The 66175-nt window shown below is 32.7% G+C and overlaps 7 protein-coding genes across 18 annotated transcripts in view; 4 read left to right on the forward strand and 3 right to left on the reverse strand.

The window, feature by feature from the left end:
* The window catches only part of LOC105132112 (ARM repeat superfamily protein), a 23172-nt gene extending 13142 nt beyond the window's left edge, over positions 1-10030 (reverse strand). For 2 of the 4 annotated variants that reach the window (XM_011035413.1, XM_011035412.1), the window contains exons 1-10: positions 9479-10030; positions 9162-9260; positions 8810-9034; positions 8580-8699; positions 8416-8499; positions 8284-8343; positions 7598-7726; positions 7436-7497; positions 6987-7043; positions 5740-5863 (exon numbers count right to left, since the gene is read on the reverse strand). In XM_011035413.1, the coding sequence (XP_011033715.1) occupies positions 5740-5863; positions 6987-7043; positions 7436-7497; positions 7598-7726; positions 8284-8343; positions 8416-8499; positions 8580-8699; positions 8810-9034; positions 9162-9260; positions 9479-9721 (1203 nt within the window). In that variant the 5' untranslated portion in view covers positions 9722-10030. The remainder of the gene's footprint in view (positions 1-5739; positions 5864-6986; positions 7044-7435; positions 7498-7597; positions 7727-8283; positions 8344-8415; positions 8500-8579; positions 8700-8809; positions 9035-9161; positions 9261-9478) is intronic. The other 2 variants (XM_011035415.1, XM_011035416.1) reach the window with 2 other exon arrangements.
* A 4801-nt stretch (positions 10031-14831) lies between these two features.
* CXIP1 (CAX interacting protein 1) lies at positions 14832-18210 on the forward strand. 2 transcript variants are annotated; one of them, XM_011035417.1, is made up of 4 exons: positions 14832-15109; positions 15592-15861; positions 17095-17166; positions 18001-18210. In XM_011035417.1, exons 1-3 carry the CDS (start codon positions 14917-14919, stop codon positions 17148-17150), a joined length of 519 nt encoding a protein of 172 aa, XP_011033719.1. In that variant the 5' UTR covers positions 14832-14916; the 3' UTR covers positions 17151-17166; positions 18001-18210. The 2 variants fall into 2 exon arrangements, with proteins under 2 accessions (XP_011033719.1, XP_011033720.1); XM_011035418.1 differs by lacking the exon at positions 18001-18210 and adding an exon at positions 17447-17529.
* Positions 18211-20650: 2440 nt separating this feature from the next.
* LOC105132114 (heat stress transcription factor A-4b-like) lies at positions 20651-23601 on the reverse strand. The gene is made up of 2 exons (XM_011035419.1): positions 22515-23601; positions 20651-21913 (listed from the first exon to the last, which is right to left on the reverse strand). The coding sequence occupies exons 1-2, from the start codon at positions 22731-22733 to the stop codon at positions 20798-20800; spliced, it is 1335 nt and encodes a 444-aa protein (XP_011033721.1). The 5' UTR covers positions 22734-23601; the 3' UTR covers positions 20651-20797.
* A 1162-nt stretch (positions 23602-24763) lies between these two features.
* ACD32.1 (alpha-crystallin domain 32.1) lies at positions 24764-26734 on the forward strand. 4 transcript variants are annotated; one of them, XM_011035420.1, is made up of 6 exons: positions 24764-24992; positions 25090-25194; positions 25298-25616; positions 25746-25860; positions 26004-26174; positions 26461-26734. In XM_011035420.1, the coding sequence occupies exons 1-6, from the start codon at positions 24891-24893 to the stop codon at positions 26495-26497; spliced, it is 849 nt and encodes a 282-aa protein (XP_011033722.1). In that variant the 5' UTR covers positions 24764-24890; the 3' UTR covers positions 26498-26734. The 4 variants fall into 4 exon arrangements, with proteins under 4 accessions (XP_011033722.1, XP_011033723.1, XP_011033724.1 ...); XM_011035421.1 differs by having other exon boundaries at positions 24765-24992; positions 25301-25616; XM_011035422.1 differs by having other exon boundaries at positions 24773-24992; positions 25343-25616.
* A 10286-nt stretch (positions 26735-37020) lies between these two features.
* LOC105132117 (actin-related protein 2/3 complex subunit 1B-like) lies at positions 37021-45048 on the reverse strand. 2 transcript variants are annotated; one of them, XM_011035425.1, is made up of 15 exons: positions 44689-45041; positions 44486-44571; positions 44329-44405; positions 44139-44233; positions 42033-42102; positions 41255-41324; positions 40604-40677; positions 40452-40494; positions 39350-39431; positions 38960-39048; positions 38763-38848; positions 38523-38586; positions 37733-37839; positions 37415-37473; positions 37021-37288 (listed from the first exon to the last, which is right to left on the reverse strand). In XM_011035425.1, exons 1-15 carry the CDS (start codon positions 44756-44758, stop codon positions 37224-37226), a joined length of 1137 nt encoding a protein of 378 aa, XP_011033727.1. In that variant the 5' UTR covers positions 44759-45041; the 3' UTR covers positions 37021-37223. The 2 variants fall into 2 exon arrangements, with proteins under 2 accessions (XP_011033727.1, XP_011033728.1); XM_011035426.1 differs by lacking the exons at positions 37021-37288; positions 37415-37473; positions 37733-37839 and adding an exon at positions 38022-38448 and having other exon boundaries at positions 44689-45048.
* Positions 45049-49300: 4252 nt separating this feature from the next.
* On the forward strand, positions 49301-60120 carry PP5.2 (protein phosphatase 5.2). 4 transcript variants are annotated; one of them, XR_843543.1, is made up of 15 exons: positions 49301-49439; positions 49604-49771; positions 49866-50035; positions 50127-50198; positions 50337-50487; positions 53545-53757; positions 55737-55845; positions 56066-56183; positions 57032-57179; positions 57295-57543; positions 57883-58008; positions 58085-58185; positions 58755-58829; positions 59031-59365; positions 59568-60120. XR_843543.1 is itself a non-coding variant. In XM_011035428.1 (14 exons), exons 2-14 carry the CDS (start codon positions 49693-49695, stop codon positions 59088-59090), a joined length of 1671 nt encoding a protein of 556 aa, XP_011033730.1. In that variant the 5' UTR covers positions 49301-49444; positions 49677-49692; the 3' UTR covers positions 59091-59440. The 4 variants fall into 4 exon arrangements, 3 of the variants coding, with proteins under 3 accessions (XP_011033730.1, XP_011033729.1, XP_011033731.1); XM_011035428.1 differs by lacking the exon at positions 59568-60120 and having other exon boundaries at positions 49301-49444; positions 49677-49771; positions 59031-59440; XM_011035427.1 differs by lacking the exon at positions 59568-60120 and having other exon boundaries at positions 59031-59440.
* A 4453-nt stretch (positions 60121-64573) lies between these two features.
* Positions 64574-66175, forward strand: part of CSY3 (citrate synthase 3) — a 6278-nt gene continuing 4676 nt past the window's right edge. Inside the window, 6 exon segments of the mRNA XM_011035430.1 lie at positions 64574-64835; positions 64838-65061; positions 65159-65339; positions 65410-65495; positions 66106-66168; positions 66170-66175. The exon segment at positions 66170-66175 is cut by the window's right edge and continues 54 nt beyond it. Of these exon segments, the coding sequence (XP_011033732.1) occupies positions 64820-64835; positions 64838-65061; positions 65159-65339; positions 65410-65495; positions 66106-66168; positions 66170-66175 (576 nt within the window). The 5' untranslated portion in view covers positions 64574-64819.

Below are 66175 nucleotides of genomic sequence, written 5' to 3' on the forward strand. Positions count from 1 at the left end.
AAGAACTCCCAGCTCACCAAATAATCTCTAATTTTCTCCTCCATACCTGACCAAAGGAAATTTCTCATAAACCCCACTATCTGATTAGCCATTGAAACATAAAGCCTCTATTTCTCATCTTTATCGCCTCTCTAGTTTGCATAGAGCTCCTATTCTCATTTTTGTTCATTTTAGGGGATTAAAATAAACTTGAACTTTCATTTTTCAAGGAATCTAATGATAGTAAATATTTTCTATTTTGATATGCTATAGGGTTAGCTCTCTTCTCCTATATATATTGTATTATACTCTTCAGTTATGATAAGAACATAGAGAGACTTCTCTCAAACTTCTTCATGGTATCAGAGCTTCTAGGTCCTAAACCCTAAAAAAACTGCTACTCCAATCCACAATCAAATACAGCATGACTGCAGCAGGACAAAGCTCTATCTCTGAAGTAACCTCACAGCCAGAAACAGCATCAGCTTGGAATAATTATGGAGATACTAAAGGCATATCACATCCTATCACTGGTCACAAACTCAACGGGCATAACTATTGTCAGTGGTCATCATTAGTCATGATGTTTATTTGTGAGAAATGCAGAGACGACTACCTCACAGGAGAAGTCATCATACTAGAAAAGAATGATTCCAAGTTTCGAACAAGGAAGACTAAGAATCACATGGTAATGTCATGGTTAATTAATTCAATGACCAATGAAAAAGGAGAAAATTTCTTCTATATGGAACAACAAAGGAAATCTAGGATGCAGCAAGAGAAACCTATTCAAGTTCTGAAAATACATCAGAAATATTTGAAATTGAAGCAGCATTACATGATCTATGCCAAGATCTTTCTGTAACACAATACTTCAACACACTCTGTCGACACTGGCAACACTTAGACATGTTTGAAATTCATGCCTGGAAATGCCATGAAGACACAACCCTATATTTTAGAACTGAAACAAACTTTCAAGTTCCTTCTTGGTCTCAACAAAAATCTAGATGAAGTCAGAGGGAGAATAATGGGGACCAAGCCCCTTCCGAATCTCAGAGAAGCATTCTCTGAAGTTAGGCGTGAAGAAAGCGTACAGAAAGCAAAGGTGGGATCTCATAATTCAGCCTTTACATTGGAAGGATTTTCCCTTGCTACTCGAGGATATCAAAACAACAATCATGATAGTCAACAGAAAAGGGGAAGACCCTGGTGTAATCACTGCAACAAGCCAGGACAAGTCAAAGAAACCTGTTGGAAGATTCATGCCAAACCTGGTGATTGGAAGCCATCAAGGTTAACAAATGACAAAGACGTGCCAATATGTTACCTCAAATGACAACCGAGACAGGAACATCAACCTTCTACTTGAAACAAGTCCCTTCACCAAAGAACAACTTGATATATTACAGAAACTGTTCAATCAGAGTTCATTACCTTAATCAAGTACGTCAGCCTCTGGATCTGGATTGTTAGCTCAAAAAGGCAAATTTTCAAAAGCCCTTACTGTTAGTAAGAGGCACTCAAGTCTATGGATGATAGACCCCAGAGCATCAGACCATATGACAGGAGATGCAGCCCTTATTAATGAATACAATCAGTGCAGTAAGACTTCTACAGTCCGTATAGCTGATGGATCTTTATCCGAAGTGAAAGGAATAGGCCTAAGTAGAATTTCAAGAGACATGATCCTAAATTCCATTCTTCATGTTCCTAAAATGGACTGCAACCTCATCTCAGTTAGTAAATTGACTCCTGATCTGAATTGTGTTGCTATATTCTTTCCTAACTTGTGTATATTTCAGGATTTGGATATGGGGAAGAAGATTGGCAGTGTTAAGATGTGTTCAGGACTCTATCTCCTCAATGGATTCACTCCTCGAAAAGGACAAACTCAGAATGAAATCCTGGCACCTCATAAGGGTCGGTCAGTTTTAAATTTCTATGTCAATAAGGATAGTGATGTTATGTTATGGCAGTATCGTCTTGGTCATCCAAATTTCATGTACCTGGAGAAATTAGTTCCTTCTTTATTTACCAATAAAAATTCAGAGTCTTTCAAATGTGAAGTATGTTAACTTTCCAAGAATATTTGTAGTAGTTATCTCGCTATCTCATATAAATCATCACATCCTTTTACTATAATCCATAGTGATACATGGGGTCCCTCACCAGTAAAAAATATAACTGGAACTCGTTGGTTTGTATCCTTTGTTGATGACCACACCAGATTGACATGGCTATTCCTCGTGAAAGAAAAATCTGATGTGAGCCAAATCTTTCAAAACTTCCACTCCATGATACAAACACAATTCAACACTAGGATCCAGATCTTAAAAACTAATAATGCCAGAGAATATTTCAATTATGAACTCCACAACAAAATGGAGTGGGAGAAAGGAAAAATAGACACCTATTGGAAGTTGCTAGATCCCTCATGTTCCCAAACAATTTTGGGGAGAGACTATACTCACAGCCACTTACCTCATCAATAGAATGCCTTCTAGAGTTCTAAAATTCAAAACTCCTAATCAAGTCTTCCTACAAGCATTCCCACACACCAAAATACTTTTTTCATTAGATCCTAAGGTGTTTGGATGCTCAGTCTTTGTTCATATTCACCTTAACCATCGCAGCAAATTAAATCCTAAATCCATCAAGTGTATCTTTCTAGGATATTCTTCACATCAAAAAGGGTACAAGTGTTATTCTCCCATCAATAGAAAGTTCTATACCTCAATGGATGTCGCATTCTTTGAACATCAAGCCTACCACCACAAGTCTGATATTCAGGGGGGAAACATGCAAGAATATCAGAATTGGGGTATAAATTCTGATATACCCCACACAGGAGATACCCCATAGAGTCATTCTCCTCTCTAGAGTCATTCACCAGTAACTATAGTCACAGGTCCATCAGTTCCAGTTCCAAATCAACCCATTCAACCAGTCCCAGTTAAATCACTTGCGCCAAAACAAATTGCAAATCCTGAGCCTGAACTTCTTACCTATACTAGAAGGAAAAAACCAGAGAAGGAGATAGAGCATGCAATACCTCTTACATTGGACCAAGATTCAAAACCAAGTCCAAATTCTGCTCTGATACACTCAGGTATGTAAATTTCAGATTGTGAGAATCTTGCTTCATTTACTGATGACTTAGACATTCCAATTGCAATATGGAAAGGTGTTAGATCATGCACAATCATCCCATCAACGGATTTGTTTCATATGAAGGGTTGTCACCATCTTTCCATGCATTTGTTTCAGCCCTTGACAATGTACAAGGTCCTAAGTCTATTGAAGAAGCTCTCAAAGACTCAGGATGGAAAAGGACAGTCAGAAATCAATGCATTGAACAAGAATAACACTTGGGAAATGTCTGAACTTCCACTTGGAAAGAAACCAGTTGGGTGCAAAATGGATATTTACTATCAAACACAAGGCTGGTAGGAGTATTGAAATATTAAAGGCCCGACTGGTAGCAAAAGGATATACTCAATCTTATGGGATAGATTATCAGGAAATATTTGCTCCAATGGCCAAACTCAACACCATCAGAATTCTCCTATCTCTAGCGGCTAATCAAGACTAGCCATTACATCAACTAGACATTAAAAACACATTTCTTAATGGAGATTTGGAAGAAGAATTTTACATGGAGATACCTCCAGGACTAGAAACATCCTCCAACTACAACAAAGTGTGTAAACTGAAGAAATCACTATATGGACTCAAGCAATCACCATGAGCATGGTTTGACATATTCACAAAGACAAAAGTCCAGAATGGGTATTCTCAATGTCAAGCAGACCACACCTTGTTTATCAAATCTTCTCCAGAAAATAAAAAGGCAACACTGATTGTATATGTTGACGATATCATCCTAACTAGTGCCTATGGAGAAGAACTCGTGAAATTGAAGAAACTCTTAGCCAAGGAATTTGAGATCAAAGACCTTAGGTACCTCAGATACTTTCTTGGCATGGAAGTGGCACGATCAAGGAAAGGTATATATGTTTCTCAAAGAAAATATATCTTAGACCTACTAAAAGAAACAAGAATACTTGGTTGTAAACCTGCAGAAACACCAATGGATTCAACCAAGAAGATAGGAGTAGGACAAGACAGAACACCAGTTGACAAGGGAAAATATCAAAGACTGGTAGGACGACTCATCTACCTCTCACACACCAGCCCAGACATTGGCTTCTCTGTCAGTGTTGTAAGCCAATTCATGAACAATCCAACAGAAGAGCATATGCATGCAGTTAATAGAATTCTGAGATATCTAAAGATGACCCATGGAAGAGGTCTGCTATACAAGAAAGGTGACAACAGAAAAGTTGAAATTTACTCAAATGCAGATTGGGCAGGAGACATTTTAGATAGAAGATTGACCTCTGGGTATTGTTTCTATGTTTGGGGAAATCCTGTGACTTGAGAAAGTAAGAAACAACAGGTTGTATCTACAAGTACTACAGAATCTGAGTTTAGAACTCTAGCACTTGACATCTGTGAAAGAATGTAGATACAAAGATTACTCAAGGAACTTGGAGTGGAACTATTAAACCCCATCAAGATGTTTTGTGATAATCAAGCTGTCATAAGTATAGCTAAAAACCTAGTGCATCATGACAGGACAAAGCATATTGAAATAGACAGACATTTCATCTCAGAAAAGATTGAAAAGAAAATTGTCCATCTGATTTACACTCCTACCAAAGCTCAAACTGCAGACATACTTCCCAAAGCACTTCCCAGAACTAATTTTGAAGATTTGAGTCACAAGTTGAGCATGTGTAACATATAAAACCCAACTTGAGGGGGAGTGTGGAAATCTCCCTCAAAATCAATTATGAGAATCTGGTATTAGCTAAACCAGATCTCATAGATTATTCCTTCCTAGTTTAGTGTAGGATCCTTTCCTGTCTAGTAAATATTTCCTGTTTTGATAGATTGTAGGGTTAGCCCTCTTCTCCTATATATATTATATTATACTCTTCAGTTATAATAAGAACATAGAGAAACTTCTCTCAAACCTCTTCGGCCCCCAACTCTTTAACTGGACAGCAGTGCTCAACAAAATTAATAATGATTTGTTGTAAATAAACAGGCCTCACGAGGCTTTATTTCCCAATATCCGTGTTCTCTGTCAACAAAGCAATGAGTCTCATTGTCACTTACTTTTACATTGTCTGCTTGTAATGGATATGTGGTGAAGATTGTTTATTTATGGTGGAGATTTTAGGGTATTACCACATTGAGTGTCAGATTTTAATCTCTTTTGTGGATTTTGGTGAGAGGGAAGATTGTAAGACTCTGTGGTTTAGTACTGTTTGTGCATACCTGCTTGGAGAGGAATGTTAAAGAGTTTTTAAGAACCAGTAAAATTCAAGACAAATGTCGTGGGATAGGATAGCTTTCCTTTCTTCATTGGGATGTCATGCTTCAGGTGCAATTAGGGGAGTTTCTTGAGCTGATATACAGCAGGATTGGGCTGTTCTTACATCATTTTCCTTCTGCTTTCTTATTTGGGAGGATGACTTATCCTACATCAACCTTTTGTAATGCTTTTAATACAATTTTCTCTTATCATAAGAAAAAGAAATCTTGGTTTGAACCATGATCACAAACCCACAAGATCAGAAGGTTAATGGTAACAGATGCAAATGTAGTTCATTTAACATCACATGAAATAGATCTACCCAGATTTGAGAGGAGAAGAAGAAAAATTAAGGGTGAATAGCAAGGTAAAACCTGAGCGCGCAATAAAAGAGCATCCAACAATGCTGAAAATACAGAAAACAACATGTCTTCAGAATGTTTCCTATTTTTTGCACCTTCTGCGTCAAGACCAAGTATATAGCTTGCAAGACTAGACCTGGGGAAAGAAAAAAGAAACATGGTCACAGTTATCATGCTTCAACATTTAACAAAGGACCATTAGTAATCAACAGAAAAAATCACATATAGTAACTAAATGTGAATGCCATCTTCTCAATCTTTATAATGGATCAACTTCATTAAGCAACCTTCATAAGTATTGACTGATTTACTAGATAAAGGAATTATGAGTGTGCTGAATTTGCAAGTATGCTTAACATGGTATCTTTCTGTTCTCTTGGGTGCACACTTCCTGTTGCTCCTCTTCCTCCCTCTTTGCTCCAATTTGGACTGTTCACAGCAGCAAGGCAGCCTCTGATTTTCTTACTTTCTTGTTGTAATCACTCCCAAACACTCCCCAACTTACTACAAAGCAAACCTTGATTACACGTCCAATGTTTCTCCTCCAACAAAACCAACCCAACAAACCCCAGACCCAACTGTGAGTTCAGAAATCACATCTCTTGGAAATTTGGCCACTGATCTCATCCTATCCATAGCAAAAATCAGATCATTGCTTCTTTAGTCCAAATGCTAAAACCAACCAAATGGTAGCTTTCACTAGTGGCAACAGTGTTCAACCTGCTATTCACCAACCACCTCACCCATAAAGTAACTACTCGGGGGTGTTTGGGAGTATGGTAGTGGTTAGTGTTCGAAGTACTTTTCACTCATAAATACATTAAAATAATATTTTTTTTAATTTTTTAAAAATCATTTTTGATATCATCATAATAAAACGATTCAAAAAACATAAAAAATAATTTTAAGCAAAAAAAAATCAAATTTTGCCCAACCCCTGTTTGGAACACAATACCAAACGGAAGTGTAATTGAATGGTACAACATTTTCCTCATCCCAAACATTACAACATCTCTTTGGCCTATAAACCAATTAGAAGTTGAGACTTTGTCCAATTCATCCTCGTTTGTTTATAATGTTTTACTTACACCTCCAATATATTCTAAAGTTACAATGCAACCACAATTTTTAAACCTGAGCTAAATGTATATATAGTTCATTGAAAAAAACAGTGCACGAGAACAAAAGCATGTATACAACCTCTGTGTGTATTTATGTATCCATAATAAAATCATAGATGATTTAATAAATAGCATTACCAAAATTGCAATGTTGAGTCTGCAATCTCCCAGTCTTCACTTGGAAATGCCACACAGCTAGTAACAAAGTAAACAAATTAGGCATAACACAAACATGACATGAATGAACAGAACACGTAAAGAGAAACCATCAACAAGCTGCAAGAAGCTTTAACAACAGACTTAGACAGGCTTCCCAGGTCAGAAACCTTTGGTACTATACCCTTGTGCTGAGACTTTAGATTAACTACTTAAGCACTACAATTTTACATGAAATATCAAATAAAACCCTCCTCAAGAAGCATGGTGCTAAGTTTTAGAGGCACGCGAGCACATAAAATAGAGCATTCTGGAAAGACATCTCTCAAACATGTCACTTATCTCCAATAAATCTTCAAAACTAATAAGACATTTCCTTACTAAATTAGTTACACAAGTATCAGAAATAAATAACACGATAGAGAAATCACCTCAATAAAGCATCTGCAAGTGCAAGGCCCTCAACACTTGCCTCTACAATCAGAGAAGGTGCCTGGAGGTACGTTAAAAATAATACCAAAAAAAGTAGAAAGCTAATAAGAAGGTTGGATTCAGAAGTATTGGGCAACATGAAGTCATGCAAAAACACGTACTGCCTGCCCAATTTCTGACATCAAGCATGAAAGCCCACTAATCACTTTCTCATCTCTGCTGCTAAGAGCTGAAATAAGAAGCACCTCTTTGAGAAAATGTACTCTGGATAACAAAACTTGAGGTAGCCCCTACAAAAAGCAATCACAATTAAAAGTGAATTTTTCATTTCTTGGTGATGAGGAGAGGGCATCCTCCTGGAAGGAAAAAAAGGAAAACTAAAGTCAATAAAAAGGGCAAAACTTGACTATACTAAGCCACAACAACCGCCTTGATGAAGGAAGATCCTTGGAAAAGTTACACCTTCCCCACACAATTGGGAGCAACCTTTCCTCCTTCAACCATGCTCATGTGGATATCTTTGTATTGAATTTCTTTTGTTTACAAGTGATAGATATGAGACAGTGAAATGACAATTCTTGGTTATTTTTTTCATTATCAAAATTCAATACCATCGCCTGCTACACCCCTAACTTTTATGAAATTGTTGCAAGAGAACTATTGCTTTTCCTACTTAACCCAGGATCCCTGGACTCTAGAACTATCATAGTTGCAATTTGATTAATATGATGAGTGCATTAACAGCAAATATAACTTTCTTCTGTATAGAAAAATAAGAACAAGGTATATGTGTCTATTCTTGTATATCATAAGTAGCCAATAAATCCACAATATGGCATGAGCCTACCTCATGTCTACTTGCAAGTTCAACAAGGACTTCAATAGCCAGATCAAATGAAGATGGAACCTATATCCACCAGATTAAGAGAATGTCATTAATCTCAAACACGAAGTTAACCAATAAGACAATTATCTTTACCTGCAAAGAGTTGAACACAAAATTAAGAAGTGGATGCGTTGGCAATGAGTCCCGAGGAATTTCTGAGAAGCAGCCAGCTCGTACCTGAGTACAAGAAGCAAAAATAAGGGCGATGATTGAACTACTCAGATATAATATCAAAACATGTAGAAATCTGAACTTACCCAGCTCAATAAGCAACGGAGAACTTTCCTGTTTCTTTCATGCAGTTGAACACCACCATCGGAAATTTTCTGAGATTGCTCCAGTAGAAACTCAAGAACCACAGGAGTGTGTGAGAGAAGCTGCTTTAAAGGCAATTGTGTGAGGAAGTCGACAGACAAGTTGAGAGACAAAAGGGTAAAAATACAAAAACTAGAATAGTAAAAAATAAGATTGAAGAAAGAGCCTAAACCTCTCGGCCATACTGACTTCTATGGGCTGGACTTACTCTACAATCAGTATTTTGAGTGTCAACAACTTCTTCAGGAAGAACAGTGAGCATCTCCAGCACAGCAACATTACCATCATCCTGGCTCTGCAGAGTCCGAAGACTGTAGAAAAGCTGCTCGATCGATTTTCCATGCTCAACGGCACAAAGCATAAGGGCAGCAAGTGCAAGGCAGATTTGCGTTAAAAGCTGTCATTAAGAGAGCACAATAATTCATCAAAAACACATTTCATTTCCAATTGCTCAATGTTATAGCTCAATGACAGCAGCTGTCCAAGCTGTGGAGCACCCATTAGTCCAAAGAAATTTGAAGCACCTGGGGAGGACCTGAACTGAATCTTTTGGCAGCCACGAGAAGAGCATTTAACAAAGCATCTTTAACTCCTAACTGCAAAGAATGGCCTTCACTTTGGATCTGCATGAGAATGGTGAAGGTCAGCTTGAAGTAAATAAACAGTCAAATTGAATAACCAGAGAACAAAAATGGTATTTTTGTTCGAAATTCCATAATCCAGGAGCTCTCCGATTCAAGCCGAAAAACAGCCCGTCATTTTTGCTTTGGGAAGAAGCCCAGAGCTTTTACCTTAGCGAAGCACAGCATTGAAGTATTCAAGGAAACGAAATAGAGCAAACCTTCCGTTTGAGAATCTGTGCCGCGAAGAACTCGACTTCTAAATCGGAGACAAGAGGCGGCGGCGGCGGCGTCTGCTGCTGAAGGTGGAGATGATCGGAGGTGAGAATGGAAGTGGCGACCTCCCAAACGGCGTCGGTCTGCTGGAACTGAACGAGCCATTGATTGGCAGCGACGCGGTTGCAGGATTGGGTATCGTGATTCAAGACATGAACCGCCTGGGCTACTTTCATTTGCAGGTCCATTTCTTTTTCTTTATTTAAATTATAAATAAAGATAAAAGAAGAGACGGTCGGTAGCCAATCATAGAGAGCAGAGAAGGACGCCTGTCGAGTGTCGAAGCCCGGCCTTGAGCTGTTAATTGATTGATTGATTCTTGATTTGATCTTGTTATTTTTTCTTGTTTTCCGCTTTCATCAGACGCTCCTCGTCTCGTTACAAAACTTCCACGAACCTTTTCCCCTTTTTTTTTTTTTTCCTTCCTTTTCAAAACACCACCAGGAGACGGGTGGCCTTCCCCACTATGGGTCACTGGGGAATTCATTGGACGAGAAGTGAGAGTCGATTATAAATTGGTTTTTCTAGTTTTAAAAATTATTCAATTAGTTCTTGAATTAATATTAATCATGGTTAATCTATATTATTTTATTTTCAATATATATATATTCTTTTTTCATATTATTAACTCCTTTTCCTTTTTCTTTTTCTGTTTTTTTTACAAAATAAATTTATTTTGAAAGCTCCTTCTTTTCCTTTTTCTTTTTCTGTTTTTTTTACAAAATAAATTTTTTTTGAAAGGACTAAAAATGGGTGAAGAGGGCAATTGTTACATTACACATGAACAAATCATGAATTGTTACAGTGATTTTTTTGCTTTTTTTTTTTAATTGCACTTTTATAAGCCTGAGTCAATGATGAATTAAAATATATTTATTGATGAAGAGCAAGATTCAAAGAATGAGGCCAAACTGAAAAGGACGGCAAAAAGAGGTGGTTAATTTAAACCTGGGGTGAGACATTCACTTTACTCCTTGTACTTTTAAAATTATATAGTTTTGATCCCTCAAAATTTATACAATTCAATCTTAATCTCAATTTTCATTTTTTTTTTGTTTTTGATTATTAGTTGAAGAGAGGATAGAGAGGGGTTGTATCGGTGAAAAAATTAGTTGACACTTATTTAAATAACAAAAAGGAGTGATTTTGATTTGAATAAAAAAAATTTAAAGATAAAAGTTTATCATAGGTGTTATTTTTCTTTAATCTTCCCTGATATAGTAAATCTAAGTTCAGAAAAAATTTTAGTTTTAGATTTATTATGGGTTTTTGGGCTTTTTTTTTTAAGCCATTAATATATTTTTTATTATGTTTATGGTGTTTTTTGGTATTTTTTAATCAAAATATGGTTAAGACTGGATATTTTTTGTTCCAAAACATAACAATCCTAACTTTCTATCAATTGAAAATCGCTGAAATGGCTGAAATCTGGGTAGGACAAATAACACCTTTCCTTTTTTTGAAAAAAAATAAGGGATAATAAATCATTCGTTTTATATAAAAAATAAATAAATAAAGAGACTCGAGCATGTGGTCTCCTCCAAGCTTATATGTCTGATTTTTTATTTTTTAATTGGTTTTTTTATTAGATCATTCATGATTAGATTTTTATTGATTTTTTTTTATTTATTTTCTTTTCCAACTTCACCATTTAATACTTTATTAATTATTGATTAAGTAACACAATTTGTTTTGATTTGATATTTTATTTATTTACCATGATCTTAAATAAATATCTTTATATTTAATTGGTTCTTAATTTTATATATATCTATTTTAAATTAAAAATTATATTAAAAAATTATTAAATTCAATTGAATTTATGGTTTGTTTCACATGTTTGAGTTTTGCTAATCAATTTAGTTATTTAAAAATTAAATTTTATAATTTATAATTTTTCAGTTTGTATAAATAGTTATTAATTATTTAATTAAAAGTATGAGAAAACTTTTCAATTTGCTATTAAGATTTTTTTATATAAAAAATACATTAAAATTTTGTTCAATTGAGAAAAAAAGTTATTCGAACCTTGACAAATATCAACATTGTCTAAAAATTCCAGGAGTGATTCTTACGTATCTGTAAAATTACTATAAGAATATTTTTCTGGTGTCTAATAGTGTTTTAATTAATAATGTTTCACACGTGTAGCACGCATGCCAACAAGTGTGTGGGTTGTGGGAGGATGTTTCTTGTTTAGCGGGTCTCATTTGTTGAGAGAGTTAATTTCTATTTTTCTAGCTGAATATCAACAAATATTAAAAACAAATGATTAAATTAAGAAAAAAAAACTGAACTAAAAAGAAAGGAATTAATTGATTAAAAATAATGAAAAAAAAATTATTTTTGTTTTAAATATTGAAAACCGATTAAATTTATCAAAACCAAACCGGTTTAACTAGCATTTAAAAAAAAAAAACAAAAAAAAAAAAGAGAGGTATAAATAGAAAACTTTCTTTGAACCCTGAATAACTAACAGCCCCGTCCCCCTGCTCCCTTTGTCTCTTCCCCGTCTCTCATTGTACTCAAGCTCGTCATCCTCTGTCTTCTGTATCTGTCTCTCTATCCTATCTCGTCTTTCCTGAGAATGTGTAGTTGAAAAAGTTATTTAGCACGAGATTCTTTTATTCAATCTCCTGTTGAAACTTGAAACAAACACGAGCACAAGGTTTACCTCTCCTCACTTATTGTTTAGTCCTTTTCTTTGGATTTACATTCTGATCATGTTTTTGGATAGATGGTTCTTTCTTTCTTTCTTTCCAATGATTTTTAGTTGCCATTTGAGTCGCCTTGAACAGTGATGAAGCCTGATAGCATGCGTGGACATAAACACAATCCAGCAGCTCCCTGTTAATCCTCTCCGATTTGCTAGAAGGTGTTTTCTTGATTACTTCTTCTCCATTGTCTGGTTGCTTAGAGAATGCCTTAAAAAAGAAAGAAAAAAAGAGAACTTTCTCTTGCCTTTTTTTCCTCGAACAATAAGCAGGTCACTAATTATTCTTTTGTTTATTTAATCTTGTGTTTTCTACACATAGATTTTGTTGTTTTTCTATGTTGGGATAGTTTTTTTTTCCCGTTATCAACAGCAGGCTTTGGAAAGGTGCTAAAGTAGAACACAATTGTGTGTTTTGGAGACTGATTCTAGCAAGACTTTGATTACCACCATACTACTGCGCAGTCACGCCTGTCTTCTTCGCAAGCCTTCATGTTGCCAGGCATGACAGATTAAGCTCCTTTCTTTTCTGCATGTTATTATGCTAAGCATAGAATGTTAAAAAATGAGCCTTTCCTTTTCTTCTCTGGGTATGAACTATTGTTGTAGATTCTTATTGTAAACATGGGTTACTTGAAGAAGCTGAGCAGCTGTTTGATAAAATGACTCTTGAGAGATATAAGTATAACAAAGCAATTAAAAAAGCATAGTTAGGCATCGTTAAGCCGAGCCAGCCATCAAAGATCTGTTGCACGTCTGGCTACGTTTTTTTTGAAGGGTGTCTGCTAAAAAAAATCATTCGGGCAATCATTGAAAATCAAATTCCAGGTTTTTTAATTCTAAAAATCTATTTTCCGCGTCATTTTTAACAAGAAACATCTTAAATACACAATAGAGACATGAACTCATTACCAATCCCAAAATACCATTCAATCACTTGTGTGTAGAGCTACAAATAAAAAAAAAAAGATGATGTTTTTTTTGGTACTATTTGTTTTTGTAATTCAACTGCATTTCTCAAAATTTTTAATTTTTTTAAAATAATTTTTTTGTGTTTTTAAAATTTTTTAATATTTTAATCTTAAAATAATTTTTTTAAAAATAAAAAAATAATTTTAAAAATATTCATCAGTGCAGTATTAAATACTACTATGGTTAATAAATAGCGCGAAATATTACTATGGTTAATATATAGCGCTTGTGTTGATAAAAAAGAAATGAAATGGAGAAACGTTCATCTAGCATTTAAGATATTACTCTTGTAATAGAGTTCCGAGCCTATTGATTTTAATAATTTTGTCTCGAAATACAATGAACCTTCAATAATGTCATCGTCAAACTAATATCCATCCATTGTCAGTAATAATTATATATTTTATCTTGCATTAATTATTTATGTGTTTCCATTAAAAGCATTAAAATGTACTCAAATGTCCCAAAATTTATAAATTTAGCACCAAGTCATTAAAAACTAGCGAGCTAGTGTACATAAAAAAAAACACATAAATAACTCATAATAATGTTTTTTAAAATTAAATATATGCAAAATAATTAAAAAAAACTTTTATTAAAAAAATCTACAAAACTCATGGTTTAAATTATAAGATTAAAATAAATTAATAGAAAAAAATTAAAAATAACCACAAAACTGATATTTTTCTTAAAAAATAATGTAAAATAATAAAATTAAAAAAATTAAAAAAATGTTGAATCATATTAACTTTTTAGACCTGTAAATTAAATTATTACCGAAGCACCAAAAATGCAAAAACCATAAAGCCTAATTTTTAATAAATCAAACATCAAATAATAAAACTCTAGAAAAAAAATCAATTACATAAAATAATATAAAACAAAAAATTATAATAAAAAAAATGAGAGTTAAAATTAAAATAAAAAAATAAATTAGAGGGTAACTAAAAATCTTTAATTAAAGGATTAAATTAAAAAAATAACTTTAACGAATAAAAAAATCAATTAAAAGAATAATGAAAAATTGAAAAAAAAATACAACGTAAACTTTAATTAAAGAATAAATTTAAAAAAATTAAAATTTCAATAAAAAATAAAAGAAAAAATAATAAAAATTAAAATTAAAATATCAAAAACCAAAAAGGATAAATGCGTACCTTTTCATAGTATGATAAAGAAAAAAAATAAATACCATCAACAAATTATCTATCATCCGCACATAGAAAGGAAGAGAAAACGACAACACTTCAAAGAACACAATAAAAGAATAAGTTTTGTAACCAAAAGGTGTCATATTTACTATCCAAATGGCATGGATATTACTTCTTTGCTGGTGTATAATAAACATGTATCATCAGTTTTTTTTAAATAAAAAATTAATCATTCATCATAAAAAAATCAAAATACCCTTGGTAAATTATATATATATATATATATATATTAAATTTTAATAAAATAAAATGCGAGCTAACAATATTGCATTTAACCATGACAGTGGTGCATGGAAGGACTTGTTCATAATAGAATGACGAGTACAAGGTCTACATCACAAAACATCAATAGACAGGGACCAGTTTGTTTTTAAAAAAAGATTATCATCAAGGCGTTAACCCTTAAAAAATGTGGCTTCTCATTCCTCTCTCTTAATCTGTCCGGAGACGACGACGACAGCCAACAAGGGAGAAAGGCATATCGACGATGGGTTCCCAGTCATTGCTTGTGCTTTCAGCACCAACGATGGTGATACCGTCTAAAATTGCAGTATCATCCCTCGCACCTCCTCGCCCTGGGCCCCTCTGTTTCCCTCGCGCTCTGACCATCACTGATTCTGTGGTTTTCAGAGTCAAGTCCAATTCTGCTCGGAATAAGCTTGCCTCCTCCATACGTTGTGGTATGTGTAACATCCCCTTCGTCTTATTCTCTGTAATTGCTACGATTCTTTTCTTACTGTTATCAAAAGGTGGGTTTTTTTTTTTATTATTTTGCAAAAAAATCGATCTAGTCGAAATAGGCTGAGTTTCTTTAAGTTACAAAGAAGATGGCTCGCTTCCCCTCTTCTTGCGTGCCACCATCCAGGCGCATGGCCCTCGTTTCAATGGGCAGTCGTGCCGAGCTGTTTTTCGTTAATTGGATACGATTGTTAACTCAATTGATGCATTTATGTTAAATGTTGATTAAAATCCAATAAGGAGAAGCTTTTAGGAAACAATTAATTCACAGTTCTTGTAACAGCATTAGTATCATGGGATTTCCTGTTTTTATTTTTATTTTTATTTTTTAATTTCCCTTTTTCGTTAGTTCTAGCTTTTGTAAGTACGCAAAGAAAAAGAAAGATGCAGTGTTAATATCTGAGGACAAATTTGTGCTTGACAGCATTGACTCCCGCGCTGAAGACTACATTGGATAAAGTTGTTACATCACACAAAGTTGTGCTTTTCATGAAGGGAACCAAGGACTTCCCTCAATGTGGATTTTCACAAACTGTGGTGCAAATATTGAAGTCATTAAATGTACCTTTTGAATCAGTTAACATTCTAGAAAATGAATTGCTACGTCAAGGACTGAAGGAATATTCTAGCTGGCCTACGTTTCCTCAACTCTACATAGACGGAGAATTCTTTGGTGGCTGTGATATCACTGTTGGTAAGTTCAAATTTACTGTGGTTCTTAAGATGGATACCACTTTGAATTTTAGTTTGTAAGTCTTATGTTACTGTAGCTTGCTCTCATCATGCATGGACCGTGAAGAAATAGCACGAGCATGTGCAACACATATTTCCACACGCACTTACATGTGTGAATGCATCTGTGTTGGAAAATTCTTTTTTTCCCCCCTGATTCATTGTAGCTCCTCTGATGCACTGGCATCTTTATTTATGCACAGAATGTGCCATTTCTGCCTAAGTATGGTGTAAGTCATATGCAAGCACTATAATGGACATTATCAGACTTGAGAATCCCGTGTTAAGAAATTCAAACTTTGAGGTTGACCAGAGTGTTAATATGATGACAAGTGGGATATGTTGACGTAATGGCATTTTTACATGGCTGAGGTTGGAGCCTTGGTGAGCCTTGTTGACAACCACAACCCACCAATTCAACTCTCTCTAAAATATCCCATTGATTTAGGATTAATTTTAGGATATTGCAAGTTCTGAGTGCTTATCGCACTACCACTTGTGTTTTGAATCCTCTTTCTTTCAACTCTCTCTCTGTTCTTTGCTGGTGCCATATCACTGTTTATTCTTGTATTTTCAAATTTCTACCAACTTCCGTAAAACAATGCAACAGGAAAATGAAAAGTTTATGTTGGCTTGCTACATGCTTTGAACTGGCAGTTTTATTGCTGCTTTGAAAGATTAACTATCATGGTTCTTTTGTGGCAGAAATGTCATTCATGCTTCTCTTGGTACAACTAGAACAAACTTTTAAGCAGAAAATTGGTAAAAAGCAATCATAGAGAGCTTATAATTCTTTTTGAGCACTGGAATTCTTGTCTCTTCATTGGTTTTATGTACCGGATTTGAGAGTGTACACATTCAAAACTGAAATCATGGAGTTGTTGTCCAGACCTAGTATGATGTATCTGAACACATGAACGAAAACAAAAATTATTACCCTTTGCATGTGCCTCTGGTCCCTTAACCAAGCACTCAATTGACAAACTGACCTCACACATCATAGAGAAAACCTCTTGGAAGTCAAGCTGATTACAGGAAATTTGTTGTTAACTTTTGTTTATTCTTGTCAAGTTTCTGATATGTAAGGCATAGCATGTCTACTTGATCCAACTAAATAAAATTTCTTTCCATCGGTTATTGTCCATCTTTAACATTTGGGTTGTTCATTTTGGAATTGGATGTGTCAATTTTGCAGAGGCATATAAGAGTGGTGAATTGCAGGAACAAGTGGAAAAGGCAATGTGCTCTTGAAACTCTTCCAGTTGTGGTAGGTTGTTCATGTCCCTGGCACAATTATAGCTCTTAGTTATGATGGAAAAGTTTGTTTGATGGAAACAACCAAATTATTTCGCATGCTTTAAATTAATTTTGGCTATTATGTAACATGATGCATGGGGGAGGTAAGATCATCACTTCCCTTATATTTTTCATGATATTGCATTTTCATGATGTTCTACCAAATGTATCATACTAGTGCTCATTAATTCTCAAAGCACACGAACGAAGAAAATAATGATCAGTTTGCATTTGAAATTACAATTATGCAGAACGTTGGAATTTTGGCAAAACGTGGCATTTGGAATCACAGTATCAAATATACCTTTTCCTATTTATGCTAAAGATCAGGTGGGAAAAAAAGGCGAGGGCTCGCTGGATTGGGTAGAGTTGATATCCCATTTCAAAAAAAGAAAAAGAAAAAAAAAGGAGGGGCCTGATCCTCAAAACAGCTGTGTTTGAGTTTGTTTTCAAAGTGTATTTTTGTTTAAAAATATATTAAAATAATATATTTTTTATTTTTTAAAATTTATTTTTAATATTAATATATTTAGAATTTTAAAAAAATTGGAAAAAAAATCGTTGAAATTTCGTTGTAAACGCAGCCCTAAATATGGACCTTAAGATCAGAGACTTGGTGCACAATCATCCAATTGGTCTCATTTATTTATTTATTTATTATATTAACAGAGCATATCCCTTCAACATCCTGTTACCAGTTTGTCACATAACAGTCCGTATCAGTTAATCAATAAAAAAAATAATGAAAAAAGGGCACCCCCAATAAGTTAGATGCTTTATCCACTTTTCTTCCTGTTTTTTACAGTGAAATTCAGCTGCTGCTACTTGCAACTTGAAGCAATGCAGGGTGTCAAATCCAACTCTGAAAATGCTGGGTGCTAAAGCTGTCTGGAAGAAAGGTCTTTCTCTTATTAGATCAGAAGTAATGATCTTTATGTATTTTATGCTGTAAGCATAACAGATTAACGTATACAAGATTGCGTATAGAAGAAACACTTTCTTTGCTTTTTCTTTCTTGAACAATTTTAATTGCTAGAGATCATTCATCACACCCTGTTAGTCATGGAGTTCACGACACAACAGATTAAACTAAGCTACATGCGTGATGGTGCGAAGGTCTGTATTGGCTCCTTTGAGGTAGTCCCAGGTGATGAGATCTTCTATCCGCTTCCTGATTACTTTCATGTCAGGCTAGAATTCAGCTCAACAGCTGAAAACTCTCTGAGACTAAAAATTGCTGATAACACGGAGCATTGCTTATGACTATAATGCCATCAAAGCTATAATACTCGAGATGGTTTCATACATTCATAACATGATATAAAAATAAAATGGAAGACATATCTAACCTACTCTGATATAAAAAGACATTTCACTTTTACGTGATTGATATTCCAGCAAACACTTGTAATGTAAGAGGTTTAAAGTATTTTGTTAGTTCTTATGGTCTTGAACAATTTTTATGGGATGATTATCATGTGGAAGGAAAAACGAGAAAAAAATCGAATTGGAAGAAGAAGAACCAATTTGTGTTTTAACAAGTTTGGTCTTCAATCCCATAGATTCGAATTACCCTTTCTGCAAATTGAAAGAACCAATTTGTGCTATACCAATCTTTGTCATCTGTGGTAATCACTTATGGTTTGCGAGTTGGAATGATCCTATTGACTGGTGAAATATACTGAAAACAATTTTAGATCATGTAGTTTGAAGATAAATTAAGATTGTGTATGCAAAAATCCCACTTGTCATTGCTTCTTCACAGACTTCAATCCGGAATTTGTTGCACAATTATTGTCAAGTTAAATACCCATCAGAATGCATGGTCAGGGGGCGAGGAACGCTTACATACGTTCTTCAACAGCATGGCCATAGGAGTGAACATGCTCTGGCACAGGCTATTGTTTCCAAACTATTATGGAAGGCCTTCGCATCCTATAGCGAGGAAGGTACTCGTAAAATTTCGCCTCTCTGTAAAAATATACCAGAGAAAAGGGATTGCAAATCCAGGCAGGAATCACGCAGGAAGGTGGCTGTGATATTTTACATTTTTTTAAAAAAATATCCTTGAAGAAAAGGGCTTTTGAATTCAGGTCAGGTTATACCCTTTCAGATTTACAGTAATTGGTGGGTCATGCTTTTGATAGGATTATATTTGAGGATATGAATGGTTTTGCATTAGGTACTGCGATGCGTCACAGAATTATTTTATTGGTTTATTCTTCGGCCTTGAATTATAATTTCTATGACGATGGCAACAGCGATAACTGTTGCAGAAAACGAGATAAATACTTTAATTCTATTTTCAGCTCTACTATCACGGAAGACGAGATGAAGAACATGAATTTTTTGTGGATGTGAAATTTAAAAACTCTTCCCATCTCGGCTTTCATCATCTACACCAACTGTGTACGCTCTTAGGGTCAGCCTATCAGGGCTTGATTATTTGTACAATTTTTTATTTCCCCTGTAGTTTTCAGGTTCTAATCTGTGTATTTGTTTATTCTTCCTTTTTTATGGGAAGGTTGAGGCTAAGGATCACTAGCGCTCTCAAGCTTCTTTTGCGACTACTCTCAAGGCCCACATGACGGCTCTAAAGAAGAGGGAGAGGAAGGCCAAGAAAAAGGCAGCAGAGGGTGATAAGAAGGAAGGGGGTTTAAAGAAGTCCAAGAAGGCTTAAACTTCTTTTCCATGATTTCCTGCAACTACACCTTCCATACCATTAACTACTCTTCAACACAGATGCTAGGATTTATTTCTGAAAATACAGGAATATCATCTTGTTGGTTCACAAAGCACGTACATGCAACATAAACTATAAACTTTAAATTTATTTGGAAGTTCTAAAAATCATCTTAAATAGATTTAGAATTGTTTAGAATTTATATAAAAATTACCTGTTTTGAATATTTTTTTTAAAGCTTACATATTTTTTTTAGTTTTGAATATTAAGGTTAATTATTGCAAATCATAAGCCATTTAAGTTTTCAGTCTCTAGCAATAATTTACTATTTATAACAGTAATTTATATGAATCATTAATAAAAAATCTCCAAATACTTTTAAGAAAGGAATTCACAATGGTAATTTATATAAACCATGAAGATACTTTATAATTTTTTATGTGAAATATTTTTTATAAGAACTTTACCTTATTCATTAATCAAATATTAAATTTATTAATAAAATATTTAATAAATATTAAAAATAAATATATTTTTATTAATAAGTTAAATATATCTATATAAACAAAGCTAATGTCACAACCATCTGATTGGTCTCTGGAGAAATTATAGACATTGAATGCAGATTTTTTTTTTTTGGAACTCTATTTTCTATACTCCATCTCACTCCATTCATTATTTCTGATTGATGTGGATATTGAATTTTTGCAATTTCTTGTATTTGTGCTCAAAATATGCTGATGTCTTTTTAAGCTGTTTTAACGCGCACCTGAGATTATCCAAGACTGATGTGGGAAGGATAAAAAATCGAAAAATCTGACATTATGACCTCTACAACCAAAAATAATTTACCTCTTCTGTTAGTAATTTACATTCAGTGAAGACATGAGACGTGAAGGGACGAAGGAATCTACTACCATCATGATCTTTCAGCTGTCGCAATGTGTCCCATATTTTTTGCAAGATTATCTATGTAGTTCGTATTCCACCAAGATCTCTCGTGACTGTCCGGCTTGGTATTGCTTCTTATGTCATCTGTAATCCTTCTTTCAGTTCGCCCTTCAGATTCTTGTCCATCATGGGGACCGGGGGCCTCAGTCAGGAAGTGCTGCCAGAAAAGATCATTTGCTCCGTTCACCACAGTAGGACTTTTCATCTCTAATGCTGGTGCTTTTATGACTTCAGATGCTGGAGCTCTAGAATGCTTGCAATTTTCCTGTAACTGTGAAGATTCAGGCATCGTATCATCACCGAGATAACTGGGCGTTGTTTGTCTGACAACATTATTGATACATCTAGCCAGCTCAGGTGACGAACAAATGTCCCTCGAATGTGGTGAAGATGGAAACGATCTTGGCGACCAAGGCTCGCCATCTGCAGAGGATGAACTTAATTCTCTAACGATGACCATTGAAGGTTGTGATCTGACACCAACATGGCACACTTCTTCACTAAAACTTTCACCAACAGCATAGAGAAAATCTTCCAAGAATTTTAATGATGAATCCAACTTCTCAACTGACTCCGGATGCAGCATTGGAGCAGGCAATCCATCCAGGTTTGCAATTGGAGAACACAAATTCTCATTCTCCTCCTCTTTGTAATCGCCCTGGAAGTAACCAAGTTCCAGTAGCTTTCTCTTTTTGTTATGATATTCTGACTGCTGCATGAGAAGAGAGGCAAACTCTGGTTTTCGCATTAGCTGAACCAGGAAGGACATCAACTGCTTCTGTCTGCATTCCATACTCTGTAAGCGCTCACCCAGTGAGACGATTTGAAATTCAAACCCCTGCTTCTCTGCCTCATTTCTCTGTAGCTGCAACTCAAGTTCATTCCTATCATGTTTCAGTCGGTTGATTTCCCTCTCATATTCCTGTTTTTCTGTTTCAGCAAGCGGAGAGATAATCCCATGATTCTGCATGGAATGGCTATGAACTGGCTTGCGCCGGTGAATATTCTTTAGAAGATGTCTCTGCCCTCTTATAAATTCTTCGTTACCAAACTCCCACTGATCAGGATCAATCTTCCTAAATCCCTGAAACCACAGATTGCAAGCTTGAGTTTAGTAGCGAAAAGAATTCACCAGAAAAATGTAAAAATGTTCAACTTGCAGAGCGAATGGATACCAATTCTCGATTAAGCACAGATTGGTGTGCTCGCATGACTATTTCAAATCAGGCATACTAACTAGAAGGAAAGGAGAAATTAAATGACAAAGAAACATGTCTCAAAGACTCACTCCAAAGTTATTTTCGTGCACTCCTGAGTTCGTGTCAAGGCTACTTCTGATTTGAAGTGTAAATTAAACCACCGCATGCTCACAAATTATTCTATAACAGAATGGATATATGAATAAACATGATTTAGATTTATAAAATCCTGAAGATGTCAACAAGTGTTGTTCGTTCTAACTAAAGAAGTACCATTCAGCTTGCACACAGACACAAGAGAAGGGAGAAAAGGGCAACAAAAAAAAATTCCAGATTAAGGATTTTTATTGATTAGCATGGATGTAACAAAATTCCAAAATCCATGAAAAGAAGAAGAGAAAACAACTCTAGAGACATTAAATTGTGTACTAATAAGATAAAATCATGTCCAAAGTGAAGAAATTAACAATAGACTAATCAACTTACATAAGTATTAAGCTGCCTGACAAAACTGGAGAAGTTATTGTGCTTGAAGTACTTGGGAAGCAAATCCTGAGCAAATTCAGGTGGATTCCACACCACAAAACTGCAACCACTGTGGCTCCATGACACCACCGAGTTAGTCAAGGGATCATCCACCATGTCATATGTTTTGGTTAGAAAAGGCGGTGGTGCATTTGAACTGTTACTCTGTGAACCATCCATAACTATTTTCTTCGTATTCTATTCACTTATCCCCAAAATTCAATCAATAAAAACCATCTAGAAATCCCAAATAAGACACAAGATCGACAAGCAAGTTCTAGAGGAACCTGACATCCATATGCTGCCGCCCAAGAAGATCTGACAAATTTAGACAAAGAGAGAAAAAACCCACAACAGATTAAGAAATCTGGAGATGGATATTGCAGGGCTCAAGAATTTGAGTTGTGATCTTGAAAACTAGCAAGGAATTGTCGATGAGAATATGAGCTGTTTTTTGTGGCGACCAATGAAATTGCGGAACTTGGAGACTAAGCAAGAGAAGATAAAAAGAAGCAGCAGCAAGTTTTGACCTTTCTAACACCAAAAGCCCTCAAAGTTCAAACTTAATGAAAAAAGAAAAGGAAAGAAGCAAGTTTTTTGCACACGGGAAGAAGCTACCAGAGGCTTCTTGCCACTATCAAGAAAACCCAGAATTAATTTACTGTATGTATTATCCTCCTGGTTTTTCAAGTATATTTTGCCTGCCCATTTCTTGTATATATACACACACAACAACTACATGTTTTGTGCTGCCATCTCACCCCATGGAACCAAGAAGAAAATCCTGTCCATAAAGAACGAGAGAAGTGAGCTTTGACTGCCGCCATCTACTTTTTCTTCAACTTTGAAAGTTTCAACAAGCAGGAGGGAGGACCAGTCAAAATATCTTTCTTTTTTCTCGTTAATAATGCATTTTCTATGGGACAAGTCAACATGGCCATAGCTAATCCACCGTGATTCTCTTATTTATTTATTTTCCTTTCAAAGACTTTCACAAACTCCGCATGGTTCTCCACCGCAGACGACCCCTGGTTTCTCATCTTTCTGGTTTATCGTCTGTTTTATATTGTGTTTATAGTTGATTTTTAAAATATTTTTATTTAAAAATATATTAAAATAATTTTTTTATTTTTTTGAAATTATTTTTAATATTAAAGTATCAAAATAATTTAAAAATATTAAAAATATATAATTTAAAATAACAAATATTTTTTTTAATTTTTAAAATACGAAAAACTATGACTTTTCGTTGATTCTTCTTCGTTTAATTTGCCTTAAATTGTTTTCTTTCGTGAAGAAGTGGTACGTCAGCTAAGCTTTGTAAAAAAAACTATAAATCTATGATATTTTAATAAGATTCGAGTCTATCTCTAGAGTTTGTTCTAATGGTTAAAAATAAATTATTTTATTTTTTAATTCAAATTATAGGACTAACATTAAAAGAATACAAATACATGAGTTTTACTGATATGAGATTATCGTGGGAGTTTATATTTTTTAAGCTTACAAAATATTATTAAATGGGAAGATTCATCAAAAATATTTTAGAAGTAACTATTAATATTTACTCAATGAATCTAAAAAAAACGTAGATGGATAATGAAAGGGAAAAAAAAAGAAGCATATTTGAACTCATAAAAAATAATAAAAATATTTTTAGTTTTTTTTAACACACAAACGTTGTTTCTAAAAAAAATTAGGATTTTTTTTTATTTTTTAATTTTTTTTTGATATATTAATATTAAAAACAAGTTTTTAAAATATATTATTTAAATATATTTATATAAAAAAACACTTTAAATTTTTGGATGAGTGCTTCGTGTACCAAAAGTCAAATTAAGTTTCAAAATAAACAAAAATCAACTTAATCAATTCAAATTGAATAGAAAAATCGCTTAAAGAAACAGATATTTCTCCTCTGCTGTGACTCTTTCCGTCACTATCTCTCTGGACAAGATGAATCTCCATCACAAATGGTCATCCCTGAGTGATCTTCGAGACGATCATCACTAGAACACGACCAATGAGAGTTCGCCACATTTACGCTTTAACGAGTGGATGTAAGCTACCAATGCAAGGTGACCTGAAGTACAGGGGCTGGATTGAGAAATTTCTTTGATGAGGTACCACTTGGACAAGTATCTGTAATTTCTAGATCCCAGGCTATGATTGGCCTCGAGGAGACCAGATGGATATTTAATGGCCACTTAAACCCCTGCGGCAAACAGATATTGAAGATATCTTGTTCCCGCTATATAATCCACCAAGAGAAACGAAAAAATCTACGCTCCCATACCAGAATTCACAGACTGTACCTTCTAAACAAGATATTGAGAAATGGATAGCGAGGCTGTGAGACGGAGAATGAACATGATTGTTGCCCATTTTGCACACACCATTGCTGATGATATATCCTCCCCCGCTCACCTCCTCCCTTTGGTGATTAATTTAAGCGAACAGCTTTCTGAAGCATTTGTATTTTACTATACTGATTACTGGTATGATTCATTCTGTCTTTGTTTTCTTGTCTGATCAGAACTGCAGTGGCAGTTTGAATTCTGTCATCCGAAGGTGCGATAATAGAATGTATTTTGCACGTCAGGGGTCAGCTTCTCAAGCTTGCTTCATGAGAATTCAGCAGGTGATAGTTTAATCTATTCTTTTTATGTTTTTTTTCTCTGTTTAATGATGGGGTGATTTTTCCCAATAAGCTGTTGCTCAAATTGCTGATTTTCTGCAGCTAGCAGGGTTGCTCACTCGTGTTTCTAAAATCTAACTGTGCATGCCAGCAGGGTAGCTCCGAAAAGGGTCTCCAATCCTCTGCTTCTTCTGAAACAGAATGGTCTTGTAATGCTGAACTTATAAACGATGAAGCACCATTGTTTTCGAGGCCTACCAAGATGAAGCCGAACTTGCCAAACGTTGAACCGACCCTAACTCCTGCTAAATATTCCCAGTCAACCATGTCTGCCCTTCCCAAGTTTGCCAGGCCAAATAGACGCACAATAAACAGGAACGGGCAGCTTCAGTTTGAGAAGAAAATAAATTCTTCTGAATCTAATGGTCAGTAGTTCCATTTCAAGCATCCATATCACAACGACACTATATATTCTTCGGAATCTTGATGTTAAATATTATCTTGTAGCATGGATTCTCATTACACACACACACACACACACACATGTCCTGCAGGAATTGAGTGGTCACCAAAGATGGATGTTGTAGAATCTGGGGTTAATTATGTCTTGAAAATAGAGATTCCAGGTGTTAACGTCAATGACATTAGAGTGGAGATTCATGGCCAAAAGTAAGTGATGGGATTTGCTTTGTATTCCTAAATCTCATCTCATCCTGCTTTAGTCACTAAATTCCCTCGCAAGGCAATCAGTTGTTAAATTGGTATCCACCATTTGACCTGGTAAGATTTTCTGGTATTTTTTTCTCTTGCAGCTTGAAAGTATTGGGCAAACGCTCCACTCAGTGCAGTAAAATGGCATCCGGTGGTTGCTTAAGTGACTCCATCTTAAGATATCACAAGAAGGAGATTGTAGAAGGGCCATACGAGATTGTGTGGCAACTTCCCCTCGATGGGAACAAGGACTCTGTCTCAGCTGAGTTTCTGTAAGTTATGGCTTAACTTATTTCATTGCATGATTAATGAGAGAGTACACATTCATTTGTTCTGTTAGTGTTTCTCTATGAATCTGTTGGTAGCAATTGCTTATTTCTCTGAGTACAATCTTGGCATCTGTTCGTTTTTCAAGCTTATGAAAAAGCAGAGTTCAATCCTCGTAGGAGAAGATAGGATTTGAAACTTGTAAATCTAGAATTGATAGTACATTTTAATGTCTTATCATGCATGAATTGGTTTGTATAATACTGACTTGAATGTGTTTTCATGGCGCAGCAACGGATTATTACAAGTAACTGTTCCAAAAATGTGAGAATCAGCTGGGGAATTCATGAGCAAGAAGCACGTTGCAATGTACCATATCAAAGTACAATTAAATTGGTTATATATTTACAATAAGCTAATAAAATTACGATAAATTAATAACTATTAATACTGTGATTGACTAGTATATATTTTATATTTCTAGAAATTCCGAGTACTTTATGCCGCAAATTTCACAGAATGTTCTACTCTTGTATACAATATTATTGTTGGACTTGGCTCAAGATATGACCCTTCCAAGGCTGGGATTTCTAGCTGGCTAGCTAGAGAAATCTCAAAACAATGTTTTTTTCGAGAAATCATTATTAAATGATATCATTTTAGAGAGAAAAAAATTAATATTGTTCTTAATAAAGATTTAAAAAAAAACATTGAGTTGACCTTGTCAAACTTTCTTTGTATTTAATCAACTGGGTCAATATCCACCCTAATTTGAGGGAAAATATTTGAGTTTACTGATTATTAGTTTAATGCAGTAATAATTTTTATTTAAAATTATATAAAAATAATATTTTATTTTTGATATAGCACGTCAAAACAATTTAAAAATACTAATTTTTTTAATTTAAAACGAAAAAACAATTACAGAGATATGGTGGCTTGCATGTAGCTTTTCTAGAAACAGTCACAGAATTTTCCGGGCGACATTTTCCCATAACAGTTGAAGGGCTTCACCGGCGCTCGTGTCTAAATTGTTTTGATCGAGTCCATGCATGCCATGCAATGCTTATAATGGTAGCACTTCCATGCTAGTTAACCGTTTGATTTTTGAAATAAATAAATAAATAAATAAAATAAATATAGATAAAAGAAAAGAAAAAAATGCAAAACTAAAATTAGATTATATATTAGATTTGATGATGGCCGTCGATCCAATCATGCAAATTAAAAATGGTTACTTTGATTTCTTTTCAAAGGTAGGGCATAGGAGGAGCCCGGTGATCATACATTTAGTTGTTTTGTTTGACTTTGGACGTGTTAGAATTCTCTGTCTTAGGTCTAAATTGGAACTCAAATAATAATATATTATTTCTTTTACAGATTGTGTAGAATCATTTTTTGTCTTTTTCTTTTTCATTTTTTTTTTAAAAAAAAGACGTTGACACTTGATTGAAATTTGGAGTCAAATTTGACACGCCGTGGATTCCACTAAGACTGCATTGGTTGCTCACGTGCTATGTCACGAGAATGATAAATTTTTCTAAACACAAAAGGAAATATTTATACAATAATAGTGTTTTTAAAGAAGGATGATAAATTCAAGACTTAGATGGTTGATGATTGAGTTTAATAAACTAGATTAATGTAATACTATTATTAAACAAAGGCAACAACGGTTAATAAATCAAACTAAATAAAAAAAACTGATAATAATTAAATCAAAAAATAAATATTTTTCAATATTATAAAAAAATATCATTCCAATATTCTTCAAAAGTCTTCATAATTTTATTTGATAATAAAGTAAAAAAATAAATTAGAATGTTATAACCCATATAAAACAAATTGAAAAGAAATTTTAGGATTTAATCGTAAGACTCGGATAAACTAATAGAAAAAAATTGAAAAAACTATAAAGCTTAATTCTTAAATAATATAATGTTGAAGGGAGAAACTAAAAAAAAAAGCAATGAAAAAAAGAACCAAGTCAACCAAAGTTAACCCGTTAAATCCTTGATCAGTGACATGAGATTGAGATAATTCGATATAAAAAAATCATGAAGTTCAATCCTCAACCAAACTAATATTGAAGAATGAAATTAAAAAAAATTAATTTTAAAAAAAAAACCTAAAAAGGATCAAAGTTAGCTTGGTTTAATTTTCAAAACCCACAACTCGGGTCATGAGGCCGAAACCAATCCCATACAAAGAAATTTGAAATTCTCAATCACGTAGCTAAATTCTCAATCAACTAAATACTAAATAATAAAATTTAAAAAAATCAAAAAATCATCTAAAACAAAATAAATAGCAATTAAAAAAATAAAAACCAAATTTGATATAAATATAAAATGAAGCCAAATGTTGATGGATGAAATTGAAAAATAATCAATTAAGAAAAGGATAAAAAAAAAGTAGCAAATAAAAGAATAAAAATCAAATTTGATATAAAAATTAAATGAAACCAACTATCAAAGGAAGGTATTAAAAAAATAAATTAAAAAATTAAAATAAAACAAATAATAAAAAAAAAAAATAAGAACCAAATTTGATACAATAAATAAAATGACAAGACATTAATTTTTGCATGCCAACATGAATCATGATGAGAGAATAAAAAAAAAAGAGGAGAAGGAAAAAAGGTCATCAGAGCCTTGTCATTGTGCCTTCGCCTCAAACCACCTGAAAGAGCATGTCATACTGCTTCCAACACCATCATGGAAGTTGATGTTTAGCCACTAGGAAAAGTCACATGTGTCGCTAGAAGGCGACGAGCTTCCACACTTGTTGTAGGGTGTTTTACACATGCTAACCAATTTACCTTGCTCATTTATACAGTCCTTATATTTATTTTAGTTTCGATTTTGATCATTTAAAACTTAATTATTCTAAATCAATTGGATTTTATTTTATTTTGCAAAACTGAGTATCAACTGAGCAATAAAAATTTCCCTTGCTATTGCAAGATTCTTGTATCAAGGCAACCAAAAACAAATTTCAAAGTCAAATACCAAATAAAAGCAATGTGACGGGCTCAAATTTTAAAAAAATAATTGAGGGGTTAAAATTAAAAAAGGAACATGAACTTCCCTCTGATTGTGCAAATCAGTCCTTGATGTTAGCAAAAAAAGAAAGAACTGACCATTTCTTTAAACTTCAAATTCGGTTCTCAAAGCTCTAATTATTTCAAGTTAATGAAAATGAATTTTGATTCACCAAACAGAGAATTAACTAAGCAATGAAACATTTTCTTGACACCTTGAGATCATCATAACATGCATGAAAAATAAATCACTAAAACCAATCATAAATTAAAATAATTTTAAAAGACTAAATAAAAAGACAAAGCAATTGAGGGATCAAAGTGTAAAACATCACAATGACCAAAAGAAAAGAAAACATTGTTTGAATTAACAATGCATTCCTCATAGTTGATACTAAAAGATTGAGAAGGCTTAGTTTTTTATATATATAATAATTGGGTGAGTTAAATTTAAAAAATTTATGAGTTAGACCGAGATAAGGCTCAAGGCACTTGGAAATCTAAAAATCATTTCAAAGTAACCTAGGGGTCAAGCCCAAAAAAACATATTCATATGACCAAAAGTTAACTTTGGTCTAGTTTTGAGAAGCTCGAAGTTTAAGCCAGGATTAAATGTATGTTTAAGAATATGGTGCATGATGGTTTTTAAAAGTTCTTTTCAATTGAAAATGAATAAAAATAATGTTTTTTTAAGAATTTTTTATTTTTGATATCAACATATTAAAATTATAAAAAAAATCATCTAAAAGATATTAATTTGATATATTTTCAAGTGAAAAATAGTTCAAAACGCATTTAAAATAATAAGTCGGACCATAAAAACAAATATTCTTTTATTTTTTGTTTGGGATTGCAGCCAACTACATGGTTAGCCATAGTCCCAAATGGATTGTAAGTCCATGGCATGTTACTATTGAGCTTGGATTAATTCAGGGTGGTTTGCTTTGGATCTAGGCTTGGGCTTGAGGTCTAATAGTTTACTTGGGATCTAGTTTGTACACGTGTGAAGTTGAACCAAGATTAAGTCCTCTCAGGTCAAGGTAAGGTCACATCCATGAGGCAAAGAGTTGGCTAGATAGATATGAGATTGGTTATTGAAGGATTTTACTTGCACGGGCTCAATTGTATGTTTTTATTGTTGCCGACTATAACGTTTTGGCTTAGATTGAGAGGTTTTTTTTTTATCAATTAGCATAGTAAAGCTAAAAAATTAACAAAATAACATTGTTTCAAAAGAATTTGATGAAATAATACATTTTCACTTTTTCGTGCTTCAAAAGCATGACAAAGTGAAGGTCCAATCATCTGGCTCAACCAATCTGCTCCCCAATTGGCTGGCTCAGCAATATTCACACAATAGTTGTTCTATGTTTTTCAATGTTAATAATGTAGTCTAGCTTGTGATAACGGGTGATTTTAATTAGTCAAATATGGTTTTGCCATAACTAAATAATGATCTGCTCCAAACAGATTATGCAGATGACCTAGCAGATATATTTATGGACTAATAGAACAGATTTAGGTCCAAGAAGAGGTTTGGTCGTACTAAAGTAGAATAACAAATCAAAAAGGTCATTATATTTGATAGCTCTTAAAATTTTACAGGAGTTTTCAGAAGTTGTTTTTCCTATATTGTATTGCTACACAAACCGTCAAATTTTTAGATATTAAAAATTTTACTAAGTCTAATGGTGGAGTCATGTGGGGTCAAAAGGGAGCAATTGTCCCCTTAATTTTTTATATTAAAATATTAATATAATAGTATGGTGAGGGCTTGAAGGGTTAACGCACTCAGAGACAAAAAGAAAATATTATTGACTTATATTTTAATATAATAAATAATATATATAATATATGTCTTATGTTTAGGTTTCCGGTACTTACTCCAGCTCATTTCTCATTTCTTCAAATGTTTTCCTTTTCTCTTTTTTTTCCACTCGATATCCATAAGTTTTTTTTTTTTTTGAGTTGTTGTTCCTTGCCCCTCTCCCTTGTATAAATTTCTCTTCATGTCCAATTAAGCAAGTAATCTTTTAAATTTTAGATAAATTTCCTTCATTTTTTTATTTTTTTATTATCTAATTTTTATTTTATTTTTTTATAATTAATTATTGAAAATATTAAGGTTTATAATAATTTAAGGGTTTTGATATGTATAATGTTTTGAATCAATTAAAGGTGAATTGTAGATATTTGCAAGATTTTGAACAATAGGCATTGATATTTGTAGAATTAAAAAAATTTTAGTTTGAGATTGGTCTTTTTTATGATTTTAATTTATTTATGCCTTCCTATTAAATAATTAGAACAGATGATTAAATAATTCATATTTTATTTGTTTTTTTTCTTTTTTGTTTTTCTCATATAATTTGTGTTTTGCTGGAGTCTGGAGAAGAATTAACACGAGTATGCAATCCTGATTTTAATTAGTGCATGTTAGTTTTTTCTTAAAAAAGAAAAGAAAAAGTATTTTTTGTAAGTTTTTTTATTTTAAAAGTATTTTTAAATTAATTTTATATAATATGAGTTAATATATTTGTTTTAAATTGATTTCTTATGCATGCCTATATAATATAGCATTTGTTAATAATTTACCCTCTTATTTAAAAAGCTCTTACTCTGTCACTGGTTGAGGCTCCCCGGTTTTAACAGTTTTAAGATTTTTTTTATTATTTTTTGAATCAATTGACTAGTTTCACTAGTATTATGAACCAGCAGACCAGTTAAGCTAGATAATAGCACGTTTTCACCTTGTCGTGTTTTAAAATTGCAACATTTACTAAATGTCGTTATTATGAAGTGTCAAAACTATCTTCCCACACTTAGAAATAGTAACATTTAGTAAATGTTTTACTTTTGAAGTATGATGAGGTAAAAATATACTATTTTATCAATTTTTTTTAAAAAAATGTTACTCCATCAATTTTTTTCATTTACAATGCTAATTTTTCAATTTATCCTAAACATGGTGCCTAAATAAGATAATAAATAAAATAAAATAAAGGATTGATGGAATATAGTTTATATTGCCTTAAAAATTAAATGGTATGGGTGTTTTTCTGTAGTTCAATTTATAGTAAAATGTATCTTGAGCTACAATAAAATTATTTTTATGCCTTTTGATCAAAAAACATTAAGTCTCTTGGTATTGATATTTTTTTTTTACTGTAAAAATATTATTTTTGTCCTAAAATCAACAAAATATATAGCTTTTAACGAAGGGTTTTCTTAATTTTGTATCAACTTCTTAACAGTAAAAATTATTATGTTACCAGATTTTCAAAAAATTTACTACCCGCAGGGGAATACAGTTAAATTGCTAGTGCTACTTCTAAATCTATAGCATATACTCGCGAGGCTGCGGGGTTCAAACATCCTTCGACACACATGATTCCTGTCTCCTTTGACCAACTTTGTATTCCTTCGGAGCACTTTTTAATTGAGGATTAGTTAGATGCGTGTCCTTGGTGCCCTTCTAACGCAATGCAATTCTCATCTTCTTATCCCTTTGATGATCTATATTAATTTTGCTCCTAGAAGCAATCCCAGAAGTTGGTCCAAGTCCTCGGACCTTCCAACCATATGACAACAAACTTGAGCATTTTTTAGCATATTGCTAACATATTTTAGATAGAGATAAGAGAAGACATATACGAGACATAGATTGTTGTGGAGTCCTTGGACTCCTAATGCGAAACCTTAATCTTCGAAGTAAAGAGATAAAGTTGAAGTCACTATCGGCATCATGTCCCTAATCCGAGACACATCCACTTCGTTAACCTTACAAGTATATATAGCTGTTGGGATGTCCTCTGTAGTAATGTTGGAAAAAAGGCAGCAGCAAGTAGTTCATGATTTCCCAGAGCAAGCCAATCGAAACTATGAGAAAGAGACCCACTACTCAATCATCGCCATCCAAGGAGGAGAAGCAACGGTTCAGCAACTCGATCAGAGCTCTACGTCCCAGGGTTTATATCACCGATACGTCAAAATTCAAGACACTCGTTCAAGAACTAACTGGTAATGGAAAAGGCAGCAGCAGCTGCATCTCTGCCCCGCCTGAAGGTAGATCACCACAAGACATCCAAAAAGCCCCGGTCATCGGCATTGAAGATCAAGAACACGATCACCGTGAAATTAGTTTGGAGACAATATCGGTTGCCGGATATGTTCATAACTCGTTTGATTTATGCAAAGTATTCCAGACTGATCATCACCAAGAAGTAAGCCAAGTTCATAGTTATAATCAGCAGGCATATATGGCTGATATTTCAGCATTTGGTGATCACATGTCATTGCCAATGGACCAGCAAAAGGACTTACTAGCCTATCATGATCTCGAGTCGTGGCTTTTGAGTAGTGAGGAGCCGTGTTCTTCTTCCTATAATGGTTATTATGCTCAAGCTCAGCAGCAAGTCAACATATACGATTATACTAGCTATCTGGGATAATACTCGTTATAATTAAGGCTTGCTTTTAGCCCTAGAATTATACAAATTATTATTAATTAAGCAGCTTAATCCATGGCTGATTCTTTTGGTTCAGATAACCCATTTGTAGAATTTTTTATAAAAGAAAATTATCTATGTATCAAGGGAATCCCCATTGCAATAAAAGTTCGTTAAGATTATCTCATCTTATTAACTTATGGTGAGTGGGAAATGATCATCCTAGCTTTATGATTCCCACTATTGTTTTTTGCTTGATATTTAATCTAATGAAAATATGTTACGAGTTATGCTATATATCACGAAAAAAAAATCATACTAAATCACACAAGCTAAGCACAACACGTGCCAGAAGACACACAAGAGTGGATAACTCTTACGTTTTTAATTAATTAATTATTACAAAGAGCATATTACTCATCAAATACATAGAAAAAACAACAAATATATTTTAGCCAAATTAAATGTTTCTAACACAATTCTTGTGTTTATATATAGTTATAGATTATTTAAATAAAATCTCTATTTATAGATATCTTTCTTTTTTTCTTTTGAGTTATCAATTACTTGCCAACAACTTTCAAATAACAATTTTATAAATTGAAATCATATGCATGTTGTTAATATGGTGGGGGGAGGCGCAATTAGACGTAATATGACAAATAGAATTCCTAGGCTATAAAAGTCGATGGTTGGAAGAAGAAGAGGCCACATTGCATTTGATGTCGTGGCAGCGGATGAAGTGACTTGTTTTCTTTTTCTATATTTGGGTTCCATCTTCTCTATATATATATTTGTTATTCCTGCAATATTTTACTTAATAAATTCAAGAACAAGTCTTGGTGTATATAAATTCATCCAGACATCCCAGGTTATTAAAAAAAAATAAAGAGGTCACATTAAACCCGATCGATTGTAATTGTTAGGCTATTGTATGTAGAATTTGATTTGTGTAATTATTTTATTATTGTATTAACTTCATATTAAATAAAATTATTGGCAAATGCTATAGTAGAATTGAAGAGAGCTGCTATAATTTCATTTTCATAAAAGTTTATTTTAATTTTCTCAAGAAAAAGGATAAGTTGAACTGATTTGATTATTATTTGTTGTATGTCACATTTGTTTGGAGGTAGTTTGAACATTTATTTGATTCGGTTGAAATTGTTATTGATACGCTTGTGTATTGCATTTTACTTTAAGTGAGCAACATAATAGAAGAATCTAATTTTTCTTGAACTTCTATGCATAAAGAATACTAATTTCACTAATTTGATAATATAACTTAAGGGACAGTTTTATTGAAATCTACATCTTGAAGATTTGAAGGTCTTGAGCTAGAAGGGATGTCACTAGTTAATTTTCTAGGGTTTATATTCATATTTTTGATAGAGTCATGCCTAGCTAATTGAAAAATAATCTCGCCATTCCAAGTCAATCTTCTATGAATTGAATTAGATTGTTCTTAGATGGTAATCATCTAGGAACACAAACTTGAAGTAATTTCCAGCTATCTCGATATGTAATTTAATCTCATTGTAATAATTTAGGTACTTGAAGATTTGAATCATGAGAATTGGCTTCTAAGAAAAGAGTATGATCTCCTTCATCTATCGAATGTCCCTATTTAATGTATATTTTTCTTTGATTTTTTAGGAATATTCCAATTTTGAAGACGTTCAATTGAAGCCATTGATATTCTTTCCTATTGATATCTTGGATAATATCTTGATTTTCAGTGAAATCAAGATGCATGAACATACTCATTTTAGAAGCTGTAGAAGATCTAGATGATGATGGTGATCTAGACAACCTAGACATAAGGAACACAAAAATTAATTTATAATGAGAATAATAACAATTACGAGCACGAGTAGATAGTAAGGAAATTTAATTGGGTATAACAAACAACAGCAACGCTTAACAACAACAAAGACGACTGATGAAAGACAAACTAGCTTACCACCATTGCCGGGTGCTTGATGATAAACTTTTTTTATTGAGTATGTTTGATATTGCGGTAATGATTATAGTTTTGATTTGAAGAAAATTATTTTATAAAAAGTACTTTTAATTGAAATTAATTTAAAAAAACAGGTATTTGATTAAAACTATGATTAAAATTAAAATTAAAAAAAATAATTTAATATGTTTGGTTAAGAATACTTTTGAAATCGAGATTATAAAATATTTTAAATATATATATTAATATTGATAGTTTTAAATTTAAATATTGTAGAATTAATTACTCTTATTATATCATAAAATAAATAATACTTTATAAAAATATTTTTTATTATTATATTAAACAATTTATAATTCTATTATATATAAAATTCATCCAATAAAAACTACCATTTTCATATAATAAAATTAGATAAAATATTATGAAGTATAAATTTAATATTACAGTGCGAGTAAATTTTATTTATTTTACACTAATTTTTTTAAAAAAATATTGTTAATATCATAGTACAAATAAATATAATTTAATCTAAACTAGTTTTTTTCAAATATTAAAAAAATTTATACATTAAAAAAACTAGTGAATTGCACTGTTCACGTGAACAGTGCAATTCACTTGTGAATAGTGTATATTAATGCACTATAATTGCACTGTTCAAAACAGTGCAAAAAACAGTGCAATTAGCAAGCATTTATAGTAAACACAGAGCATCAAAATGTTGCTTTTTCTTTTCTGCGTGAAAAATGCAGAAACATGTAGGGTTTATACATAATAAATTATGTATTTTTTTTTGTTATTAAATAGTTGCAGATTGTGTTTTAATTAAAACGTAACGTAACCACTCTTTTTTTCTTTTTTTTTTAATGCTCAACAATATTTAGATGCTATTAAAAGAGTAATAGTAATAGTATTATTAATAGTACTATTAATAATAATAATATAATAGTAATGGTAGCAATAATTATGATAATAATAATAATAATAATAATAGTAATAAAAGTAGGAATATTAGCTTGAAATAATAGTATAAGTAGAAGGTTTATATTTGTCAGAATGAAGAAGAAGACCAACAATTATGATTTGTTTTTCACAACATATGGAACCTTTACATAGTGCTTTTTCCATGTTTATAAAACTGTGCTCTTTTTTGTTATTTATTTGTTCATAAGAATTAGTTTAAAAGTTGAATATAACCCTTGTTGAACAATACTAAGCTTAATTTCAATAATTTAAATCTGAGCATGCCAAAAATTACTAGCAGAGGGCTAAATAAGTGAAATATTAGCAAACCATAATGTCCTACCATAAATCATATCCATTTACTTGCAAATTCTGTACTGCGAATGGCAAATCCTACTAATGATCTCAAGTCTCACATCCTTTTTTTCTTCATCTAGCTGGGAGTGGGATTTATTTTTTTTAATAAAGAGATTATTATTTCAACCGGTGATGAAATACAACTGGCAAAAGTTTTCTTACAAATACATATGCAAGTGTTCTAGACAAAAACCATTGTTCAAGACTTTCTATGAGAGAACTACCCACCCAACTACTTTGTACCAGATTGAGCATCGTCCCGTTCCATATCAGAAACTGCTTACAGATACCCAGATAGATCTTCCTGGTTCTCCAAATCCCAAACAACTACTTTACCATCCAATCCTGCATAGTAAGCAAAACACACACATGGAGGACAAGCCTAAGAATTAGGACAAAACAACAAGACTTTTTATGTATATATGATCTGATTAAATGAGATCCAAACAACAAATTGCTCATATCGCTTACCTGAAGTGCTGAAGCGTGTTTTTCTAGAACTCCCTGATTCTGTAAGAGACATAATACAACTACAGTTCCAGAACACAGAGTTAAGTGCTGCTCCGCAAAATTCAGAGATGATCAGAGGTCAACAAAAGCCCACCTCAATCTTTGCTTTTGCACTCCACATAGCAGTCATATATCATGCATATGTAGATGGAGTGGAGAAGCAACAGTTGAAGTGGACATGGGAGACCCCAACAGGAAATTTAAAAGATACGGAGGAACAATTAAACTAACAAACAATTGTAAGAACCTTAGTAGTATAGTTGAGAGGTAATTACATACCTAATGCAATTCTCGTGAATGCCTCCACGTGACCTTGAAGGTTCAATGCCATCATTGCTCGCTCCAGACTTTGATTGGCCATAAAATTTTCCAAATGCTTCAGAAAACTGCCAAAGAGAGTGGAAAAGGCAGTCTGCTGTTAGAAAGTTCTATTGACCATGTATAAAGCCCAAAGACCAAAAAGGAAAACAGCACCTGATATTCTATATATGTACTGCCTCTTAAGTGATCTAATTTACCATCTACCAAGCAACTAAAAGTTCTATTGACCATGTATAAAGCCCAATGACCAAAAAGGAAAACAGCACCTGATATTCTATATATGTACTTCCACTTAAGTGATCTAATGTAACATCTACCAAGTAACTGTGTGAATAAGCTTAAGACATATAGCATATAAAAACCAGTTGTAAGGAGGACTAAGAACTTTGAAATTTGGCCGAAATGGCCAGGACAGAAATAAAAAGGTCCAGATCCTAAAAAAAATTGGAATATTGAATTTTCACTCCATCAGGCTGACTGCCTTGTGACACATCTCTGAGCATTCCATTTTCACATCTTGCTAGTTTGCAAAAAAGCAGTAGCTAATGTGTTTATGAGCAACTCAAACTAAAGTATATAATAACTTCAGAAGTGGCATAAATTGAAGTCCTGTAAATGTCTAGAAACCAAATTGTAATCTATCACAACTCACTCCAGTTGTAAAATGGGAAAATCTGGTGTAAACCAATAAAACTGAGATATCACGCAACAGCAACATAATTGGCAAAAATTGTAGCCACGTCTGTACCTGTGAACTGTATCTTGAACCTGAAAGTGTTGATTTTCTTTCACCAAGGAACCTGATAAAGCTCCTATTAACCAAAGAAATCTCATCATTAGTTTCCGTGGGAGATAAATAGATCAATAAAAAAAAGTTTACTTGAGGCTGCCTGAAATCTCTAATGAGTAATGAAAATTGGCTATGAATCAAAGCCCACCAAGAAAACCACCGATTGGCTTGCACTTCTTTTTCTTGTTAAATACATACCATATTCCTCTTTCATCTGCTGCAAAAACCATAGGGTTGCAGTCGAATCCCACTCCTATGACCATTTTCTCAGAAACAAATAAGACCTGAAAATAAGCAGCACATTGATCCACAATTTTCAGGTGACTAAAATCACAAGTATTATGAAGAAAATAACTTGAATAACATATATATAACAAGAGTGGATGCTGACCCACATCACGGAGAGGTAAATCGCGAAATGCAACATTCTGGGCCAATGGAGATGGACCAACATCATCAACAAAATAAATCATGGAATTATGTCCTGTAACAGTACAGATGGCAGATACATAAGGAATAACCAACTTCAATAGTTTCCAACAAATGAACACCCTGAAATTTATTAATTGAGTTAAAGCAATGTCTTGATTTCTGGCAATGTTGGGTTTCAGAGACAAATACAAATGCGTTGTTAATTTGTTATTCAAATTTGATCAAGAGCTTGTGCCAAATAACAGATAAATCCATCCAATGAATAGAGTGTAAACAGAAAAACCCAAATTTCATGGAATGAATGTCATGCAAAACTTTAATCTTTGAAGATGACTGCAAAGTGAATTTCTGACCTACGTAAGCCAAGGTATTGCCACTAGGCGACCACTTCACACCAAATGCCCAGGAAAACGAGAGATCAAGCTGAACAATTTGCTGATTCAACAGAAAATGAAAAAGGATTAAAGCTCTTAAAATGGACTTTGGGATGAGAAACAAGCCTCTAGTTCCCAAACCATCATAAACTATGAGCCCCATAATAAATTCCTAGCCTTTACAAAAATTGTTCCCATAATATCGACTCCATGTCAGTGCGAGAAGAATATGCTTCATGAATTTATTTTCTATCTTACAAATATTGCAATTAGATTCCAAATTTAATTTTTTTACGCTATTTAGAAAACTAGCTCATTAATATTAACTAGGAGTATATGTTTATTTCCTATGTTAGTTAGGACTCCTTTTAGGCATATAAAAGCAATGTTGCTGCCAGCAGATTTGTCACTGAAAGTCTATTACAATTCTGTGACAAGAAAAAATTGTGAAGCGAGCAACAGCCTATTTACTGCAGCTATCATGGTGTCTTTGGAAATTGAGATGATGATTTAGAAAAAAAAAATTATAAGCAAAGGAAGAAAGTCAAATTCAAATCATTGTGCTGAAAACATCTTGCGCTTGGATCAGTTTTGTTTGTATGAACTCTTTACTTGTCCTTGTGAGCCATGCATATGTATCTAAAGCATAGATTCACATGATAATGTTACACTCGTTTTTGTGAATTCAAAGGGTTGCGTGGTGAATTTTATGATACTCATTTTCATTTCTACCCTTGTCATTGTATTCCTACCTTTTCCTAAACCACCATGTCTCCTTATTAGCTATTCCTTGGAATTTTAGACCACTTCAAGATCAGCTTTAATCCTCAACCAAACTAACTATACCACTCCATCATAAATCAAAATCATTTAGCCCTCATGTGATGATATTAGAAAAACCTGCTTTTAAAATTAAGGGTTTCTTGTTTTGGCAGTGAAAGTGTAAAACCCAAAAGAAACACTTTTATCCAAAGTTCAAAGAAAAAGATATGATAGTTCAAACCTATTGCTCGCAAATTTCCCAAAAGATTGTATAGAAAACCGAAATTCCATGGCAAAGTAAAATGATAAGAAATCAAACCTCTCCAAATTTTGAATCTGAGACAGAGCCTGCTTTGGAATCCCTGGATCATTGGCATATAGGAAACACAGACAATGACGGGCTTAGATCCATAAAGGGGAATAGTTTCCGGAAACGAGTGTTCGCTAAGGTGCTATCTAAGTTAAGCATACCTTGTATCAACACCTTTAATAAAAGTGGAAAACACTCGACATTTTCCATCTGTAGATGTCGTCGCAAGAAGAATCTGTTAACTAACAGGCACATTGTTAGGATGGCAAAGATCAGTATCACAGTTTAATAGCATAATTTGTCCCTGTACCCTTTATTTTTTAAGGATTTCATCCTGTACTAAAAATTTAGTCAGTTAATGTTTTTTCTCCTACAATAAAAGTGACACATGCCACATACATGGACATGTAACCATGAAAAGTGACACGTCACCAAGAAAATTTAATATAGCTATTTTTAACTCTTTATTTTCCTTAGCATGATGATAGTTGAGGAAAGGGGGATGCAAGACAAAAAATAGCTCGAAAAAAATCATTAGCCTAACTTCCCCTCCTTAATAATCCAAACAAATGGAGGAAAATCACTTTGCTTCCCTTCACTGAATTCCTCTTCCAAACCTCCCCTCCAAGTTTCTCAAACATACTGTATGAAAAAATCTCACTATCGGTTAAATTAAATTAGTGTACATGTTATAGTATACTCCAATTAAGAAGGGTTTGACTCATCCTCTCAATGAAATTGAATAATCTATTAAATGCACACAACTTCTCTAAAATTATGAAAGAAAAAAAACGTGGGATAGAAACACATACATTATTAGGATGCCATGCAACACTTGTCACCGAGGAATCATGTCTTTTCCTGATAAGTTTACTGACCCACCTGTTAAAAGGGAAACATAGATCAAAATAAGAACGGAAAAAATTGCATGCAGTATTCAACATTAAAACAATTGCATAGGAGAGGAAGTATGGAGTTTGATCAATGATCTAAACAGGGTCATTGAAGTCAGGCTACACAAACACTTTCCCTGATTGAGGTCATTAACATCAATATGATACTGCATGATCCCATGATAAATTCGAACATAGTAAGGAATTTTTGGCTTTTTATTTTCTTCTTTTTTTATGCGCTAGATTTTATCTTAGTATGAAGGCCTCTAATGTGACCAATACACTTGGGCCACTAGCATGGTCCATGCATAGGCCATTTTGCTAGCCATAACTAATAGAATTCCTGAGTAAAATGAACACCAAAATAAAATAAGTTAAGCAAAAAAAAAGAATATGCATGAATTAAAAATCTAAGGTAATTCAGAAACTTCTTTCTCTCTGGTCGCTTCACATCTTAGACCTAAAAATAGTAAGGTGTTCAGACCGCAGTCATGCCAAAATGTCGCTGACGTAGAAATTTGCAAGCATGAGCAATTAGCATGGATAGGGATGCATCAAATTAATAAGTCTAGACTCCGATCTATACTAAACAGAAATACATATTAATATAAAATACATCCTGGTTCAGCAGAATTCAAATCAATATCAAGCGTAAAGATAGATGGAGCATAGAAGCTCCAAATTATGGGACAAGTACCAGTTGTTGTCTTGCTCATAGTAGCATATACAAACAGTTTTAGCCCCACTTCCAACAGCGAACTTGTTCTCTGGAAGTAAAATGGTTCAACAATAATTAAAAAATCAAGATTGAAAACAGAAACAGCCAGAACACAAATCATCAATTCCAACAAGGCACATTTTTTGATGGATATGGGAGCTAGTATCAGTAAAATGAGAAGCAAGTATGCCAAGTACATGAGCAATTATCCATACAAATACATGTGGTCATGAGCAATGCATCCTTCCAAAATGGTTTTCAATCTAAATTATGGCAAGCCCATGATAATTAGATAACATACTGAAGTAAACATTATATCAGTAGCTTTTCTGAATCAAACAAAACCAAGAAGGGAGAGAACAGGTGGAAGTCACAGTTTTTATTTTTGGTGAATACACAACCCAACAGGTTTTCCACCCAATATTCTAACCAGTTCAATAAAGTTCTTTTTCGCGCGCGCACCCACAAACAAAATATATGTGCATGGCAAACAAATAAATACATTTGTGCATGTTAATACATAATATCAAGTAGTCTAATATTTAAATAAATATATTTGCAGGTAATTTGTAGTTCATGGGTTTTTGTGGTCCTGTACTGGAGTGGATTTCCATGTATCAAAATGGGTGGAAAGGAGCTTTTTCTTCTTTATGATTTCACATCACACTTATCCAGACAACTTCATCTAGCATGCCCCTCCGTCAGTTGCCTTTATTCAGCATTCTTGTTGTGGCTATGGATTGACAATGATGTAGCATTTTATACAGTAGAGGACAGGAATAGAGAACAAGAGAGTAACTGTGAGGTGCCTTGTAAATCAGAGACAAATGGGGGCTTCGGCCTTGGTTGTTAAGTCCAGAAAAATGTCTTTAGGGGGAAAACAACTGCAGCAATTCTCTTTCAGCTCAATTTCAAGTACTACTATGACTATCTAAACTTCTGTATACAAATACTAATAAACTAAGCAAATCAAATATTGAAATATACTGTAGATAAAAGGAACTAAACAATTCATAAACTATTATTTCATTTAGACCAAAAGGACCTCTTGATTGCTGAAGAACTAACAAACCTCACTTTAAGCTTCATGGAGAAAATTTATCTACATATAATAGAGCTGCTCAATTAGGTTAGCATGCTAAGGCCAGAACCATCAAACATGCAAGCCCTAAAAGTTCATATCACAGTATCCTCTCATTTTCACTTTTTCCAAGTCATAGAATGGGCAATGGGTGGATAAGATTTTGTGAGACCAAGAGTAACCTTTTTGATTGCTTTTTCTGCATCTATATTGTCTTTATAGTGCTCTATTGCTCAGTTTTTCTTAGAACCTCCATTTTTGTAGAATATAAACAACGGGAAATACAGGGCCTCTATCACTACTCCCATTTTTAAAACTCCACTTATTTGGCAGCTCATTTTCATATTAAGGCAACGGGTTTTGGTCCTGCCATTTGGAGGTTCGAATCCTTCTATCCCAAAGCGTATTTATTCTCTATATCAAAATAAAGATATTTTTTTTAACAACCTTCTATTTATAGTTAAGAGCATATCCAATGGAAGCTTTATTTCCTATAATGTATCCTAATTTTTTGGCCTGATTCTTCTGATGATGATTGATTCAACCTCTGATCAAAGAGATCTGCCTGGTTATATTTATCTCTTAAGCAAGTTTAGTGACGAGTACAGCAGCCCTATTGTTCCAGTGGAGAGAAGAACCTCCACAATACACATTAAAGTTGTTAGAAGTAGACTCTCAACCACCATCACTTCTGAAAATTGTTATGGGTTTCTCAAAATGCTTGGTTGTTAGTGAAAGGTTCCAGAAACATCAAAGACTTAAGATTTGGCACAAAGGAAAAGGAACCGTGTATATCTACTGTAACAATAAAAACAACAACATAAGGTGAATAACATAAAGAAGAAAAGGGATCAATCAACATGAAGAGGCCACAATAGCTTGGTAAAACATATAGGGAGGTTAAACATGCAACAACTGGTGCCAATAAAAAGATATGCCATTTAGGTCAGACAACAAGGAGTAAAATCTAAAAACCATGACTTAAAAACATAGTGGTTCCGTACCTTTTGGGCTCCACTGCACACAAAGTGCAGCACGGTTTAGCCTGAGTATAACAAGGGTCGGTACCCATTCTGATCCTTCTTGGTTCCAGACATATCTTGAAAGAAAAGCGGCACACAGTGAACAGGGCAAGAGGAATGAAATCATTACAAGGAAAAAGAAAAAACAGTAATGCTAAAATGAGACACTCACGAATTTCGATCATGAGATGCAGTAACAATTCTGTTTGATCTCGCACTCCAATCTATCCCACAAACAATCTGGTCATGCTGCAAGTTAAGAAAAGAAAAGTTAAGCTAAAATAATATAATTTCTTTGTTTCCGATGAAAAGAAAAGAAAAAAACAAACCTTTTGCAGAACATGGACCTTCTCCCACTTGTCTTGGGACAATCTATATATGTGAACTTCATTGTTGTTTGGACACAATGCAATCACTGCAAGAGAATTAAGAAGAAAAAAAGTTACAAGAGAAACTTCTTATGATTATTTAATTTTTCCTGGATTTTCATAGCAATCAAACAGAGTTAAAAAAATAAAAACCAAGCTCTTACTAGATCGATCCGCGCTCCAAGCATGGCAAGTGATGCACTGAGCAAACTGATGAACTTCAACGGCTGCCATTTACTTTTTCGATTCTCTTTTTATATTATGTAGAGGAAAAGATTGGGTTGAATAAATTTCAAACAATTGAGACAGGATCTGAATTGCAATTTTCAGATCCAGCCTTATAGCAGGGAGATCAAAGACGTGGTGTTGTCCTTTGCATCATCCAGCAGTCTTGCTCTGCACTTTGTTTCTTCTTTACTCTTCCTCGTCTTTTGTTAGATTTAAATTTGCCCCCAGCATCCCCAGGTTTATGGGATGTCTAAATTTCTCCCGGATGTTTGGTTTGTGTCAGGTAGCTCCCTCAACTTTCACTTCAGCTTCAATTCTCTCCTCGTCCATTACAGCATGATATGTGTAGATTTTAATTTCCTCTCGACAATTTATTTGACAATATGGTTGTTGTTATCTCGACAATTTATTTGACAATATGGTTGCTATTATTTTTAAATAATTTTTTGTATTAAAATATATATTAATAATATTTATTTTATTTTAATAACATTATTTTTAATATTAATATATTAAAATAATTTGAAAATACTAACAATATATTAATTTAAAATTAATAAAAATAAATAAATTTTTAAAAAAATACTTTTAAAACACAAAAACAAACATGAATTTAAAAAAAAAATAAAGATGAAATGGGGTTTTTCTTCCTCTGCTGATTCTCTCATAATCCAAAAAAAAAAAAATTCCTTTACTCTATTTAATTTATTTTTAACAGGGTTTGATTGTAATTTGGATGAAAAACTATCATTCTTTCCTTTGCTCGATTTAAATTATTTTTCTTTTACTCGGGTTTGCTTCATCTTAAATTATTTTTCTTTTACTCAAGTTTGCTTTATCTTATCATGCAAGCTGGGATCTCAATTGATAAGATTTTAACTAGGATGCCTTGTATAAAGTAAAACTTTCAAAACCATGACACCCATTACATTAAATTATCATATTTTTAAATTACATGAATTAAAATATTTAAAATATAAAGCATGGTAAAAATATATTTAAAATATAAACTTTTACTTTTTATCTTCTTATAATTTACTATTCATTGTGGATTATAATAATATATTTAAAAAAATTTCATTTTGATTCTTAAATTATTTATTTGTACAATGAAGTTGAATTCAACATCCAAATATATGTTTTTTCATGAAGGTTTAAGTTAAAAGATAAATAATCAGAGTAAAAAAATATATGTAACATAGATGGTACTTTAGATTTTATTTGAAATGTATATTTTAACTCTGGTCTTTTTTATTTAATAGGTATTAATTTTAGAAATAATAATTTATGCACCAAACTTCATTTTCATTGTTTTTTGATCTTTCATGGGTGAGAGAGGAGAGAGACTTGTTGATGATGCAATGCTTTCTGCCATCAAAATAATTAATTTTTATATTGGATAATTTCATGTTACTAGAAAAGTTCAAGTTATGTGTTTTTATATATATAAAAGTGATTGAAAAACATATATAAACTCATGAAGATAATTTTTAGATTGATTTTGAGTTTTAAGCCAAGTGTTTTTGTTTTTAGAGGTTGCATGTTGATTTACCAAGATTCTTAAAGTATTTTTTAAATGTTTTAGACTGAAAAATCATAGTTTTAAAACTTGTCTCGATGGGTTGATCTATGACTTGAAGTTAGATTTAAGAAAAAATAAGTTAAGGATATTGCCTGAAAAACTCGATCAACCTAAAGAATCGACTGAAGACCCGAGTAAATTCAGATAAGACATAATTATTATTTTTAATATATATAAGTAAAACGTTACAATATCATTACAGATTTGAAGATTAAAAAAACCTAATATGTATGTTTAAGTCAATGAAGCATTTTTAATATTCAATCTCTTCCACACCTTTTGTGTTTTCATTCTTTTATGAACCATTCTTCTCTCTCAACTCCTTTTTTTTATTATTGCTTAAGCTAACATGTAATTAGATACTAGGAAAAACCTATTTTTGCATGTAAACTATTTATATTTGATTTTTTTTATTGGTTGATTCTTCCATGTTAGTTTTTTCTTCTAAACTTATTGCTTGAGCGAATCAGTAACTAGACACTTGGAAAACCTTTCTTTTTTGTTTTTTTACTGCCCCAGGTCATTATATCTGATTCGTGATCCGATCATTATATAAAATCGCTTACTAAGTTGGATTTAAAAATTATACAGAAAATAAGTTAAAATAATTTTTTAAAAGAAAAATCCAGGAATCCCTTTTTTCAATCCACCACGGGGTTAGATTCTAGAGATTTCAAACAGCACATCTTTTATTTTTTTTTAAGCTAGACTCGTCCATTTTATTAACTTGCAAATAAATAAATAAAAACTCGTGCACATGGGCCTAGCCTTGTAAGCCTGCAAGGGTCCATTATTCATGTGTCATTTATTTTTTATTTTGAATTTTTATACATAATTTTAAAATCATATTTTAAGTTTGTATTTTACTTATATGTGTGTTTTTATTTGCCATTTTTAAATAAAATTTATTTTTTAATTATATTGCATGTCTTTAATTTCTTTAGGGACTAGTACAATTTATTTGTGATTTTTAGTTTTTTTTTTATATATTCATTTTATTTTTTAAAAATTAAAATATTTATTTATTTATTTATAATATTTATAATATGTGTAGCATTGCATAATTATATTTTTTTTATTTAATTCAATAAATTAAACGTGTGTCAATTACTATTACAAAATGATTTAAAAAAATAAATTCACCAAACACAACTAGTTAAATGACCTGTTTTACAATATTAAATGTTTTAATCTATATTTTTTCTTAATTTTTTAATTTTATTTTTATTAATGGTTAATGATTTTTTAAAAAAAATATTATTTACACAGTAATTCTTGATTTATTTAATCTTAACTCTTATTTTTCTGGCTGCTAATTTTATTTTTGATTTTTATATATATTTATTTTTTAATTTAATTTTTTAACATTTGATTTTTTAAGAATTGAACTTTTTAATTTTTCTATGTGTAGCACTTCCAGTTTGATAAATTAAATTACAAGTTTAAAAAATTAATAGACATTGATATATTTTTTTTATAGGATTTCCGTGGCAATATTTTTAATTTTTTTCTGTTTAATTTTTTTGTTTTATTATCATACCAATCAACATTCAATTTTGTTATTAAATTTCCTTTATTGTTTTTAAAAATTATAACAATCTCCTATTTTTTTGTTTCTTATTACAAAATAATTTTAATAAACAAATTTACCAAACATGACTAGGTAAATGACTCGTATTATAATATTAAATATTTTAATTTATATTTTTTCTAAGTTTTTTCTATTTTATTTTTATTTATCATTAATAATTTTTTAAAAATATTCTTTATATGGTAAATTTTTATGTATTTAATCTCAACTCTTATTTTTCTAGCTGTTAATTTTATTTATGATTTTTTATATATTTTTTAATTTAATTTTGTAATGTTTTATTTTTTAAAAAATAATTTTTTTTAATTTTTTTTATGTAGATAGTGTTTTCAATTCAACAACTGGATTATAAATTTGGAAAATTAATTTTTTTTACAGCTTTTAGCATGACAGTATTTTTTTAAAAAATATTTTTTTCCTGTCTTCTTTTTTTGTTATATTATCATATCAATCAACATTTAATTTTGATATTATATTTCCTTTACTTTTTTTAAAATATAACAATCTCCTAATTTTTTGTTCCCGGGTTATTTCACGCGTACATGTTCATGATGTCTCTCATTAAATGGCTTGTCATCGTTCTTTATTGGGAAGATACAAATGCTTAATCAGATGAGGAACTGGTTGATCGATGTAGACAAGATAGTTCATTAATTTTGATTCTACTTAACGAGTGCTTCACTTGCTGAGCACTTTACTTGCATAAAAATTTTAGATTTTGATTTTTTTTTCTTGTAAATTTTATATTCGAGATATCTCACATGTAATTAAATCTACATAATAAAGTTGAAATTGTTTGTTTTTTAAATAAAGTATTAAGTTCGAGTTTTATAAATATAATATATTATTATTTAAAAAGTTTTATTTTTAATAAAATAAATTCAATTTTATATGATTAATTAAAATTCCGTAAACTTTAGATATTAAGATCCAGAAAATAAGGCATTGTGGTTCAACTGTTATTTTATTATTTTTTAAAATTTTTTTGTTTTAAATTTTTTTTTGGTATTTTTTAATTATTTTAATTTATTGTTGTTAAAAGTCATTTTTTAAATGACTATTTTAATATATTTTAAAATAAAAAATATTTTAAAACTTAATTTTTATTAAAAAAACTAAATCAAACTAATTACAAAAACAAGTGGAAAACAGATATTTAGAAGATTCATTGATTTTTTAAAGTATTTTTTATTTAAAATAATATTTTTTTTATTTTTTAAAATTATTTTTAATATTAGTTTATTAAAATAATTTAAAAATATTTAAAAATATTAATATAAAGTAATAAATAAATAAAATCTTAATTTTTTGTAAAAATATTTTTAAAATGCAGATATAAACAGTTTCGTTTCAAATGTGTAAACGGGTATAGTTCATAACAAATGAGAGTACAGGGACAAAACATAACATTAACTGATCAACCCTTAAAAGGTCGCTCGGCAGTTGCGCTAGGGTTTTCTCTTTTCTCTCCTCTGTGCCACTGAGCTGATACAATAGACCGAGACTTCCACCAGGTACCCATCCAAATCTGCTATAACTGTCTTCTTTTCCTGGTCAATCATGCTTGGTTGCTGAGAATAATTTAAGACTACCCTCTCTCTCTCTCTCTCTCTCTCTCTCTTTTCCAATGTTATAAATAATGACTTGTGTGCTTGATGTTCTTCTGATGCTGATACAGACACAGAACAATAAACAGGAGGGCGCTAAAGTATTTATGAAAGCTATTGTTTGCTAATACATAATCTTTTTTAAACAAAACGACTGGTTATGCCAAATATGGAAACTCAAAATTCTAACGTTTCACGAGCTGAAGAAATCAAAGTCTTGGCCAATGAAGCATTTAAAGGTGCTGCTACTCTTTTTTTTTTTTCCTGTTTCTTCTCTTTTGCATTTTGTGTAGCTATTTTTTTAAATCTAAGTCAGTGTCGGTTTGGTTGCAGCCCACAAATATGGACAGGCTATTGATCTGTACACGCAAGCTATCGAACTAAATGGTGACAATGCAGTTTACTGGGCTAATCGTGCATTCGCTCACTCTAAACTCGAGGAATATGGCAGTGCGATACAGGATGCTTCGAAAGCCACTGAAATTGATCCTAAATACTCGAAGGCAAAGCACATTTGTCTTGACTTTTGTTTTTTTCTCTTTTGTATCCGTATTTAAATCTCTGCTTTTGTTCTGATGGTTATCTGAATTTCAGGGTTATTACAGGCGAGGCGCTGCTTATCTTGCCATGGGCAAATTCAAAGATGCTCTAAAGGACTTCCAACAAGTGTGTTTTTTGCTTGGGTTGTGTTTGAACAAACTATTGCCCCCCTCTTGTTCTGTTAGAATATTTGTCGCATTGGACCAACTCTTTTTCTATGATATGCTAATGTACACCACTTGAATTTCCATGTGCTCAAATTAGGTGAAAAAAATCTGCCCAAATGATCCTGATGCTTCAAAGAAATTAAAGGAATGTGAGAAGGCAGTAATGAAGCTTAAGTTTGAAGAAGCAATTGCTGTTCCCGAGTCTCAGAGGCGCTCAGTAGCTGATTCTATTGATTTTCATTCGATAGGTACTTGGACCTTTTGAGTTGATTTCTATTAGTTTGTCTTAACCATGTCATTTTTTCTTATTTTTTTCTTTTTTGAGTCATTCAATATTATTAAAAGACATACTTTTAGCACAAAAAGGAATGCGGTGAAAGTCATTGCATGCTGCAGAACAAACTATAAGCACGTCTTTGCTTCTTTGACTTCTTTGTTCCCTTCTTCTGTTTGCAATTCAAATCATGGGTTTACTTAGATCTTTTTCCATTGTCTGCCGTTTGCACTTGTAAGGCAATGAATAGTGACATTAGGTTCCATCCCTTTACTTTTGTAAATGGATTAAGTTTATTATAAGTTCTCATCTATGCTGTTCTGTGCTTACATGTCTGTCGAGAAGTATTTCTTTGTGGGAATTTGACTCTACCCAATCTGTGGAAACCCAAGTAGTGCAATTGTATTGAGTCTTGGCACTATTAAATTTTTTTATTTTTTTTATGTGTGGTTATGTTGTATATGATTCAGACCCTGGTAATCCTTACAATGTTGGTATATTTGGCCTTCTTTTGCAAAAGAAGAGGATCTTCTTATGTTCTGTTTGTATCAAATACACACACACACAACAACAACAACAACAACAAAAACAAGAAGAACAAGAAAAAAGCCTCAAATCCCATTCATGCAAATTTTTCCTAGTAAAGAATCGTGTTCGTTACTTTTACATGGGCTTCATAAGATGGATTAGCTATTGTATACCAGGGATACACTAGATGTTTCTTCATCGAGCAAAAAGTCTTTTTCGTCAAAGAATGAGTGCCCAAGGTAGATTTCTTGGTTTGGGGTTTAAAGTTTGGAGTCATGGGTGATTTTGTGAGCAGGGGAGGATAGTAATTCTTGCATATTCTTGCAAAACCAGTGCACTTTGGTAACTTGGTATTTGGTAGAAGGACCTAGGATTACCATTTGGTGTCTTAGTCTCTACTAAATATTCTTATTTAGTTCCCTTCTTAGTCAACTTAGTAGTTGTACCTGGTATCCTAGTGCTGGTAGGAGTTCTAATCTATATAAATGGAGATGGAATGTCTTACTTTCACAAGGGTTGAGTTAGGAAATAAATTGAGAGTTAATGTTATATTGAAGGTGTGGCGCATCAGATTTTCTTCTTTCTCTAATTCTTCTATTGTCTTCTCTTCTTCCCTATTTTTGGATAGTTCCTCAGGTTTTATTCACAGACCAAATTAGAACACGATGACATTCAATCTTAATTTTGCACAAGTTAAACCTTTACCTTAATTCCCACCTCAAACCTAAAAGTTCATCATATTCAAGGCTATCCTGTATCATCAAAAGCACGTTGTTGATAGCCTCTTACACATTTGAGCAAACGTCAATGCATAGCATATTACTTGGCCTTCCCTTTTCTTTATTTTTCTGTGAATGGGTGAATGTATTGGGTATGGAACGCAATCTGGAACCCAGTGATGTAAGTTGTGACAGGAAAACTAATACAGAACCTGTCACAAGTCATTAGCTACTTGAGAACAGTAGTACTACATTTTCCAAAGCTAACAACTGACCAGTTCAAGATAATTATCTTAACAGTTTTTTAATATGTTATTGTCTGGTAGATTTGGAGTTGTCATGTGGATCCTCGATCTTATTTTAAAAACTGTTGGTTTCTGTGGCATTTTGGACACTGACTTTATCTTGTATGTGATCCAATCAAGAATTGTTTAGTGATAACTGCATTGAAATGATAACTGCATGCTTTGTATATATGGTGCCCTATTGGTAAATTGTGTTAAGAAATTGAGGAGGATGGGGCCAAGGAAGTGATCTTGCAGATGAAGCTTTGGCATGATGGAATTATATAGCCATTTTTTTTTTCTATAGTAGTGACCAGATGCCATATTTTGGTGACTGGATGGATGGAAATGTTGATGAACAGCTACCTTACTGGCATGCAACCTAGGTTGGGTTGACAATTTTATAACCAAAGCAGGTCAACAGAGCCTTAAGAAATCAGTTTGGAAAGTATTGGTTCTATGGTCAAGTAGCGTTTAACTTTCTTCACTTTTGTTGCTCTTGCTCTTGTTCATGTCTAGTAGATTTTGATGGTATAAAGGGTAAAACTAATGCTATGTCTTTTTATTCAGCACCTAAATCTCTAAGGTTTACATGTTTTGTATGTTTATACTTGGGCTAAGTTATGTCTTAAGAAATAAAAAAAAGTAAGAACTAAAAATTGAAATGTGGAAAATGGAAAAGAAGCTAGCATCACACTACGGCTCCTAGGAATTCTCAGGTGTCACTCCCAAAAGAAGATGCATCGCACTTCGTACCAAAGCTGCCTAAAATTCCGATGCACTCATCCCTGTATGTAGTGGAAGAAAGGAGTGGTTCCAAAGTAGGTGCACACTAAACAGTGCTTAAGAGGTACACCTTAGGTGGTGCTAGTTGGCTAGCCAGTTGCTTAATATGGAAATAGATAACTGGTCAACTTGTATAAAATTACAGAACTAACCCTGAAGATCTAAAACATACAGAACTGTACCTGACTTTGAAAATCAAATGAAACACAAAATTTTTGATGTTTTTGTTGGTTTCATAAAAAGAGGCACTTTATTTCTCAGGTATTAAAATAATAAGAATTTATTGAGGAGGGAATTTCTCTTCTGTCTTCCTTTGGGAATATTTGTGGATTGGTGGAAACCATTTCATTGCCTTTCATTGTCTCTGTCATCTATCAAATCTTTCATTGTGCCCTGATGATCTCAAACTTCTTTCTGCCAAGGAAGGACAATTTTTTTCTAGAATCTCCACTCGGACTCAATGTCTAGATAAGTTCGGAGACATTGTATAAGATTCTGATGCTCCCGCTTCTCATTTAAGTTGATCTGACAGTTTGACCATTTTGGTTTGAATAAGGGAGCAGGTCAATTAGCAGACGCTTTAAGTTTTATCTTCGTAATTTGTCCCTCTAAGCTTGATCACTCTTGACTCATGATTATATTACTCCAGTATATCTCATGATTAAATTATATAAGTATTAATTTTATTATTTTTTAAATATTTTATCATAATAGGGACTAGCCCCAGTTCATCATCCATGCCCACCCAAGTGGCCATAGCACCAGTAGCAGTAGCAGTTGTGGCAGCAGCTGTGATGTTGGTGGGAACGGCAAAACCTGTTGTGGTGGTTGCAGTGCTAATGGTGGTACTGGTGGTCCTAGGGGCATATTTGTGGGGTAGCTGCAGGGGTAGTGGTGTTTTTACCAAGAGAGGAATAATGGATTTAGGTTTGAGCTCAGATTTAATAAATTATTATGGTCAAAATCTGTTTTCATATCTCTTAAGCACAGTTAGTTAATTTATTTAAATAGGAAAGCCCAATCACTGGGGGAAAAAAAAACTGTATTCCTGATTTAATGTCCTAATGCTTGAAGAACACATGGGATTTACAATTTACAATGTATAATATATCAATGCAATTGACTTGAGCACGTGGGATTTAAGTTTAGTAATAGTAGGCCATGTAGTGTTGATCTAAGATTTTACTGATAACACGACATAACCACAAGATGAAGATCTTAAGCTATGCATTCAAGGAAATTTATCTGCTTGCTTACTTTAGGTTTATGAAGAAGCATTTGAAGCAAATTACTAATCCTTGAAATCTGGTATGTCTTCTCTTTGGTTTGATGCGGCACCATATCCTTTCCATTATCTTCTTTTGCTTCATTTTATGAACTGCCTGCTGTGTTGAGTCTTCAATGTTTTAGCATGTAATATAGCCTAAGTGTGACCTTTCCATGTTTATCGAGGCTACAATCCTACTCATACTCCTCCAATCCGATTTTGAAGATTTGTCTTTACTGGTTATTTTGCTGCATACCTGCTCTTTCCCACTCTATTTGTAGATCCCACATCATGAATACATGACATGATGCAGGTAGGGGGAGGAAAGGTACCAAGGTGTTAGCTACTGAAACCTAAAGAAGTTATTCTACCTTTTGTCAAGATGAAATATCAGTCACAACACTATTGGAGTTGTTACCACACGTGGATTTCCCAAAATCTGACAACCATCAGCATTATGTGTCTTCTGGTTGCTTTCCCATTCAGTTTTAGGCTTTACCTGTATTTGAATTCACGCACAATGTAGTTCCCAGTACCGGAGAACCCAACTTAAGCTTTTGATATATGTCCTTTCTAGATGATTAGTTTTATCTTTAAGGCTCTGGGTTTATTAATGCAGAAAAAATGAAAAAAAAATGGAAAATTCTTTGATTTTTAGGGGTTAAGTCCATCCTAGTATTAAATTTATTGTGCTCATTTGGCTCTAATTTAGATAACAGGTCTATATTTTTGTTTAATGAAGAAAATCTTAGGTGTTAAATGTTTAGATCCTTTTTACACAATTAGTTTTATTTTTAGGTTTTAGGTCTATTAATGTAGAGAAATGAAAAAAGGAAATCCTTTGTTAAGGAGCTAAGTCCTAATGTTAAATTAATTGTGTTCTCGTGGCTCTAATTTAGGCACCAGGTATGTCTCTTTGTTTAATTAGGAAAACATTATATTTTTATTGAACCTTTACATCTGATTGCAATCTCATTTTATTGGTTGACTCTTCTACATGATTGGTTTTAGAACTCTTCTTCTGGATGAAACTTCTAGGTGGCTTTAGTAGGTCTCTGAGGTTTAATCAAAAGAGGAGAAAATAAGCTTTGATACTGTTTGTGGGTGTTATTCATGCAGGCTTGAACATGCCCTGTGTCATTCCAGATCAATGCCTCTGATCCCATTTTAATTCCAAAATTAACCCTCATTTTAAGCCTTGGCCCGCCTGTTTCCATCCTATAGAAACCTTGCTATTTAAAGTGGAACACTCCTCTAAAATCTGTCTTCTTTATCCATGTTCAAAAAATTATTTTGTTCATAAAATAGAAGGAATACATTGGATGTTTGGACATTTAATTGCTTGCATCTGTGAAAATAAATTTGGGGACGTTTGTTTCTATATGGTACCTGTCATAAAAAAGCAATAGAAAAAGGGGTGATGTTATACTGAAAGCCTTTATGGTAATGAGGCTATAATACATCTAAGCCCGGCTCGTGTTTATCCAGAGATGCTTCTTCCTTCCTGCGTCTCTCTCTTTCTCCTTTCCAGGCCAACTGTTTATTTGTAATAGTCTATTTTTATGGAGCTGAAAAGAACTTAACCAGATGCTTTTATCTCCTATACAGTAATGAAGTTGTTTTTCTGTCTCTGTTCTAGATGTCGAGCCACAATACTCTGGTGCAAGGATAGAGGGAGATATTGTCACTTTGGATTTTGTCAAGAAAATGATGGATGACTTCAAGAATCAAAAGTGCTTACACAAACGGTATTATTCTCAAGGATGGTTATGAACTTAGTTTTTACAATATGGCTGATATAATGTTCTCACTTTGACCTTGCTGGAAATGTTCCAGATAACTTAGATTTTGCAATATGGCTGATATAATGTTCTCACTTTGACCTTGCTGGAAATGTTCCAGATAACTTAGTTTTTGCAATATGGCTGATATAATGTTCTCACTTTGACCTTGCTGGAAATGTTCCAGATATGCATTCCAGATGGTTTTACAAACAAGAGAAATTCTGCAAGCTCTGCCTTCTTTGGTTGATATAAATGTTCCCGAGGGCAAGCATTTCACTGTTTGTGGTGATGTACATGGTCAGGTGATGACATTACTTCTGCATTTTCACAATACTATAACTAGTTCATGCTTATGCAAGAATTTTGGTGGAGATTCTTAGATGCAATTCTGGCCAAACCATAGAGAGCATGGTGTGTTTAACTTGCCTACATGGTAATAAACCATTCTGTGGATAAGTTTAATGGCACAATGAAGCTTTGTCTGAAACAGCTAATTTGCTAAGCCTCGAGCATGGTGGTTTTTTGGGGTGGGTGGGGTTAAACAAGAACTTGATTAGGTTGGAGATTATTCATTTTCTAAAGGAGCCAAAGGAGAGAAACTGATTTAAAATAGCAGGGTATTCCAATCCCTCTGGATATCTACTACTAATGAGGCACCCTAAAAGGGAAAACTACCCTACTGTGCAATAACTGCATGAATGAGAAGTTTTTGTGAATATCCTCTTGTTCCACCTACCAAATGCACTGAAAGACTGCATGGACAGCACAAAACCACTAAATCTTGCAATCTATCCTCAACAAAACCACTGAAGATACAAACAACCAGTCTTAAAAGAATCACCACAAAATGTAAACAGACAATGCCACGTATCCCAGGCCAGTTAGAATTGAAGGAAGAAATGACTTTGAGATTCACAGTTTCAATAGCACATAACACAAATATTTGGAGGAAAGGCCTTAGCAGGCTTTCTAGTTTTCTTTGTCATTCTTTAATAGTAATTTTTTCGTGTTTTGTTGCTGGCAACTAGCAAGAATGTCATGTTATTCCAAGCCATCCATCATTAACTGTCTTTATATATTTTTTTCTTTGTTTATTTATTTCTGTCTGTGTAAGGGGTTTTTTTTTGTGCGTGTTTTGTAATACATGCAGTTCTATGATCTATTAAACATTTTTGAGCTGAATGGGCTTCCCTCGGAAGAGAATCCATATCTGTTTAATGGTGACTTTGTGGATAGGGGATCATTTTCCTTGGAAGTCATCCTCACATTGTTTGCTTTCAAGTGCATGTGTCCATCAGGTGCACACCCTAATGGCTCTTGGTCCTTTTTCCCATTCTCCCTTTTTTGTTCACCCTTGCTTTAGGTAATTTGACTATCATTGTGTGGTGCATTTACTTATTTCTATTTCTTCAGCTATATATCTTTCTAGAGGAAATCATGAAAGCAAGAGCATGAACAAGATATATGGTTTTGAGGGTGAGGTCAGATCCAAGTTGAGCGAGACATTTGTCGAACTCTTTGCAGAAGTCTTCTGTTGTTTACCTTTGGCTCATGTAATAAATGGGAAGGTGTTTGTGGTACATGGAGGTCTTTTTAGTGTTGATGGGGTGAAACTGTCTGACATTAAAGCCATCGATCGGTTTTGCGAACCTCCAGAGGAAGGTAACCTTCTCAATTCTTCTATTTTTAATTTTTAAAATTCCTAGTATTATGTACTGTCATTTGTTGAGATCCTCCTGTGGTAGAGAAAGTTAAAGTGCTTCATATTACTGCAGCTTTGTTCTTCGATGAAGGTAGTGCTTGAAGAATGCATGTTGTAGCGAAGTACATTAGAAGATCTATTCTTTCTGTAGTCTTCGGATTTATGCATGAATAGGTGGCCCCTGAGACATTATAATGAAATTATATGCACGTACATAGTTAGATAATTGAAGCTTTTGAAATGTGAAATCATTAGCTCTCATAGTATATTCTCTCTTTTTTTCACCCCATTGTCACCAGGATTGATGTGTGAATTGCTATGGAGTGATCCACAGCCTTTCCCTGGAAGAGGTCCTAGCAAGCGGGGTGTAGGGCTTTCTTTTGGTAAAGATGTGACACGGAGATTTTTGCAGGACAATAACCTAGGTATATTATCTTGCAGCGGTAATGCTTCCATTGCTTTTATAGTTGGTCAGTTCTCACATGCTTCTCAAATTAACAGATTTAGTTGTGCGATCTCATGAAGTAAAGGATGAAGGATATGAGATCGAGCATGATGGTAAATTGATCACTGTATTTTCTGCTCCAAATTATTGCGATCAGGTAATAAACCATGATTAATCTTTCTAATGTGGCAGGACTGTGTTTTTAGTTTTAGCATGTGAGCTTTGAGCTTCAGATGATATGGCATTTTATGCTTCATATAGGGAACTATGGCGACTTCTCTTATCTCAATTTGGCTTATTGTCTATGTGCCTTCTCTGGTGAATTGTGTTGGTAACTTATGTGGTCTACTTGTAAAATACAAAATTCAATTATTTTTCATCTGAATTTTTTACTAGCAAAAGAATAAAAGACTAAATTTGTTCTAAAAAGCAGAGGTTGACCTTGTTCACTTCAAAAGAAGATATTCCATAGCTGGTGCATGAAGCTCAACTTGTAAATATGTATAGCTAGTAGTAGTTGTGAACTTTTATCAGCAACAACAACATAATAGGGATTGTTTGCGCCCGTGCTTTTTCAACAGGTTTTATCATAAAATTTGCTTTTGTATTCTGTGACTTGATGATGCAAGCTTTAGCAGTGTAGCTAAATACTGTTTCCGGTTAATTTTAAGCTTGAGCATACATAGACTGATGTTATGTTTTGAGAATTTCCTGTATGTTTTGCAGATGGGTAACAAGGGTGCTTTTATTCGATTTGAAGCCCCTGATTTGAAGCCAAATATTGTTACATTCTCAGCAGTGGTCAGTAGCACATACTCTTATTGTTTTCTCTTAACAAATCCTTTCGCTATTTCATTTTCTTTCTGGAGAAGGAGTGGTGGCCATGGCAGTTAGGTTCGAGCAGAAGTGACGGGGGCATATTGCTCTCTTGCATTTGAATTTCATTCATCCTGTAGTGATGCTGCCACATTGATGATGTTCTTTTGTGCTTTTAATATGCAGCCTCACCCTAACGTCAAGCCTATGGCATATGCAAACAACTTCCTGCGAATGTTCTCATAATTTATGTACCTGTCTGGGATGGTCATTCTTATACTTTATCAGCCGCATGGTGTCTCTGCTGTCAAAATGCTAGTTGTTTCATATGGCAGCTGGAGAGGAGCCCGTACATGCTGACAAATTCTGCTTTTAAGTTGTGATATTCTTTTAAATGACACCTTTTCCTTGCCCTCTCCTTTTCCTGCTCTTCATCTGTAAGAATTTTCAGCGTGTGGTCTCCTTTCAATTTTTTTTTTCCAGGCCAGTTATAGGTGAAGCAAGTACTGGCATGGATGTTGGTGCCATTGTAAAACGTATGACCTCCTTCGTGCATTGTTTTCATTTTTCAATCGTAAGGCGAGTTGTGTCCAGCATGGCGATTCGTCAGTGCAAAAATTGAATAAAGTTGCAATCACAAATAAATGTAGCAGCTGTAGCGTGACTCAAGTGCATGCCATTCGGGGCTCCGATTCTGTTTATGATCCTCCGGTGACAAGGGAGGTGCCATTGTAAAACGTATGACCTCCTTCGTGCATTGTTTTCATTTTTCAATCGTAAGGCGAGTTGTGTCCAGCATGGCGATTCGTCAGTGCAAAAATTGAATAAAGTTGCAATCACAAATAAATGTAGCAGCTGTAGCGTGACTCAAGTGCATGCCATTCGGAGCTCCGATTCTGATTATGAACCTCCGGTGACAAGGGAGAACGCTGCCATTACTTCCGATTATCTACTGTGCACGTATATATAGTGACTCATGGTACGCGAGCATGCATGTGCACCTCGTGTGTTCTATGATCGAAGTGAAACGCTGGTGCAATGAAATGGTGAAGGGCTAGTAACGTGCCTCTAGCGGTTAGATCTTAACTTTAACGTTGACTAGCGTTGAAAAGAAAGTCTCCGTTTCGGTTATTTTATAAACCAAATTATTTTTTAGTGGTAAGCCTGAAGCAAAGTCGCCCTTCATTTCCCTGCGTCATGGGCAACTGCAATCAAAACCTTGATCGATTGATGGTGGATTGTTGGTAATGGTCTAGTGCCTGTAGTTCCTTCTTTATTTGTCGTTTTAATGACGAGTGATACAGCGGAAACAGCCATTTTTCCCTTGGAGTGCACAGTTCGAAGGTGATTAATTCGCTTGCAAAGTGGTGACTTGTTCAAGGATCCATCATTTGTTTTTTCGGTGAGTAAGCTAGTCTCAGTTCTGTTTTGTGCAGGTCAAATAAAAAAAAAAAGTTGCACATAAATATGATTTAGTTAACTCGGTCTAAAAATAATAAATTAATAAAAAAATATGAGAATGAAATAAAAAGAAATGAGATGAAATTGATAGAAAAAAACTTTACAACCCCAACTTTTTATGTACCTCAGGTTTAAAATTAAACTTTATGAGAGTTTTCCTGATGTGACTCAGTTGATGAGGGTAAGATAGTTTAAAGATAATTTAGCTAACTGATAAAAAAAATCTAAAGATGAAATAAAGAAAAAAGAATGATATTCACAAGAAAAAAAATCTCATAACCCAAATTCTTGCTTAGCTTAAGTTTAAAATTAAATCATATGGAAGTTATCTTGACTTGATTTGATTTACAAGCAATTCAAAAACAATTTGAATGGTCGTTGAAAAAAATGAGGATGAAAATAATAAAAAAATAAAAAAATAAATTAAAAAATAAAACAAAGAGCTTCATTATTTAAATGAGCAAATTATAGCTTACACTAGGTTTTTTTTACATGTACTACATCACGAGTTTAGTTTTTTTTTTTCAACCTTAAAAAAATTATAAAGACAATACAAAGCAAAAAATTGATGCATATCAGCCAAATCACTTTTTAAATAATTAAATGGTAATATAGTGGATAATATATTTTTGAAAAAAAATTACCTCGACTTGGACTAACCATTATTAACTTGTGAAACCAATAATATAAGGTAGAAATCATTTTAAAACTATGAAATTTATATCAAGACAAATTAGAAAGCTCGTTTATAATAAACTAAATATTAAAAACTAGAAGAAAAAAAAATAAATTTAAAAAAATATCTAAAAAATTAAATAAACTTGTATTAGTGATTAAAGCAAGCCATATACTGGATCAAATTTCTCCAAACATAAAAAAAAAAAATCAAAAGAAAAATTGTAAGGCAGCCCTAGGATTTCTAGATAAGTAAAAGAAGAGAGAGATCAAATCTTGAAAAAAATTTGAAAAACTGGTTTGCAAATTCGAAGGTCAGACATAAATTTATAAAAAGATGCATATTTGACGACATATGCATATTACTTTTTCTGCACGGCTTTAGGTTTTTGTTAATTACCTGCGTAACTTTGACTAAGTTCTCAAGGATGAACCAAGTTATGGCTCAGCCTTGCTGATTGTTGAGAAATGGTTTTTTAATAAAAAATTGATTAGGAAAAGGTTGAAAAATAAGAGTTGATCCATCAAATTAGAGAGAGATTTACCTCTCTATGACGTGGAATAGATTTAAAACATAAATGATGAGCAAATAATTTTTCATGATTATTACAAGCTCCACTTTTCCTTTAGCCAGCAAAGTGAACATGTGGATTGAATTATTGCAATTGATAAAAACATTATAGATTTTTTAAAAAAAAAACAGAAATTGATAAACCTACAAGTGGATCTTTGATAAGATTAAAGAAGAAGAAGAAGAAGAAGAAGATAAAACCCACGAGACCTCTCAAACCTCCCATCAATCAATCAAAAGCCGCTTTAGGCATGTCAAGTAGCGGGTTTGGACTGCATTATATGTGTGTACCTTCTTCATCTCTGCTCCGGATTTGGGATGGGGAAAAAGATTTTCCCTTGGTTTGGATTTTTTTTAATATAAAAAGATTTTTTATTTAAGATTGATATTTACTGATTATTATCTAATAAAAAATAAATATTCATTCCATATAAATATTGTTTTTTCCCCTTAACTCTCATTTATAGTTGAATATAAATGATCAAAATATAAATCCATTTAAAAGATAAATTATTCAAAAAATATACAATAAAAAAGAATAACAAAGTGAACATATATGTTGATGGATATAAAGATACGACGAGCCATCAGAACCAACATTCTTAGGTTTAGCTATATATTGAGTTTAAATGGACACGGATATTACGGACTGTCAAACTCAATATTTTTTAATTCAGTTATTTGTTAATTCTAAATAGATATGGATCTGATAAACTGCAAAACTCATCTTTCATAAACTTGATATTATACCCGCCCCAAGTAGGTATGAGTTTGATCATACACTAAGCCTAAATGGACATGATTCTAGTAAATTGTCATACTCATCACAGATCAACATCCTTAGGTTTAACTATATATTGAGTTTAAAGGACACAGATCTTACGGGTTGTTAAACTCAAAGTTTTTGAATTCAATTATTTGTTAATTCTAAATAAATATGGATATGATAAACTACAAAACTCATCTTTCATAAACTTGATATTATACTCAGTCCAAAAAGGTATGAATTTGATCATTCAGTAAGTCTAAATAGACATGATTCTAGTAAATTGTCATACTCATCACTTTTGGAATCAAACATGAAAAAATAAAGATATGAAGATCATTATAGATTTTGTTTGTTTATTCTTTTGATTTTTAATTGTTAATATTAAACATGTTTATCCCCTTATATTTTTATATATATAATTTTTTTCTAAATAGCCTACCATATTTACATTTAATTAATATTGTGTAAGAAAAAAATGTTTTTTGTTAATATTGTATAACAAATATTTATCTTTTATTAATGTTATTAGAAGAAAATAACACTCTAGTTCATATACTTTAGCAAAACAAAAAAGTTCAAGGGTTATAAATATTTCATAAATCATTTAAATAATTCATAATTTCTATTTTTTAAACATCAATATTTTTAAATCCCCGTGTATTTATTATATTAAAATTAAAAAAAACTCCTATTCAATTTTTTTCTTAAAAGTTCTTGGCTCTATAATTTAAATATTCCTAAACTCCACAACCAAAAAACTGTTTTGCAGATAATAGATGTTTTATTATCAATTATCCACTTTTTAACCTCTAAAAAAACATACTGAAATGAATATATAATTATTTATTATCCAAACACAAAAAAAAATTCTCGTTACTAAAAGAGGGGAGAATATGGTGGTCTATGAAGATGAGCTGTGCTTTTTATTTATGGTGATAGTAATGCGATAATGACATGGTCGAGGGATAGGTTCATCTAGGCATGACTTGTTCTTTTTACCCCCTTAGGTCGAGGGAGGGAGGGATGGAGGAGAGAAAAATGTACGTATGAACATCCATTACATTAATAGTATATGAAATAATGAGAATATCAGTTAATATAAATTAAAAAAACATATATTTAAACGTAAAAAACAAATAACTACAAACACCAATTATGAAAGGGTGTTTGACATTAATATTAAACTTGTTTTTTTTAATTAAATTTTTATTTTTTTTGTTTTTAAAAAATATTTTTTAGTATTTTTAAATTGTTTTGGTTTGATATAATAATGAAAAAAATAATTTTTTTTTAAAAAATAATATTATTTAAATATATTTTTAAATAAAAAATATTTTAAAAAATAATTTCAAATATAATTCCAAACATCAATCATAAAATATGTTTATAGTTTTATTTGATATTATTAAATCTGGTTTATTTTTAAGTTGGCTTGAAACATAACTTAAAGAGGGTTTTAAAACTGAGTGATTTAGCAAATTAATTTATTTTTTGATTAATTTAGTTAAAATATAATTTTAATTTTAATTTTTTTAAATAATATTTTAATTTTTTTATAAAATTTTAAAATAATTATATTTTAAATTAGCTCGAATTAAAAATTCATTACCCCTATCTTTATAGATCAAATAAGATTTGACAACTCTTCCAGTCTCATCATCAATCATGTTGTATATTGCATGGACTGTGTTGTTTATTATGTGTTCACTAAAATATTTAGGTTGGTTGCGAGTGTTTTTTAATTTATTTTTTAAAATATTTTTTATATTAAAATATATTAAAATAATTTTTTTATTTTTAAAAATTATTTTTAAGATTTGCTTGTTAAAATAATCTAAAATATAAAAAAATTATTTTTAAATAAAAAAATTAAATTTTCTAGAAATATAATTTATACTGCACTCATAGACATTCTTTTAATTGAGTTTTATTTTTTTAATATACTTTTTTTGACTTTTGTTTTTTTGTGTATATGTCTTGCTGTGAGCTTTGTTTTGTTTGTATCTATGTAATATTAAAATAATATTTTTTATTTTTTTAATATTAATACATTAAAAAAAATTTAAAAATTATTTTGCTATAAAAACTCAGCGTTGCCGCGAAGAAAAGACACGGATGTTAACAGGAATAAAAGTTCAGCTAAAAGCGAGGTATAATTTGAACAGAAGTTACCCACGTGCGATTACGGAGGTGTTGCTCTTTTGGTGAAAACTGAAAAAAAAAAGAAAAGAAAAAAGAAAAAGGGGGTTGTGTAGATAGCCAAAAAAACAGTGTGGCGCTAACAACTGCCCTTTACTTGCGCCCCTGACTCAAGTATACAAATGAAAAATGCCTTCTTCTTTCTCAGCTCCAATCATCAGAAGCTGAGCTGAGCTGCGCTTCAACAACCCTCCCTCTGTCTTTATTTATTATCGATCTCCCTGTTATTATCGTACTTCTTCTTCTTCAATCATTATATATATTTACATTACAGCTCTCAAAACAAGAAGAAAAAAGAAAATGTCAAAATCAGACTCTTTCCGGAAACAGCTCGCAGCCGCTTGGACGTGCTCACCGCTCATTTAGTTGGAGCAACGACACTAGAGTCGTCGTCTTCGATTAACCGGTCTTGCGTGTCCGCGCAGGTCTCTCATCCTGGAAACCTCCGGGGCTCTTTGACGGTGATCGATGAGAGGACTGGTAAGAAATACCAAATTCCTGTCTCTCAAGACGGCACCGTCAAAGCCTCTGATTTCAAGAAGGTATATTTTATTTATTTCTTTACTGTTGCTTTTTTTTATGATGATTTCATTTTCAATTCAATTTTTTGTGTGCGCGCGGTACTTTTGGTGCATGCAGATCTCGACAGGAAAGAATGACAAGGGGCTGAAGCTGTACGATCCAGGATATCTGAATACGGCACCTGTTCGATCGTCGATTTCGTATATAGATGGTGATGAGGGTATCCTTAGATACAGAGGCTACCCTATTGAGGAATTGGCTGAGAGCAGTACCTTTGTGGAAGTGGCCTACCTCGTTAGTCAGTATCCATTTTATTTATTTATTTATTTATGGTTAAGAGGATCTCATCCCTGCTGCTTCATTTTCAGTGTATGGGAGTTTGCCGTCTCAAAGTCAGTTAGCAGACTGGGAATTTGCTATTTTGCAACATTCAGCTCTACCTCAGGGTGTTTTGGTGAGACTCTCTCTCTCTCTCTCTCTCTCTCTGGTTGCAAATGCTGAGTGATTATTTATTTCTTTTGATCAGTTTTTGTATCTTTAATTATTATAGTGTGAATAAGTAGTAAACTAGATTAATATATCGATCAAATATGATAAAATCATGCAAATTGAAGCAAATTAGTTGAAGTGGATGAGATTTAATTGAAGTCCATATTTCATCTATATTATTAGAGATCATGATCACATGTACTTCAATCTTATTCAATTAATTTTAAATGGTCAATTAGAAAGCAAATGATAAGAATGCTACTTTTTGCAGTATCATTATTTGAATTCTAGGCTTGGTAATATGACACAGTTTCTTTAGAACTTCGTATATGTACATCTATATTTTTCATTAGTGAATCTAAAATTGATCGATCTATTCTTTTCCTGAATATCTTTTGACACATTTAAAATGCATTGTTAGCAGTGTTGATCATAAGTGCCAAGAGATGGACTTGAAACTCATCTATAGCATCAAGAAGTAGAACTATAATGTTGTTTGCTATAAAAATTAAATGAAGAAATCTTGTTACAAGTCGAGGCATGATTTCTTGAAAGTTCCTAAATTTGTATTGCAGGATATTATACAGGCGATGCCTCATGATGCACATCCAATGGGTGTGCTAGTCAGTGCAATGAGCACTCTTT

The sequence above is a fragment of the Populus euphratica genome, unplaced genomic scaffold (assembly GCF_000495115.2).
Source record: "Populus euphratica unplaced genomic scaffold, PopEup_1.0 scaffold26.1, whole genome shotgun sequence".
NCBI lineage: Eukaryota > Viridiplantae > Streptophyta > Magnoliopsida > Malpighiales > Salicaceae > Populus > Populus euphratica.

Coding starts and splice junctions, on each gene's coding strand:
- CXIP1 (XM_011035417.1), top strand. CDS start 14,917: ATGGGTTCCCAGTCATTGCTTGTGCTTTCAGCACCAACGATGGTGATA. Junction 15,110..15,591: donor TGCCTCCTCCATACGTTGTG/GTATGTGTAACA, acceptor TGTGCTTGACAG/CATTGACTCCCGCGCTGAAG. Junction 15,862..17,094: donor TGGCTGTGATATCACTGTTG/GTAAGTTCAAAT, acceptor TCAATTTTGCAG/AGGCATATAAGAGTGGTGAA.
- LOC105132114 (XM_011035419.1), bottom strand. CDS start 22,733: ATGGATGGTTCACAGAGTAACAGTTCAAATGCACCACCGCCTTTTCTA. Junction 21,914..22,514: donor TCAGGCAGCTTAATACTTAT/GTAAGTTGATTA, acceptor CTGTGGTTTCAG/GGATTTAGGAAGATTGATCC.
- ACD32.1 (XM_011035420.1), top strand. CDS start 24,891: ATGGATAGCGAGGCTGTGAGACGGAGAATGAACATGATTGTTGCCCAT. Junction 25,195..25,297: donor GCTTCATGAGAATTCAGCAG/GTGATAGTTTAA, acceptor TTCTGCAGCTAG/CAGGGTTGCTCACTCGTGTT. Junction 25,617..25,745: donor AAATTCTTCTGAATCTAATG/GTCAGTAGTTCC, acceptor CATGTCCTGCAG/GAATTGAGTGGTCACCAAAG.
- LOC105132117 (XM_011035425.1), bottom strand. CDS start 44,758: ATGGCAGCCGTTGAAGTTCATCAGTTTGCTCAGTGCATCACTTGCCAT. Junction 44,234..44,328: donor GCATCTCATGATCGAAATTC/GTGAGTGTCTCA, acceptor TTTTCTTTCAAG/ATATGTCTGGAACCAAGAAG. Junction 39,049..39,349: donor CAATACCTTGGCTTACGTAG/GTCAGAAATTCA, acceptor GTACTGTTACAG/GACATAATTCCATGATTTAT.
- PP5.2 (XM_011035428.1), top strand. CDS start 49,693: ATGCCAAATATGGAAACTCAAAATTCTAACGTTTCACGAGCTGAAGAA. Junction 55,846..56,065: donor CAAAAGTGCTTACACAAACG/GTATTATTCTCA, acceptor GAAATGTTCCAG/ATATGCATTCCAGATGGTTT. Junction 58,009..58,084: donor TTTGCAGGACAATAACCTAG/GTATATTATCTT, acceptor TCAAATTAACAG/ATTTAGTTGTGCGATCTCAT.